The following is a 71,087-nucleotide window of genomic DNA, read 5'->3' as shown; positions in this document are numbered from 1 at the left end:
GAGCCTTGGTCTTCAGGTTTGGTCTTCTAGGTTCACTTTTAGGTCCTGCATTTGCAGTATGTGAGGTTGTCTAGTCTGGAGAAGAGAAGGCTAAGGGAGATCTTATCGTTCTCTACAGGTAGCCCATTAAGCTGTGATTTTGGGAAGCCCATTACATGTTTATGGCCTCAAGTTGTGCCAGGGGAGGTTCAGATTGGATATGAGGAAAAATTTCTTTACTGAAAGAGTGGTCGGCCATTGGAACAGGCTGCTCAGGGAGGTGGTAGAGTCACCATCCCTGGAGATGCTCAAGAAGCATGTGGACATGGCACTTTGGAACAGGGTTTAATGGCCATGGTGGTGTTGGGTTGTGGTTGGACTTAATGATCTTAGAGGTGTTTTCCAGCTGAAACAATTCTATGATTTTATGATTTTAAACAGTGATTTGTAAGAAATAAGAAGAAGTCATAGAAGTTTGTAATGACTGATTTGAGAAAACAAGCTGCCCTGGGAGGTGGTGGAGTCACCATCCCTGTAGGTGTTTAACAAACATGTGCACATGGCAGTTTAGGACATGGTTTAGGGATCATGGTAGTGTTGGGTTGATGGTTGGACTGGATGCCCTGAAGGTCTTTTTACAGTCTTAATGATCCTGGTCCTGGCCATGCTGCAGCTTACACAGTGAAGACTTACATATTTCTTATGGTATCTTCTCATTATCTGAGAAGGTAATGGCAAGCTCTGGTTGCATGCATTATCCCAGTACACACTCAGCTTGCAGATCTGGCACAGACACACACAGACACAAGTCCTATCTCCTCCCCCTGTGTGTAAAGGGAGGGAGGCAACCAGGGAAAATGAGGGATGCCTCCTGCTCCCACATTCCTTATAGCAGGGTGAGGTAGCTTAGGAATGAAGGAATGCCAGGTGCCCGTGGGTCATGTTGTATGTTGTGCTCTGGTTGTGGTATGCATATCCACTTCCCTGAGAGGAACTGATGCCATGGTATGCTTCAGAGACTTTTGGTATTACACAATGTTAAGAGACTCTATGTACAAGGAAAGTTTTGACTGCAGCAACAAGTTTCTCCTTCATTTTACAAGCACATAACCTCATTTTAAGGCACTCAGCCAATATATCAAAGAAAAAAAAATAATCAAATGTGGGCACAAAACCAACAGCGTGCAGAACAACTGAAAAAGGATTTTAATAGAAGAGGAGGGAAATGTCCTCCTTTTATCTGGGCACCTGGTTAGGATTTGCTATCATACAATCATAGAGCAGCTTGAGTTGGAAGGGACCTTCAAGATAATCTAGTTCCACCCCCCTTGCCATGGGCAAGGACACCTTCTACTACACCATGTTGCTTAAAGCCTCATCCAGCCTGGCCTTAAACACTCCCAGGGATGAGGCATCCACAGCTTCCTTGGACAACCTGTTCCAGTGTCTCACCACCCTCATAGTAAAGAACTTCTTCCTAATGTCTCATCTAAATCTACCCTGCTCTAGTTTAAAACCATTGCCATTGTCCTATCACCATGGGATGGTTTTAAGACTGTCTTTTCAATTTTTCTTCACAAAGTTCAAGCAGAGAAAGTGAAAGAATGTAAATAAATCACTATTGGGTGTAAGAAAGCAAACTAATGATTATTCTAGACACTTCCATTGGAGAGAGAAGTGTTTAAGAATCTCTACTCCAAACAAGGTTGGGGAGTTGGGCAGTCTTGGACTTGGCTTGCTCGCTCGGTTTCTGTCTGCCTGCTTCTTCTTCTTTTCTGGCTGAAGATAACACCCTGACCTTGACAAGCTAAGTCTAACAGCCTCTCTGCTTCTTGACTCTCTGCCTTCTGCCAGGGTTGTCTGGGGGAATTCCTTCTGGTTGGGAGGGAGGCCCCTTGGGGGAAGCAAAAGGGGCTTGGTTGTGCTTTTCTGTTGATTGTACATCTTTGTAAATGTTGTGAATTGTGTCTATTTGTACAGATCCATTGCATTTCATCCTAGATTGTAGATTTGCTTGTAAATACAGCTTCATTTGCTTCAGACTGAGCTCGCCTGGTTATTTTTGTTGTGGGAGAGGGATTTCAGCTCTCACACTGTTACACACCACAAGTTCTTATAAAAATCCCTCACCAGCTTTCCTGTAGGCCCTCTTCAGGTCCTGGCAGGCTGCTATTAGGACTCCCCAGAGCCTCCTCTTCTCCAGGCTGAACACCCCCAGCTCCCTCAGCCTGTCTTCGTAGCAGAGCTGCTCCAGCCCCCTGATCATCTTTGTGGTGCTCCTCTGGACCTTCTCACTGACCACTTCAATTCCACCTGTGTGAAGTGTTCTGAGCTGTCATTTGCCAGCCAAATGGAAAATTTAGGCAAGCATGAGAAGAGGTTAAACTATGAGAGGAATTCCAAAAAAGCAAATTGTTTCACGAGACCTTCCCCACTCCAAAAGCCTCCTAAGAAATGACATAAGCCAAAGAGTAACTGTACTGGGTTCCACATCTGTTTGGGAGGGTTTTTCAGTGTTTGTTAATCTGTCTCTTCCATGAGTACCAGATATAGGAATAAAAAGAAGTGGTACAACAGAAATGCTATGTTGCCCTCTTTACACAAAGTCAAATACAATCCACAGCTGTAAGCCACTAACAAATCCAGTGCATAACGCTGGATACTGCACTGAAATCATAGTCACAGAATGGTCCAGGCTGGAAGGGACCTCCAAGTCTCACACAGTCCAACCTCCCTGCAGTCAGCAGGGACATCCCCAACTAGATCAGGCTGCCCAGGGCCTCATTGAACCTCACCTTGAGTATCCCCAGGGATGGGACCTCAACCACCTCCCTGGGCAACCTGTTCCAATGTTCCACCACCCTCATGCTAAAAAAGCTGTTCCTAACATCCAATCTAAATCTACCCTTCTCTAGTTTGAAGCCATTGCCCCTCGTCCTGTTACTGCAGGCCTTTGCAAACAGTCTCTCTCCATCCTTCTTGTAGCCCCCTTCAGGTCCTGGCAGGCTGCTATTAGGTCTCTCAGGAGCCTTCTCTTCTCCAGGCTGAACACCTCCAGCTCCCTCAGCCTGACCTCGTAGCAGAGCTGCTCCAACCCCCTGAGCATTTTCATGCCCCTCCTCTGGAGCCTCTCCACCAGGTCCATGTCCTTCCTATATTGAAGGCTCCAGACCTGCACACAGCACTCCAGGTGAGGTCTCACCAGAGCAGAGCAAAGTGTCAGAATCACCTCTCTGGATGTGCTGGCAATGCAAATTCAAGAGCCTTTTCCTGTTCTGTTACAACTCATCCATGACAGCAGTAAAAAGGCTCAGTGGCCATAGACCATTCTCTAAGACATGTCCACAGCTTTTACTTAGCCCAGTACTTGTAGAATTCAGCAGAACATCTTCCAGTGCAGAGGAGGGCAACAAAGCTGGGGAAGGGCTGGAGAATAAATCTTATGAAGCCTTCCAGTGCACCCACTTCCAGAAGCTGATCTTGAGGCCCATCATCGTTGTGGTCTTTTCTTTTTCCTCTTGGCTATTAACCTGCAACCTCTCAGTCACTTTCACCACCATCCTCTAGGAAAAGGATTCCAACGCCTCTGTTCAAGGTTATGTCATAGCAGGTGATGGTGACTGAAGGAGTTGGTTGCTCACACCAGCAGTTAACCCAAACCATACCATAACCCACATAGCAACATAAAGGTGACTTTAGCATTTTATTGGCTGCCTGCCATAACTGCTGAAGTGGGTAGCAAAGGGAGAGGGCCCTTCAATTCAAGAAAGATGTTGAGTTGCTCAAACGTGTCCAGAGGAGGAGGGCAACAAGGCTGGGGAGGGGTCTGGAGCACAGCCCTATGAGGAGAGGCTGAGGGAGCTGGGGGTGTTTAGCCTGGAGAAGAGGAGGCTCAGGGGAGACCTCATTGCTGTCTACAACTCCCTGAAGGGAGGTTGTAGCCAGGTGGGGGTTGGTCTCTTCTCCCAGGCAAGCAGCAACAGAATAAGAGGACACAGTCTCAAGCTGTGCAGGGGGAAGTTTAGGCTTGATCTTAGAAAGAAATTCTTCCCAGGAAGAGAGATTGGCCATGGGAATGTGCTGCCCGGGGAGGTGGTGGGGTAGACGTCCCTGGAGGTGTTTAAGAAGAGACTGAATGAGGCACTTAGTGCCATTGTCTGGTTGATTAGTTAGGGTTGGGTGATCTGTTGGACTTGATGATCTTGGAGGTCTCTTCCACCCTGGTTGATTCTGTGATTCTGTGAAATGGAAAGTGAAATACAGAATAAATGCCAACACATCAGGAAGTCATCCAGTACGTGGAAGAGTGACAAGAAAAAAAAAGTAGGGAGAATAAAAACATGAAGGGAATTGTTTAAGTGTGGGTTAGATGAGTGAAGAGTGAGGTGGATTGAGAACTGGCTGAATGACACAGTTCTGAAGGTTCTGGTCAGTGGTGCAGAATCTAGCTGGAGGACTGCTGCTGCCAGTTTTCTCCAGAGGTCAGTACTAGGTCCAGTGTTGTTCAACATATTCATCCATGACCTGGATGAATGCATGGAGTGTACCCTCAGCAAATTTGCTGGTGATACAAAACTGGGAAGAGTGACTGACACACCAGAAGGCTGTGCTGCCATCCAGCATGACCTGGACAGGCTGGAGAATTGGGCAGAAGGGAACCTCCTGAAGTTCAACAGGGGCAAGTGTAGGGTGGTTCTTGTAGCCTTCCAGTATCTGAAGGGGGCTACAAGAAAGCTGGGGAGGGACTGTTTAGGATGTCAGGGAGTGATAGGACTGGGGGGAATGGAGCAAAATTAGAAATGGGTAGATTCAGATTGGATGTTAGGAAGAAATTCTTCCCCATGAGGGTGGTGAGACACTGGCACAGGTTGACCAGGGAGGTGGTGGAAGCCTCATCCCTGGAGGTTTTTGCAGCCAGGCTGGATGTGGCTGTGAGCAACCTGCTGTAGTGTGAGGTGTCCCTGCCCATGGCAGGGGGTTTGGAACTGGCTGATCCTTGAGGTCCCTTCCAACCCTAACAATTCTATGATTCTATGATTCTGCACCTAGGGAGGACTAACCCCATGTATCAGCTCAGGGTAGAGACTGACCTGCAAGCAGCAGGTCAAGCAGGGAAAGCAGCTCTGCAGAGAAGGACTTGGATGGACAACATGTTCACCATGAACCAGCAGTGTGATTTGGTGGCCAAGAAGGCCAGTGGGGTGCCAGGCTGCACTAAGAATGTGACCAGCAGGTCAAGGCAGGTCCTCCTCCCCTCCCTCTACTCTGCCCTAGTAAGGCCACATCTGGAGTTTTGTGTCCAGTGCTGGGCTCCCCATCTCCAGAGACAGGGAACTACTGAAGAGAGTCCAACAGAGGACTACAGAGATGATTATGGGACTGGAGCATGTCTCTTATGAGGAGAGGATGAGAGGCCTGGGACACTTTAGCCTGAAAAAGGGAAAACTGAGAGAGGATCTTATAAATGCTTATAAATATCCTAACAGTGGGGGTCAAGAGGATGGGGCCAGCCTCTTTTCAGTGGTGGCCAGTGATAGGGCAGAGGGCAATGGGCACAAATGAGAACATAGGAAATTCAGTCTAAACATAAGGGAAAAAAACTAACCACCCCTCAGTCTCTCTCCATCACATTTATTCACCAGGCCCTTCCCAGCTTCCTTGCCCTCCTCTGCCCTGGCTCCAGCACCTCCACATCTCTTTTGTATTGAGGTGCCCCAAACTGGACACAATCCTCAAGGTGTGGCCTCCCCAGAGCTGAGTCCAAGGGGACAATCACCTCCCTGCTCCTGCTGGCCACAGCATTTGTAGTACAGGCCAGGATGCCAGTTTCAATGCCAGTGTGTGGGACAGGACAGGACCCTCACCCCATCATTCTGTCCTCAGCCTGCCTGGCTACCTCTGTCCCAAGTTTCATGCATGACTGATGTGAATCCAGCCCCGTGCACACCACACCTCAGCCTATTTACCTTGAACAGGGCGGAAGAAAGCAGCATCTTACACTGTTTGTACTGATTTGGGAGCCACACCTTATGATTACCTTATCTTTGGGCTATGATTGTGAGGCATCCTCTGGTATTTACATTTATGGCTCTGGTTTTCTGTGCAACCTGAGATCCAAGCAAGCTGCAGCTGCCTTTCTTCACCTCGGAATCGGGGGCTGTTCTTTCCCTGTGAGGCTGTTATCAAGCCACAGTAATTGATGTTTATAAACAGAGGATATCCTATAATGAGACAGATACATGAAAAGGATTCTTACTATTCATAATACAAGCACATTCTGCTTGTATGTACATAGAGAATGTACACACTCAGGTAGAGGAACAAGTGCAGAGGAGGGCAAGGGGAAGAGCCTGGAGAATAAATCTGATGAGGAGTGACTGAAGGAGCTGGGGATGGTTAGTTTGGAAAAGAGGAGGCTGAGGGGAGACCTCATTGCTGTCTGCAACTACCTGAAAGGAGGTTGTGGAAAGGCTGGTGCTGGTCTCTTCTCATAGGTAATCAGTGACAGAACAAGAGGGAATGGCCTCAAGCTGTGACTGGACATCAGGATTTTTTTTTTTCCCAGCAAGAGTGGTCAGGGATTGGAATGTGCTGCCCAGGGAGGTGGTGGAGTCCCCAAGCCTGGATGTGTTTCAAGGTGGTTTGGATGTGGTGCTTGGGGCTATGGTTTAAGGGTGACCCTTGTAGAGTAGGGTTCTGGGTTGGACTTGCTAATCATGAGGCTCTTTTCCAACCTGAATATTTCTGTGATACATCCCTCACAACAAGTGAGGTTTATCTGGACTGTATCAAAGGGGAAGTTTAGTTTTCTTTAGTCACTTGACACTTAGGTATCTCATGTAGTGATAGTTCCAGGCTCCTTTTATTATTGATACAGGCAGAAAAACCTCAGGCAATGGCTTGTTTTACCTAAGCAGCATATAATGCACCTTCCTCTGCAGACATCTATTTTTCCCTGCTGGCTGTGGAAACCTGGAGTAGTTCACAGAAATTCCCAGAAGAGGTTCAGATGTGTGAACTAAAGTGACATTAATCACAGAGTTACCATTTTGCTCTGTCAGCTGCTGCTGTGTGATATTTATTCATAAGAATGATATGGCTAAGGCATCACCTCTGGAATGTGATCGTATTCATTGTACCCAGCACACAGAATCATAGAATTGTCAGGGTTGGAAGGGACCTCAAGGCTCATCCAGTTCCAACCCCCCTGCCATGGGCAGGGACACCTCACACTACAGCAGGTTGCTCACAGCCACATCCAGCCTGGCTGCAAAAACCTCCAGGGATGAGGCTTCCACCACCTCCCTGGGCAACCTGTGCCAGTGTATCACCACCCTCATGGGGAAGAATTTCTTCCTAACATCCAATCTGAATCTACTCTTCTACTTCTGCTACTTCTAGTTTTATTCCATTCCCCCAACCTGACATCCTAAAAAGTCCCTCCCCAGCTTTCTTGTAGCCCCCTTCAGATACTGGAAGGCCACAAGAAGGTCTCCTGGGAGCCTTCTCTTCTCCAGACTGAACAACCCCAACTCTCTCAGTCTGTCTCCATAGCAGAGGAGCTGCAGCCCTCTGATCATCCTCGTGGCCCTTTTCAGGACACCTTCCAGCACCTCCTTTCATTCAAGTTGGACAGGCACATAAGAAAATTTTTACAAGCCTGTACCCAGCTCTGTTATTGCACATGTGGGTTGCTATTACACTGTGTTGTTAGTGTAAAGACATGACACTGGAGAATCACCTGGAAACTCCCAAGTCCTGCAGGCATGAGCTCAGGTTTCTTGGCTGAACACGTGGGAAGCCCTCACCACAGAAATCGAATCCGCTGCGAGAATCTATTTAAACCTAACACCGAAGCTGAGCTCATGGTTGGAAAAAGGAGAGGAGGATTAGAAAGAGGTAAAGGAGATAGAATCACCTCAGCTACCTATTTAAACAGTAGTAAGATCAATGAATCACTATTATAGTTCACTATACCTATACAGGAATATTTTCTTGGCAGTCTTTACAGGGTCAGAGGATGTTAGGGGTTGGAAGGGACCTCCAGAGATCAGTGAGTCCAATCCCCCTGCCAGAGCAGGACCATAGAATCTTTACCCATAACAAGGACCAGATACCATTTTCCTCAGCCTCCCTTCCCATGGCCAAAGCATTTTTCCTGCAAGCCTGTCAGAGTGTTTTGAAACTCCCAATGTCTGACTATAAGACATTTTTATCTAAGCTCATGTTGCAAGGTCTTTATGGTCCAGATAACCATAGTGAAGGAACCATGCTTTCTAGAGCATGGAATGATGAACCACTGGACCACAGGATGTTAGGGGTTGGAAGAAACCTATGGAGATCATTGAGTCCAACCCCCCCCTTGCCAGAGCAGGACCATAGAATCTAGCACAGGACACACAGGAATGCATCCAGATGGGTCTTGAAAATCTCCAGAGAAGGAGACTCCACAACCTCTCTGGGCAGCCTGTTCCAGTGCTCTGTGAGCCTTACAGTAAAGTTTTTCCTCACACTGAAGTGGAACCTCCTGTGCTGGAGTTTCTATCCATTGCCCCTTGTCCTATCACAGGGTGCAATTGAGCAGAGGCTGTCCCTTCCTTCCTGAACCCCAGCCCTCAGATATTTATAAAGATTTATTAAATCCTCTCTCAGTCTTCTCTTCTCCAGACTACACAGCCCCAGGGCTCTCAGCCTCTCCCCATCAGGCAGGTCTGCAGTCCCTTCAGCATCCTGGTAGCTCTCCATTGGACTCTCTCAAGTAGATCCCTGTCCCTCTTGAGGGAGCCCAGAACTGGATGCAATATTCCAGGTGTGGCCTCCCCAGGGCAGAGTAGAGGGGGAGGAGAACCTCCCTGGCTCTGCTGGACACACTCCTCTGGATGCACCCCAGGATCCCATTGGCCTTCCTGGCCCCCAGGGCATATTGCTGTCCCATGCAGAACTTGTTGCCCACCAGCACTCCCAGGTCCTTCTCCTTGGGGCTGCTCTCCAGCAGATCCCCTCCCAACCTGTCCTGCTGCAGTTTATTCTCCCTTCCCAGATGTAGGGCTATATACCATACACACATCTATTAACTTTTGGCTGCATGCAGCCTTTTGCATTTCAAAGGGAACTGTTCATTTTTACTTTTAATTTTACGTATCCAGTGTCTGATGTCTGTTTTTCTATTGCATTACAGCAATTGAAGGGAAGGGAAGGGAAGGGAAGGGAAGGGAAGGGAAGGGAAGGGAAGGGAAGGGAAGGGAAGGGAAGGGAAGGGAAGGGAAGGGAAGGGAAGGGAAGGGAAGGGAAGGGAAGGGAAGGGAAGGGAAGGGAAGGGAAGGGAAGGGAAGGGAGGGAGGGGAGGGAAGGGGAGGAGGGGAGGGAAGGGGAGAGGAAGGGGAGGGGAGGAGAGGAGAGGAGAGGGAGGAGAGGAGAGGAGAGGAGAGGAGAGGAGAGGAGAGGAGAGGAGAGGAGAGGAGAGGAGAGGAGAGGAGAGGAGAGGAGAGGAGAGGAGAGGAGAGGAGAGGAGAGGAGAGGAGAGGAGAGGAGAGGAGAGGAGAGGAGAGGAGAGGAGAGGAGAGGAGGAGAGGAGAGGAGAGGGAGGAGGGGAGGGAGGGAGGGGAGGGGAGGGAGGGGAGGGGAGGGGAGGGGAGAGGAGGGAGGGAGGAGAGGAGAGGAAGGAGAGGAGGAGAGGGAGGAGAGGAGAGGAGGAGAGGAGGAGAGGAGAGGAGAGGAGAGGAGAGGGAGAGGGAGAGGAGGGAGAGGGAGAGGAGGGAGGAGGAGAGGGAGAGGGAGGAGGGGAGAGGGAGGGAGGGGAGGAGGGAGAGGGAGGGAGAGGGAGAGGGAGAGGGAGAGGGAGAGGGAGAGGGAGAGGGAGGGAGGGAGAGGGAGAGGGAGAGGGAGAGGGAGAGGGAGAGGGAGAGGGAGGGAGAGAAGCTCCCAAATTCCCATCCAGCACAAACAGCTCTGAGGCTGTGACCATCGCAGCTGCTGCCACATGGAGTGTGGAAACTCAGAAACAAAAAGTGAAATCAACGAGGCACAGACAAAAAAGAATGAAATGAAAGTGCTGCATGCTGGCAAGCTTGTACTTACATTTACCTCCTGGTAATACCATCATGCACTACCCAACACTTCCTTACGCTATGTTCCTAAAAGCAATTTTCTAGCAACATATACAGAAAGCTGTACAAGTCTGTGCAAGGGATGGTGTGAGAAAGAGTACCAACCTCAGCTCACCAGACTGGAGTGCTGAAGTGACGAAAGTGATGGAAATTAACATATAGAGTCAAAGGGAGGGAAGAGAAAAGTTCTGGAATTGAAGGCAAATCACAGAAGCATTTAGGTTGGAAAGGATCTCAAGATCCTTCTCTAGGACAAAGGGCAATGGATATAAACTACAGCACAGGAGGTTCCACCTCAGTATGAGGAGGAACTTCTTCACTGTGAGCATCACAGAGCACTGGCACAGGCTGCCCAGAGAGGTTGTGGAGTCTCCTTCTCTGGAGACTTTCAAGCCCCATCTGGATGTGTTCCTGTGTGACCTGTGCTGGATTCTATGGTCCTGCTCTGGCAGGGGGTTGGACTCGATGACCTCTGCTGGTCCCTTCCAATCCCTAACATCCTGTGATCATTTAGTTCAATCCTCTGAGTTCAAGGTTGTCTAAGGTTTGAGCACAGGATTGAACTAAGTGATCTTGAGATCCTTTCCCACCTAAATTCTTCTATGATTACTCAGGCTTTTTGGTTGGGATCTGAATATCTTTTCCTTGAGTGCAAGCTCTGCCCATTACCTCTAATCCTTCTTCTGTGCACCTCTGAGAAGCATCTGGCTCTGTCAGGATGTATCTGTAAAAAGTAAGTATAGAGCTCTTTCTGAAGCCAACTCTTCTCTGGGCTGAGCAAACCCAGGTCCCTCAATCCTTCCTTCTGCATCATGTGCTCCAGACCCTGACCCTCTCAGTGGTCCCCCAATAGGCTCAGTATCTCCAAGGCTTTCTTGTAATGAGGAGCCCAAACCTGCACACATCATTGCAGATGCTGTCTCACAAGTGCAAAAGGCACAAGAGGGAAAAAGCTCCTCCCTTGTCCTGCTGGCACTTAGTAAATCCATACTGGTTTGTCCAATCACTTTTTTCTTCCTTATGTGCCTGGACATGGCTTACAGGATTTGCTCCATCAACTTTGAAAGGCCTGAGGTAAGGTCACAGTATCACAGGATATTAGATGCTGAAAGGGACCTCCAGAGATCATTGAGTCCATCCCCCTGCCAAAGCAGCATCACCCAGGGGAGTCTGCACAGGAACTCATCCAGGAGAATTTTGAATATCTCCAGAGAGGGAGACTCCACAACCCCCCTGGGCAGCCTCTTCCAGTGCTCTGTCACCCTCACAGTGAAAATTTTTTTCCCCATGTTTCCATGGAATTTCCTATGCCTCAGCTTCCACCATTGCCCCTTGTGCTGTCATTGAGCATATTTTGGGACAAGGCCTGAGGCAAAGCAAAGCTGTGTGGCTAGATGTGGCATTGATACCATGTGCTCAGCAGAGAAAAATGTCCATTTTTTGTGCACCTTCTCATAGTCATTAGCTGCCTTTCAAAAAGCACCACCACAGTTTAGGGTGGCACCTTCCTTTCTGCAAGTCCATTTAGCTGCCATGTAGAGTTCTGACTCCTACCTTGGGCACAGGTGACTTCATTCCCACCAGAGCTTTGTAACCCTGCTAGAGTCTTCCTGAGCATGACTTGCCTCTTGCACTAAGAATGGATGGCTCACAGGCTAACACCAAGCCCAGCACCACGACACCCTGCAAAGCCCAGCAGGAAGCAGGGTGTGCCTGCACCACAGCAGCTCTGCCTGGGGATTTCCCTGCCTATCCCCAGGCAGGAGAGATGGAATTATGGCAGCTTGGGCTCAGTGTGGACAAGACCTTGTAGAAAACACTTTCAAGGTCCCTTACAAGGTAATGGCTTCTTTTTTCCTGATTTCAGCAGCTCAATATTCTTGTGTTTTCTTATCTTTTTCTGCTCTTGATTCATTCTCTTAAAATCCAATTGTGTTACACACACACACACACACACAACTACTACAAAATTTGCTGTTGAGAACATTAAAAAGCTTTGGAGCACCAGCTGCATGAAAATAGCAGGAAACTCTCACACATTTTGCAGAAAGTTTTGTAAATTCACTGTGCAGCATAGGAAATGGTATAAGATTGTAGAGTCAGAGAGCACACTGGGCTGGAAGGGACCCTTGAAAGTCATCTTGTCCAACTTCCCTGAAGCCAGCAGGGGCATCTTTAACTCGATCAGGTTGCCCAAGGCCCCAGGTTTGACCTTGAATGTCTTCAGGGATGGGGCCTCCACCACCTCACTGGGCAACCTGTTCAGTATTTCACTCCTCTCACTGTAAAGAGCCTCCTCCTAATGTCCAATCTAAACCTATCCTGCTCTAGTTTATAACCATTGCCCCTTGTCCTGTCCCTACAAGCCCTTCTAAACAGTCCCTCCTCAGCTTTCTTGCAGCTGCCCTTCAGATATTCATATAACAGAATCATAGAATCAGTCAGGGTTGGAAGGGACCTCAAGGCTCATCCAGTTCCAACCCCCCTGCCATGGACAGGGACACCTCACACTAGATCAGGCTGGCCAGAGCCTCATCCAGCCTGGCCTTAAACACCTCCAGGGATGGGGCCTCAACCACCTCCCTGGACAACCCATTCCAGGCTCTCACCACTCTCATGGGGAAGAACTTCTTCCTCACGTCCAGCCTGAATCTCCCCACTTCCAGCTTCATTCCATTCCCCCAAGTCCTGTCACTACCTGATGTCCTAAAAAGTCCCTCCCCAGCTTTCTTGTAGCCCCCTTCAGATATTGGAAGGCCACAAGAAGGTCACCTCAGAGCCTTCTCTTCTCCAGACTGAACAGCCACAACTCTCTCAGTCTGTCCTCATAGCAGAGCAGCTCCAGCCCTCTGATCATCCTGGTGGCCCTTCTCTGGACACCTTCCAGCATCTCCAGATCCCTCTTGTAATAGAGGCTCCAGAACTGGATGCAGTACTCCAGGTGGGGTCTCACCAGAGCAGAGCAGAGGGGGAGAATCACCTCCCTTGACCTGCTGGCCACACTTCTCTTGCTGCAGCCCAGGCTCTGGTTGGCTTTCTGGGCTGCAAGTGCTCACTGCTGGCTCCTGTTGAGCTTCTCCTCCACCAGCACCCCCAAGTCCCTCTCCTCAGGGCTGCTCTCCAGTCAGTCACTGCCCAGCCTGGATTTGTGCTTGGGATTGCCTCGACCCAGCTGCAGGACCTTGCACTTGGTCTTGTTGAACCTCATGAGGTTGAAATGCTGCTGTGACGTTTTAGATGTTTGTCTTGCCTGCAACTACCTAAGGGATCTTCAGGTTCTTTCCAAGTAGGGTTCTGAGGTTCTTGCCCTAATCTATCATGCCTGAATATGAAGCTGGAAAAACCATGACCTTATACCAATGAGTGGGCAAGACTCAGCTAACTTAAGGGAGATCTCAGCATTTTTATTCTATTCCATTCCAAACAACAGGAAGTGGCATTGCCATTCTCTAGGCTGGATTTCACCACATGTAAAATGCAGTTAGTCACAGAATCCCAGAAATATTCAGGTTGGAAAAGAGTCTCAGGAGTACCAAGTCCAACCCACAACCCTACTCTACAAGGGGCACCCCTAAACCAGAGCCCCAAGCACCACAGCCAAAGCACCTGGAAACACATCCAGGCTTGGGGACTCCACCACCTCCCAGGGCAGCACATTCCAATCCCTGACCACTCTTGCCATGACAAAATTTGTTTCCTAATGTCCGGTCTAAATCTACTCAGTTGCAGCTTGAGGCCATTCCCTCTTGTTCTATCACTACCTACCTGTGAGAAGAGACCAGCACCAACCTCTCCACAACCTCCTTTCGGTTAGTTATAGACAGCAATGAGGTCTCACCTCAGGCTCCTCTGTTTCAAGCTAACCATCCCCAGCTCCTTCAGTCACTCCTTATCAGATTTATTCTCCAGGCCCTTCCCAGCTTCCTTGCCCTCCTCTGCCCTGGCTCCAGCACCTGCACATCTCTCTTGTCTTGAGGTGCCCAAAACTGGAATGAATCCTCGAGGTGTGGCCTCCCCAGAGCTGAGTCCCAGGGGACTCAGAGCCACATCCAGCCTGGCCTTAAAAACCTCCAGGGATGAGGCTTCTACCACCTCCCTGGGCAACCTGCTCCAGTGCTAAAGATGTTAAACAGAAGCAGTGCCCACTGTGAGCCCTGAATAGTCCCTGCTTATCTCCCTGTGGTGTTGCATGGCTGACCTGCTGTTTATAAAACGTGCAACCCTGTGGCAAATGCTTCCTCAGGATCCTCTGAGGATAGGAAAACAAGAGCCTCTAATGAGGACTGGCACTCAGGCTGTCCATCAAGAGCAGGTAGATCTACAGCATATCCCCCTGGCAGGGCGAAAGGTGGAGCATGCACCAGGTCACACCAGTTCAAAGGCCCAGAGGCTGACCCAGCCTTTAAGAACCTCCTTTACCACACAGTTTTTGCCCTCCACACACCACGCAGAGAAAGGGTATGCCCAGCCCCCTCCTTACCACCCAGCCCCACGCAGCTAACCGCTGCAGACAGCGTAACAGCACCTGGCCTTGCCTCACCCAACCCCTTCCACCTAACTTACATTGCTGTGAGCAGCTTCTGCAGGGGACTGTGCCCTACATTTCAGGCCATTAGCTGTGCAGAAGGAAAGGTGCAAAATCATCCCTACAAACAGCTACACGCCTTCGGGAGGCCGACACACCCAGCCAAGTGGGTGCAGCACCAGTGACACACACCTATGGAAGAGGCTGGATTTGGTGGTAGTGAGCTGCAGATCTGACCATACATGTTGCTGTCGTTTCAACACAGTGCCCTCAAAACATCAGCTGATGGCTTGGCAGAGCCCTTCTCCAGCATGTACACAATAGGGAGCCCTCGTTGCAAAAGCCTCCTCGCCGCCACACCTCGCAAATGATAGATGCTGTGACGGATAGCACTGCAGATAAAAATCTCAGCTGAGCAGGAGCATGAGAAACCAGAGAAGAAAAGTATCAGGAAGGCAGAACAAGAGAGTGTGAGTCCAGGCTTTTATCGTCCTTGAGTCCATGGAACAGGGAAAGCTACAAGCGTGGACTTGCTGGGTGTGCAGCACATCTCAGACACTGCCTGTACCACATCAGAATCATCATAGAATTGTCAGGGTTGGAAGGCACCTCAAGGATCATCCAGTTCCAACCCCCCTACCACGGGCAGGGACACCTCACACTAGATCAGGTTGCTCAGAGCCCCACAGAGGAATTAATTATAAATTAATCTCTCAGAACGGGGCTAGGAAACAGTGGGTTAATGGCTCCTCTTCTGGACCAGTACAGAACAGCAGCTGGATGCAGCCCAGCATTACAAGCCAACACTTCCAGTCACTTGCCAGACTTGTAGTAAATGAGGTTAGTTCTGCAGTTTAAAAACTCCAGACTTAATGATCTGGAGTCAAACTGATGTTGTATATACTTGGGAATAACACCTGATGTAGCATGGGAGACAGCTGTTTACCGCTTTTGAAAGTCTCCTTTTCTGGAGACTTTCAAAACCCACCTGGATGCATTCCTGTGTGGACTGACCTGGGTGATCCAGCTTTGGAAGGAGGGTCAGACTTGATGATCTCTTGAGGTCCCTTCCAACCTCTAATGTACTGTGGTACTTCCCTGGTTTTCATCTCAGAACCAAATTGGGTGGAAAGATGGAGAAGAAACATCAATATGTCCTGTGGAGACAAAAGTTGTATTTACTAGGAATTCTTTATGGTAGTGCACAGGAATAAGAGAAGGAACAACAGGTTCAAACTTGAACATAGAAGATTTCACCTAAACATGAGGAGAAGCTTCTTTGCAGTGATGGTGACAGAACCCTGGAACAGGCTGCCCAGGGGGGTTGTGGAGTCTCCTTCTCTGGAGACTTTCCAACCCCACCTGGATAAATTCCTGTGTGGGCTACCCTAAGTGATGCTGCTCTGGCAGGGGGGTTAGAATTGATGATCTCTTGAGGTCCCTTCCAATCTCTAATGTTCTGTGATATTAAACATATTTTAATTCTGATGTTTCAGACAGAACCACAGCAAAAAATGGTTGATGTTCAAAACACAAAGTTGGTACAGACCAGAAATCAAATCCAGTACTGGTGCTGGCAGATCCAAGTGAGGTCAAATCTAATGTGAACTTACCTCAAATGTCAATTTTGGCCCCAAAGCCTACATTGAGTATTAAAATCTCTGAAGACTTTCTGATGCATCATTCCAATATAGCTGGTTTGGAACAAAGCTGGTTTGATGCAGCTGAATGTATGCAAGGACAGATGGCATCTACCAGGAAATGTAGAAGACAAATGCACTGGATCTGGTTCACATCCTGTGGAAGACTCCCTCTGCAAAAACTGTGTAATCCCTCTGTGCCTTGAGTTACCTCACCTCAAATTATGGAGTTAAAAACATGTTATGCAATAAACAAACAACCAAAAAATAAAATTAATTGGTGCTGACAGACACATTGTGGGCTTTAAGGTTATTGTTTTAAAGAAATTATGGTTGGTTGGAAATGGCTCCTTTTAAGCATTTCTAGGATAAAGCTGCCTCCAACCAGCCTCTGTGCTGAAGCAGACAGCATTTGGACTATTGCATATGTGCACACTTAAGCCTGCACTTGTTGATTCAAAGACCAGACAAGCTTTTATTTTGCACAGCTAGCAGCCTTTGTAAGGCAAATCAGCTGAAAAGCTTCAATGCAAGGAGCAAGATTAATCTGACAGTCTGTGCAAGATTATCTTGTGCATGGCAAACTGATGTGCTAATTTATTTCATCATTTCCCCCCTCAAAACCTTGATGGAACTGAATGAAAAAAAATTTTGAGACTTCTATAGTTAATCAAAACACATTTCTAAAGCTAAGGTCTTTCAAATAATTTTAATCTGGTTGTGCTTAATGCATATAACATTTTGTATGGTTTCATTAGTGGCAGGTGATTAAGCTGTCCCTTACTGCCTGGGGTTAACATTTAGACCTCCTGTCAAATGCATTAATCAAGCACTTCCCACATTCTCTCACCAGGGAAAGTCCCTGGGCTTGGTGATTTTCTTTGTAGCAAGGCAAAGATCTTTCACTGCTACTTTTTGTCTCTGGGGGAGCTGCCTTGGAGGGGGTCACAGGTGGCAACATACGAAACCCAGGCTGCTTGCTTTCTACTATACTTCATAGAATCATAGAATCAGTCAGGGGTTGGAAGGGACCACAAGGATCATCTAGTTCCAATCCTCCTGCCATGGGCAGGGACACCTCACACCAGAGCAGGGTGGCCAGAGCCTCATCCAGCCTGGCCTCATAAACATTATCCAACACGCCTGCATTTCATTTTCCCTTTACAACTCACTGCTAACCTGAAGCAAAACCTGAGTGGGGATACTTTCAGTGAGTGCAGAAGCATCTAACACTTTATGCACTGATCCTCTGGACTTTTTATCATCTCTGCTGCTATTTATTTACGTCATGAAGGAGCAGAAAATGGCTTTAAATAGTTCTTAAATTAGATATTCTATTGGTTGGTTTGGTTTGCTTAGCTTTGCTTTGCTTTGCTTTGCTTTGTTTTGGTTTGCTTTGCTTTGGTTTGGTTTGGTTTGCTTTGGTTTGTTTTGGTTTGCTTTGGTTTGTTTTGGTTTGCTTTGGATTGGTTTATTTTGATTTGGTTTGGTTTGTTACAAAAACAGTCTGGAAGGAATACAAATGGTTTGCACCTCAAATGGGAACTGGGAGGAGACCTTCCTTGGGGCAGGCTGTCCCACAGCTTCCGGTCTTCTCCCTCACCTTTCCTGAAGCACACAGACTTGCCTGCTGCCAGCACAAGCACCCTGGAGTACTGGACAAATGGTTGGATCACAGGTGGACATTTGTGTGTCCCTCTAGGGTCAAGTGCCCCAGGCCTGCCTTTTCTGAGTGGAAATCTGCCCACCTAGAGTCATAGAATTGTTAGGGTTGGAAGGACCTCAAGGATCATCTAGTTCCAATCCCCTTGCCATGGGCAGGGACACCTGAGATGTCCAGGCTTTAAGAAACTGTAGATTACCACAGAGAAGATGACAACACTGACTAATGAATGATATTTTTAATTTTTTTTTTTTTTTTTTTTTTACTACCATGCTGCAGATTTCCTCAGAGGCTGCTTCGGTGCTGTGCCTTTGGATGCCTTCCTCCTTCTGCTGACCGTAAGTAGAAGACGTGGCTCTCGGAACCACCACATCCTGCTGGATGCAGCAACATCAGAAACTAACTGGGATGTGCTTGGAAGCCCTCAGAGAACCTAATTTTAAAAGCATACCCATGTCCTTGCAGGCTTAAAGATAAACTAATGAGAAGAGCTTGCCATAAACATCATGGGGTTTGAAGCCAGTGTGAGGCACAAAAGAAGTCACTCTGGTTAGGCTGTTCACCTTCACCCTGCTCTCCAAGCTCTGCAGCTCTGTTGTGGCTCTCCTGGAGGCTTAATTGCTCTGTAAATTTATCTGTATACAATCATATTGCCAATATAAAGGAATTAATTGCAACCAAGTTATCTCATCTGAAACAGATGAAAGAGAAAAACCAGACCATGTAAATATTTTATAAAGAGTAATTATTGGTGTCAATTGTGGGAAAAAAATACTTCCACAGAACAAATAAGTAAACATTTTAATAAGGAAGCCTATTCAGACTATAATATAAATAATTCTTCTTACTAATATTTATTAATATTGCTAATATGTTGTGTTCCTTTTTTATGTTCTTTGGTAGACTGCAGATCTTTGCTCCTTGTGCTGGTGGAATTCTGCTTACTTTACATCTCACCTGACATCAGGGACAGCAGGGGAGTGCAATCCTTTGTTGCCTTGATTCATTCAGGAGCCCATTCCACTTCAAACATGTGGCTAAAGCAAACGGTCACACACAAGGATTACAACTCAGTTCTTCTGGTTTCCTTTTGACTTAAATGACAGCACCAAAATAAGTTCTGAAGCCACACTTCAGACAGTGCTAACCACATGGCAAGTTTATAACTACCCAACAACACACCACAGTGGTTTCACCTGAAGGAGGCACAGAAACCACAGCTAACATTGCATTGTCTGCCTGCAGCTTGGGAAGCAGGTTGGTGTTCAGCTTGCCCTACCCAGTGACAGATCTGTTTCAGAGCTCTCAGCAGCCCTACTGCCACGACCAGTGCCATCAAAATAAAATGTTATTCAAGCCATTGTAATTCATGCAGAGTTCTGATTGCCTCTTCTCAGAGGGAAGGATCTGGAGGTGCTGGAACTTGTCCAGAGAAGGGCCACGAGGATGAGCAAAGGGCTGCAGCTCCTCTCCTATGAGGACAGACTGAGAGAATTTGGGCTACTCAGTCTGGGCAAGAGAAGGCTCCGAGGAGATCTTCTTGGGGCCTTCCAGTATCTGAAGGGGGCCTGCAAGAAAGCTGGGGAGGGACATTTTAGGGTGTCAGGTAATGACACGATTAGGGGGAATAAAGCAAAACCAGAAATGGGTAGATTCAGATTGGATGTTAGAAAAATTCTTCCCTATGAGGGTGGTGAGACACTGGAGCAGGTTGCCCAGGGAGGTGGTGGAAGCCTCATCCCTGGAGGTTTTTAAGGCCTGGCTGGATGTGGCTCCAGGCAACCTGCTGTAGTGTGAGGTGTCCCTGTCCATGGCAGAGGGGTTGGAACTGGATGATCCTTGATTTCCCTTCCAACCCTGACAATTCTGACTCTAAGCAGTAGCTGTCTGCACATCAGCAGGTGATAACCTTGCTTTGGCTCCAACCTCCAGGCAGCATTGGGGTACATTGGACTTCCCTGTCCATCCAGGCCTCCAAGGGTTGACACAGCTCCTCTTCTTTTTCCCAGTGCAGGTGATTCCTACTCCCAAACACCTGCTGGTTTTTGAGCTCCAGGCACAGCAGCTCTGCTCACAGTGATGCAACCAGCGATGGCCAGCATGTCTCTCCCACCCATAGGATCCAGGGCAGTCCAAGGGCTGAGTAGAGGGTAACCCTACCAGAAGGATGTGTGAGCTGTGCTCACCAAACCCAAGTGACAACAAGTGACACGGATGCTGGTGCTGCACTGGGGGAGGGAGAGGTAGATACCATCTGATCTGCTGCCTGCCAGGAGGAAAGCTCTCAATTTGGGTGGAGAAGCTCCCCTGCTGTCCCTCAGCGGGGAAACCATTCCTGAGAGTGTCAAGCAGCCATCCCTTCCAACCCCTAACATCCTGTGATCCACATAATATGGATCATGGGAGAGGGAAGGCGAGAGACAAGCTGGCAGAAGACAAGGGACAAAGAGCGTGAGGAGCAGCTGGTGCAGCCACACCAGGCAGAGGGTTTGTTGGGGTTGGAGGTGCAGAATGAATGAACTGGGATTGCACCCACAGCCTGGCTCACCTGTGCCATGAAGGCTCCTTCTCCTGCAGCCCCTAACCACAGCGCAAGCAGACAAACCTCTCTGTGCCATTAAGTGACCATAAAGGCTTTGATCGGGAGCTGGAGTGGAAGACACTGCGAGAGACATCTCGGTGGTGCCTTGAGGAGGCTGAGCAAGTTGCTGGTCAGGGAAACGGTACCAAGCAGCGCCAGTGAGGCAGGGAGATTGTGAGATCCTGCTGCGGCTGCTGGTTTTGTCAGCGCTGGGAGGGGAAGGGATTTTAGCGGAGGCTGAACAGCCACCACCCTTCGTAAGAGAACAGCCTTACATAAAGTGACCGCTGCTGATATCGCTGCCTTGGCCTGTCCGTCAACGGGAAGCGAGGGGGAAAGGAGAGAAGAAAAATCCGAACTGCCTTAAAAAAATAAAAAAATATATTTATTTCCCCGACCTATCCGATAATAAAAGGCAAATCAAGCATCCGTTTTCCACTCCGGGCACCCACGCGGGACGGCGAAAGGGTCGCTAAGGGATGGCCATGGGTCGCCTGCACCTGTTCCCGCCGCAGTCCCCTCCGCCGGTAACGGCAGGGCTGCCGCCCTGCGCCTGCGCGGGGCCGGGGCCGGGGCCGGGGCCAGTCCTCCGCGCACCCCCGCGGGCAGCCGCCGGTGGCCACCGAGCTGGCGGCCACGTGACGCGGGCGCAGCGCATCGCATCGCATCGCACCGCACCGTGGACGGTGCTGCGGAGCCCGCGGCCGCCGCGCCGGTTCCTGCTACCCATTCCCCCACCCCCTACCACTACCAACCCTGCTGCTTCTTCCCTCCTTGCTCCTCTTCGCCCGCCTCCGCTTCCTCGCCCTCCTCCTTGCCCGCGGGGCACGGGAGTCGGTGACGGGAGCGAGGCGGAGTCTGGAAGAAAGATACCGAGAGATAGAGATTTAAATCACATCCCCGGCTGTAGAAGGGCAGCAGCAGCAGCAGCCCCGGTGCAGAGGCACGGACGCGAGCGCCGAGATAAGGTCTTGCCGGCTCCGCCGCTGCTGCTGCTGCTCACCATGGGTGCCGCCGCCGCCGACCCCCCCCGCGCCATGGGCCTGGTGTCCAGCGTGGTGAACGATACCCTCGAGTTCTACCGCTGGACCTGGAGCATCCGAGGTAAGGCGCCGCGGCGGCTCCGCCATCGCTCCTCGCCCGCTGTCACCGCGGCGCAGCGGCTTCAAGATGGCTCCGTCTCCCGGGAGACGCCGCCGCGCTCCGCCGGGGGTTGAGGGTGGCCGCCGGACCCGGGCCTGCCACCGCATCTCGGCGGTGGGTGAGGGGCAAGACCCCCTCCGCAGCTGCCTCTCCTCCTCGTCCTTCTGGGTGTGCGTGGGTGCGCTGGTTGTTTATCTGTCCTAATCCCGTGTAACGGCCCGGGGTGCGCGGGGCATCCCTGCGCCGTAAGGTGAGGGTGTCCCCTGAGAGCTGGAGCTAGCAAGATCCGCTTCCCGGAGCCGTCGTTCCTCTGGTTCCTTCGCGCACCGCAGCGTGCTTTGGGGGTAGCCATACGTACGCGAATCCGCTGCCAGAGGTAAGCGGAGGCTGCCGGTAAATCGGTGCCGGAGCTCAGGGCCAAGCCTTTGGCTTCTGCGGCAGGTGGGAGCCCTGTGTGACAGCATTGCGTGGAGTTCAGCAGGATCAATGAGGGGACGTTGCTCCTGCCAGTGCTGAAACTTCTCATCTTGGCGTTTGGCTCAATTCTGCCGTTTTCCGTTTCCAGTATGCTGCTGGTTTTTGTTTTTTTTTCTTTTTTTTTTTGGTATGGGCATCCCATGACTGCAATTGTGGAAGATGCTGAAGGAAGAGGAAAATATCTCGGACTATGGAGAAAGTTAAAAAAAAAAAAGAAAAAGAAAAAAATAAAGCAGCTTTCAGTGCTGGAGCAGCGGCAGATGGGATGGTAACTTGCTACAATGAGCTCTGGAAGCGTTGCCTTGCGGGAATGTCTCTCTCTGGTTGATCAAACCAAAAGGAGCAGGGGGAGAGTTGCAGCTTTCATAGTTGCTATTGTGAGTAGCCTTGGGCAGCTGACAGAAAAATCGCTTCTCTGGATGTTCTTTTGTTTTGTTTTGTTTTTTTTCCCCCGAGTTGTCCATGCAGCACTGAGGTCTAGGTGGTTTTGCTTTTTTAATTTTTTTTTTTAAACCTCCAAACGAATGGAGAAAAAAACAAAAACAAAACCAACAACCTCTGGAGTGAAATGCAGCTAGGGATGTATTTTGTGGCAGAGTAAGTGAGAGTCATGGGGCCTTCATTACAGACGGGAAGCTCACTGCATCAGCAGTCTTTTCTTTTCCGCCCCCCTCCCTCCTGCCATCTGTCAGATAATAAATTAATCTTATGTTATAGAAGGAGAGAGCTCACTTTTTGTTGTTTGGTTATTTTTTCCCCCTCCTCACCATTTGCTACACTCAGGTTTGGTTTTCCCCCCCCCCCCTGTATTTTAAAAAAATAAGCCTGTGTGGATATTGTTTCCTTCTGTGTTTGAAACCTGCCAGAATATAAGAGCAAATAAAAATGCTTGCAGCAGCATTGCATTGTAGTCTACCAGTGTTTTCTCTCTGTCTCTTGTAACACACAATTTTTTGTAAACTGCCAGGTGATGCATGAAAGAGATGCTGGTCCAGCAGCCTTTACAGATGGATATAAAAATAGATGTGGGGACAAAGCTGATAACCCTTATGGATTGCTTGATTTGTTTGGAAGTGAAAAAAAAAAAAAAGAGAGACTTCCAAAGTTCTGATATATTTCCTGAACCTCAAGCAGGTCATTTAAGTCTGTGTATGGATCATGTTTGTTGGAACCAAAAAAAAAAAAAACAAAGGGAAGAAAAAAAAAACAAAGGGAAGAAAAAAAATTACCAAAGGGATGAAAAAGATTTATGTGGGGAAGGTAAAGTTAAGTAACATAAATTAATGCTAGGTGTAGAGCATATTTTGTTTCTTTTTTTTTTTTTTTGAGGAGTGTTAAGCAGCAGTAAGATGACACTGTGATGTCATCCTGAAGTCTTTCAGAATTTTGCATGAGTAAGTGAGTAAATTTTTGCTCTAAGTCCAGCAGTGTTGCTGTTAACACAGGGATCCACTGTAATGAGGAAACTGGTTGCATTTTGCATAAGAGGTGGAGAGTTTCTTGTTCAGGTTGGGGGTTTCAGCAGATCCCTGTAAGGATAGCTCTGGATAGAGCCAAAATCACATCTGAAGTGTGTTACTGTTCTTGTTTATTCCTAATAGTATGTAAAACAAGGTCCTCCTGTTAGAGTTGGGTATGGATATGTGAAATACATAATATCAGACAATCTGGTTACAAGGTAGCTCTGGGTAAGGAAGTAGCATTTACAAAGGGCTGCTGCATCGCTCTTCCCTGAAGTCATCTGCTGCAGCATAGGAGGTTGCATCTCAACATGAGAAGGAACTTCACTGTAAGGGCCACATAGCACTGGAACAGGCTCCCCAGAGAGGTTGTGGAGCTCCTTCTCTGGAGATTTTCAAGCCCCATCTGGATGTGTTCCTGTGTGACCTGTGCTGGATTCTATGGTCCTGCTCTGGCAGGGGAGTTGGACTCAATGATCTTCCAAGGTCCCTTCCAACCCTGGTCCATCCTGTAATCTTAATGCCCTAAGTTCCACTTAAATAGCTACTCAGTTTGCTGGTTTTTTGTTGGGTTTTTTTTTTTTTTTGGGGGGGTGTGTGTTTCTTTATTCAGAAAAAAATAAAACCCAACCACTTGTCTCCACTTGCCATCTCTGAGTGAATATATGTTAAAACCACCACTTTCAGCACCGGCACACGAATTCGTGCAATTCACCTTTGTGTCAAGAGCTGTGGCAATGAGGTTGCACAAGAGAAAACACAAATTATGGCATGCAAGACCATTGCCTAACGTTCCAATATCATTAAATAATAATAATAAAATAAAATTAAGGAAAAAAAAAACCAACAAAAAAACCCTATACCACGCAGCAAAGTTGCTCAACGAATGATGCCACGCAATAGCATTACACAAGGAGTCAGGCTGAAACACTACTACACAGCAAAATTACACAATGAAATGTGAAGAAATTGTATTCCCACTACTACTCCTACACACAAACTTCTCATTCATATAAACCCAAATATGCTTTTTGGGGTTTTTTTTCCTCCCTCTCCAGTTCTCACTTCCATTTATTTTTTTTTTTTTTTTATTGGACACCCAAGTCTGTCTTTAGCCCTGTTCTCAGTCCTCAGCAGGATTGTCCTGCTGGCAGATGTTTTCTAATGAGACTTGTGTAGAACTGTGCCAGGACATCCCACAGAGTCTTTTCCTGCTTTATTTTTGTGCTGTGAATATTTGGTCTTTTTTTTCCTCATCTAGTGTGAGGTAGTTCCAGGGGGCTTGGAACCAGATGATCCTTGAGGTCCCTTCCAACCCTGACAGTTCTATGATTCCTCCCTTGCTTTATATTGTTTGAAGAACAACCACCCTGTTCTGAGACCAAAAAGAACCCCAAAAGACTTAAGTATAGTAAGAGCCTAACTGGATTGTTGTTTGGTTTTTTTAATGATGTCATATTTTTATTTATTTATTTTATCTTTTTAGCATTCTATGTGCTATCCCAAGCTAGTTTGTGGTTTTCTTTTGCAGTTTGTGTTTGGAAATAATAACAATATTCTGTGACCTTTTTTTTTCCCTCTATATAGATCAGATACATTTTTCAGACTTAGCTTGATGGTTTTATTTGTTAATTTGTTGGAAAACTGCTCTTGTTTTGTTCTTTTTAAAATTTATTTTCCTTTATTTTTTATTTATTTTCCTTTCTTTCCTTTTTAATTTATTTTCCTTTCTTTCTTTCTTTCTTATTTTCCTTCCTTCCTGTTTTATTTTCCTTCCTTCCTCCCTTTTTTTTATTTTCCTTCCTTTCTTTCCTTTTTTAATTTTCCTTTCTTCCTTTCTTTTTAATTTTCCTTCCTTTATTTCTTTTTAATTTTCTTTCCTTTCTTTTTTATTTTCTTTCCTTCCTTTTTTTTAATTTTCCTTCCTTTCTGTTTTTAATTTTCCTTCCTTCCTTTCTTTTTTTATTTTCCTTCATTCCTTTCTTCTTTTATTTTCCTTCCTTCCTTTCTTTCTTATTTTCCATATTTGCTTTCTTTTTTTATTTTCCTTCCTTTCTTTCTTTTTTTTTTAATTTTACTTCCTTTCTTTTTTATTTTCCTTCCTTTTTTAATTTTCCTTCCTTTTTTTAATTTTCCTTCCTTTCATTTTTAATTTTCCTTCCTTTCTTTTTTATTTTCCTTCCTTTTTTTAATTTTCCTTCCTTTGTTTTTTTAATTTTCCTTCCTTTCATTTTTAATTTTCCTTCCTTTCTTTTTTATTTTCCTTCCTTTTTTTAATTTTCCTTCCTTTCTTTTTTTAATTTTCCTTCCTTTCATTTTTAATTTTCCTTCCTTTCTTTTTCAATTTTCCTTCCTTTCTTTTTTTAAATTTCCTCTCCTTTCTTTCTTTTTTTAATTTTCCTTCCTTTCTTTTTTTAAATTTCCTTTCCTTTCTTTCTTTTTTTAATTTTCCTTCCTTTCTTTCTTTTTTTTTTTAATTTTTCTTCCTTGACTATCTCTTTAGACCTCTTTCATGAAAGCCTAAAATCCATATTCATGTAGAAAGGCTGAAGGAGACCATTTAGGAAGCCTTCAACACGAAGGAGGTAGAAAGGACAAAGACGTGGTCTTAGCAGTCATCAGGACAAAAAAGAAAAGGTGGTCAATGGAACAGTTACTATCAGGAATGATGATCTAGGAATTCCATGCCATTATTTCCATGCCATGGAGCTGGTTATGTGTAATAGGTAGGGCAGGGTTTCCTTCTGTCTCTCGGCTCAGGTAGCCGGTTGGGGTTAGATCTGTCAAGAGGGATTAAGGGTATGATTAGATGACTGAGCAAGTGACTTAAAGGGAGGTTCCAGGCTGAGTCCAGGGGAACTATTAAGATAAGTAACTTGGGACACAATCCAGGGAAAAAGAGTGTGGAAATCTCAAAACATGGGTGAAGAGCCCATTGGCATCTGGGGAGGGGGAAGCAGGAGATTTGTGGCTTGAAAAGGGGCTTTGTGGCTGGTAAGGGAGATTTGTGATTTATTTTGGAGGAGCTAGTTAATTTGGATATATTGAGCTAAAGAACAGAAGGCTTTACTGACTGTGGGTGAGAATGATTTTCTCTGAGCTTGAAGTCAAAAGGAGGCAGTGCTATGCCAGGCCACGTGGGACTGCTTTGGAACAGCAACTATTTACAGCTGTTGCAGTTAATAAGATTACAGACTTTTTCCATCAGGAGGAAAGGAGAGAGGAGAAAGATGCAAACTTTCACTTCGGTGGTAGGATAGGCTTCTAAGTAGCATCTTGTTCACAAGCAGTATCAATAGTAGCTAGAATCAGTTGGGTCAGAGGTATGAGGCAATGAGGATGGGAAACACAGGAAACTTGGAGCTGCTTGCATTAAAAGTGAACCAGCAGAGCAGCTTCCATGGGAACTCAAACCTCTGCCAGGAAGATCTTGGGATCAAGTTAAGAATGCTTGAGAAGCTCAGGTTCAGCTTCATTTCCAGTCCAGGGAACAGAATTGGAAGAAAACATTTCTGTTCTTCCTTCGTTCTTTTCTTCATGAAGAAACCAAGTGTGGTCAAAAAATCCTGAGTGATTGTGCTTGAGGGAAAGTTCCTTGGGGTGGTTGGCAGAACAGTCTGAGTGCAAGCAGAATGTTGTTGCCTTTGAGGATTTGTACCAAGGCTAGAGACAAGTAGACTCCCAATGGAAGCTCTTCAGAGAGAGAGAGAATGAAGTGCAAGATGAAGATTCCTGAAGCTTGTCTAACAGAAACAAAGTAGAATGTGTTCCTAAGTGTTCAGAGGGCTGGCTGAGCATCAGAGTTGGTGACTGGACACAACACTTGTCTTGCAGATATAATTTTCTTCTCCAGGGAACAGTTCTGGGTAAACCACAAGGACTGGACAGGGAAAAAGACAGCAGAAACTGCAGAAGCCAGCTTAATTGAGTTTGGCTGTCCTGTGGCAGAAACACAAAGGAAAACCTGTGGCAGAAGCAACACGTGGAGAAACTGATGACAAAAGTAAAGGATGTTCAAGGCTAGGTTATGCAAATCTGCTGTCAACCAAACTGAACAATAGGAGTATCCCAGAGGACTTGAAGCATTTCATTAAGCACCACATTTAACTGCCTGTCAGTAGAGGGAGGGACATTTATTAGTGAAGAAGAAAACAGCTGTTGGTGTTGAAGACAATTTGCTGGGTGTTTGAGGGAAATTCCACCCACATTTCATTACCAAAAGATTTAATCAGGTTGCAGAACTCAAAAGAGAGATAAGCAGAACAAAACAGATAGCAAGCACCTTTGGAAATGGAAATTCAGAACAGTGTATTACTGAAATGGAAATGTCTGCTTGGAGATTTTTGGATCACCAAGCTTCAAGAACTTGAGCCTGAGGGAGTCACTTGAAGCAATGTTAATACTGTGGATGGGAAGCTGAGTTCTAAAGAGGAAGACTTCCCTTTCCTAAAATAAAGGAAGAAGAGTTGCAGGTGATCCACTGCAACTGTCAGCTCCAGTAAAGAGAAGAAAGCCTTCAAAGAGCGCCATCAAGAATGTGACACAAGCTTCTGCTTAAACACTCATCAGCAGGCTGCAGAAATGAAACTGTTTGGACAAATCATCAAGAACATAACTGGACTTGTGAAAATTCCCTTTAAGGCTGTGTAGGTAGCACATCCTAATCTTTGTAGGAAACAAGGTGTCTGTTAAAGCAGATTCGATGGAAAACGTTTGGGAAACTGCCTTTGTACAGAATTGACCCAAGCTGGTTGCATGGCCTCAGTATCACTACTGCAGAAGGCCACGTGCCTGGATGTTTAATATTGCAGCACATCCTAAATTACTCCTGTGGAGCTGTTGGCAGATCATGTTTCCCCAGCTAAGGCTGCATGCCATTAGTGAGGACCACACACTGAAACAAAGGGTGAAGAATCCTTGAGCAGTGGAAGTATCAGTGGCATGAAGCAGATGTAGTCATCTTTGGGACTACTCTGGATATCACAGTATCACAGTACATTAGAGGTTGGAAGGGACCTCCAGAGAACCCTAACCCTAACCCAACCCCCCTGCCAAAGCAGCATCACTCAAGGTAGTCTGCACAGGAATGCATCTAGGTGGGTTGGGAAAGTCTCCAGGGAAGGAGAGTGAAAACTCCACAACCTCTCTGGGCAGCTGTGGTAGTTTTAGGCTATGCCATTAAAAATTTTTCACAGGTCTTGAACAGAAAGTAAGAAAATGTAGATAAATCATTATTGGGTATAAAAAGGAAAATAAAGATAGTTTTACACAATACCATTTGAGAGCTCTCTACCATAGATTTAGTGCCCCAAACGATCTCATTCTCCTCTCTTCCTTGGGCTGGGAGGCACTGACTTGCTTCTGCCTGACCTTGGCTGCATTGTTTTGAGTGCTGTTAACCTCTCTGCTTCTGTCTCTTGTCCCTTGTGTACAGGGGGGTAGGGGAGGAGGCAGGGAAGAGAGAAGCTGTTGCAGCTCCCCTGGTCTTTGGCTAGGGGGGGTCTTGTGCTGTTTATCAATCGTAAATACCTGTAAATATTGCAAATATTGTATATTTTGTACATACTCGTTGCATCCCATTGTAGATTGTAGCTTTGCTTGTAAATACAGCTTTCATTTGCTTCCAACTGAGCTGGTCTGGCAAAGTTAATGTTGGGGGGGGGGGGGAATTTTCAACCCATTGCTGTTCCAGTGCTCTGTCACCCTCACCATAAAGAAGTTTCTCCTCATGTTGAGGTGGCATCTTCTATGTTCAAGTTTGTCTCCATTGTTCCTTGTCTTATTCCTGTGCACCACCCAAAAGAGCCTGGCCCCCTCCACTTGACACCCACCCCTCAGCTATTGATAGGCATTGATCAGATCCCCTCTCAGTCTTCTCCAGGCTATGTAAATTGGTGGAGCATAGTGGTTTAACTGCTGCTCATAGATAGCTGTGTCCAGTTGGAGAAACTTGACTGGAAGTTGATTGTGGTGGTTGTTTTGTATTTATGTGGTGCTCAGGGTGAAGAGGCATCTAGCAGGGTTGCAGTTATACCTGTGGAAGACCAGAAGAAGCTGCATTCAATGCACACCATACTGTCCTGTGCAACCAGGAAATATTGTCAAAGGCTGCATAAGGACAATTAGTAGAGGAAGGTGTAGAAAACATAGGATGTAGTTCCTCTTAAGGTCTTGTAGATCAGGAACCATGAGGGCAAGACTCCACTTTGTCTTCTGCTAACCCAGAGAGGTTATTTGGGTTACTCCATTCACATGGAAAAGATTAAGGGAGCACTTAGATCCAAGGTGAGGGAATGAATAGGCTCCCAGCAAAGGTGGAGAGGACTTTGGGAGGAATAAATTGATAGGATGTAGGACTGAGGGCAGTGTGGGAGAGGCTATGGTGGGTACTTAAAGAGTTTCTGAAGGCAAATAGGGCCAAACATGAATGGCCTGAAAAACTGTGGCTAAATGAGAGTTCATTCAGTTAAAAAGAATTAGACTTAAAGAAAGAGATCTTTGGCTTTTAAAGAGTTGGTCTGAGGAGAAACTTCTTTCCAGTGAGGGTGACAGAGCACTGGAACAGGCTGCCCAGGGGGGCTGTAGAGTCTCCTTCTCTGGAGACATTCAAAACCCACCTGGATGCATTCCTGTGCAGACTCCTCTGGGTGATCCTGCTCTGGCAGGGGGGTTGGACTCAATGGTCTCTGGAGGTCCCTTCCAACCTCTAATCTTCTATGATTCAATGAGTGGAGTGTCAGGAGCACAGAAGGTGGAAGTGGAATCTATCACAGGCAGATCTGATCTGTGAGGTAGGACTCCTGTTAGGTGGCAGGGCTTTGCTTTCTCAGGCTATATTTGAAACCAAACCTGAGTTCCTAGGGAACTCTGGTGTGTGTGACCATCTATGTGACATCTCCTTTAGCAAGGATGTAGGTGGGGAATATGTACTTCCTGGACATTGCTTAGGTTGCAAGTGGGTCCAACCATGCTCCAGTTTGTCAAGATTCAAATGCTTCTGAGCATATGGACTTCAAGGTCTTGTGGCATTTTAAGGACACAAATGAAGGCAGCTCTGAAACTCAAGTCTGCTGAGACATAGGTGTCATCTCTGGCAATTTTCAGGACTGCACTCTAGTCTGTAGGTAAAGCAATAAGCAGTTCCAAGGCAAACCTAGAGTCAAACTGAGTGCAAGGTGTTAAGGACAAGGGGCAATGGATATAAACTACAGCACAGGAGGTTCCACCTCAACATGAGGAGGAACTTCTTCACTGGGAGGGTCACAGAGCACTGATCAGGCTCCCCAGAGATGTTGTGGAGTCTTCTTCTCTGGAGACATTCAAAACCTGCCTGGATGTGTTCCTGTGTGACCTGTGCTGGATTCTCTGGTCCTGCTCTGGCAGGGGGATTGGACTTGATGATCTCCAGAGGTCCCTTCCAACCCCTAACATCCTGTGATCTGTGAACTCTCATTGTGTGTGCTTGGCTCTCAAGATCACAGAATCACAGGATTAACCAGATTGGAAAAGACCTTCAAGATCATCAAGTCCAACCTATCACCCAACACCATCTAATCAACTAAACCATGGCACTAAGTGCCTCATCCAGGCTCTTTTTAAACACTTTCTAGGGATGCTGACTTCACCACCTCCCTGGGCAGCACATTCCCATGGCCAATCTCTCTTTCTGGGAAGAATTTCTTCTTGACATCCAGCCTAAAATAATAAACCTTAGCTAGTGTACCCTCCTCTCATGAAGGATGAAGGGGAATAAGCTACCTCAATTTGGCTGCAAGGTAATAGTATGGCTGCTCTTGGTTGTGTCAGGTTAACTCACTTCAGTGCCTGCACCTCAACTCTTTATGTGCTTGAACAGTTTCAGTGGTTTGATCCTTAACTCCCACCCTGGAATGGTCCTCTCTCAGTGGCATTTCTGCTTGTACCATGAGATTCTTCCCTAGTTTCACACTGTCCCTCTACCTCCTGCATGTACTCCCCTGCTCCAGTGTAATCATGGACTCTTGGACTATTTCATTTGCTTCCCAATTTTCACAGAATCACAGAATTATTGAGGCTTGGAATAGACCTCTGAGATCATCAAGCCCAGCCTAAGACCCAACACCACCACATTGACTAAACCATGCCACCAAGTGCCACATCCAATCTTTCCTTAAACACCTCCAGGGATGGTGACTCCACCACCTCCCTGGGCAGTCCATCCCAGTGTCCAGTTCCACTTTCCATGAGGAATTGCTTCCTGACATCCAACCTAAACCTCCCCTGGAGCAGCTTCAGGCCATGCTCTCTTGTCCTGTCACAAGTTGCCTGGGAGAAGAGCCTGAGCCCCACCTGACTACAACTTCCTTTTAGGTAGTTGTAGAGAGTGCTAAGGTCCCCTCTGAGTCTCCTCTTCTCCAGGCTGAACACCCCCAGCTCCCTCAGCCTCTCCTCAGCAGCCTTTCCCTCCAGTCTCTTCCCCAGTCTGGTTGCTCTCCTCTGGACCTGCTCCAGCACCTCAAGATCTTATGAGGGGCCCAGAGCTGCACAAAGTACTTGAGGTGAGGCCTCACCAATGCCTTATCTCTTTCTGCAGTGTCTCAAAATGTCTTCTTCCAGCTCTTATGTATGTTAGGCTTCAGCTGACATGCTTGACCATGATGGTTTTCTTTTCCTTTTTATTTGTTATTCTTTATTTCTTTACTTATCATGCCCTTTTTCCTCTCTCCCAGTTACAGCAAAAGGAGAGAATATTTGATTGCTTTCTAAATGCTTACAGAATGTTGCTCAAAGAAGGGAATTTGTAACCCATAATCTTTCACTTTTTCTGTTGAGTCAGTAAATCTTCTCTGTCTAGACAAGATTTTATCACAGTATCACAGTACATCAGAGGTTGGAAGAGACCACCAGAGATCATTGAGTCCAACCCCCCTGCCAGAGCAGCATCACCCAGGGGAGTCCACACAGGAATGCATCCAGGTGGGGTTGGAAAGGCTCCAGAGAAGGAGACTCCACAACCCCCCTGGGCAGCCTGTGCCAGTGCTCTGTCACCCTCACTGGAAAGAAGTTTCTCCTCATGTTGAGCTGAAATCTTCTATGTTCAAGTTTGAACCAATTGTTCCTTGTCTTATTACTGTGCACCACCCAGCAGAGCCTGGCCCCCTCCACTTGACCCCCACCCCTCAGCTCTTGAGAGACATTGATCAGATCCCCTCTCAGCCTTCTCTTCTCCAGACCAAACAGCCCTTCTATTTCTTGAGCATTGTTGTAACACATTGTTTTAAAATGGTTTAAGAAGTTGTTCCCCTTGAGGGTGGTGAGACACTGGCACAGGTTGCCCAGGGAGGTGGTGGAAGCCTCATCCCTGGAGGTTTTTGCAGCCAGGCTGGATGTGGCTGTGAGCAACCTGATGTAGTGTGAGGTGTCCCTGCCCATGGCAGGGGGTTGGAACTGGATGATCCTTGAGTTCCCTTTCAAGCCTGACAATTCTGTGATTCTAAAGGGAAAAAAGGTAGGAATGCAGGGCTAAAGTGAATAACCAGGCTATGAGTAGGAGACTTCAAATTTTTTGTAGTTTCAGTTTACTGTTGAGTGGTTTACCAGGAAGAGATGTGCCCAGGAGAAATACTGACACACAGAGTGCTCCTAAAGGCTTTCCTATTTAGGTTAGATTTTCCTCTACTCCATCAGTTTCAGTGACACATGAAGAACTTCTGATCAGGAGTCAGAAACTGTATTGCAGAAAGCATTAGAGGAGCTTAGATCTGGGGGCCAGGTGCTACAAGATGAAGAATATAAGAGACAGAGTGGGAGCAGTCATTTGGGTATGACATTATCTACTTGCCAAACTGATGGGTTTCCTGCTGTATGCTTAGTGGGTGAAAGATTCAGACCCTGAGAATTCTTCTGCTCACCTTTGAGATCTAAGAACATTTTCTCATTCAGTTCATGTTTTGAAAATCAACATTTCAAACTCAGTCACTTTTTTGTTTTTTCTTTTTTCTGTGTGTGTGTGTGTGTGTTGATTTTTCTCCCCTTCTCCCCCCTGGTTTGTCATTGTTTCTGAGGTCAACTAAGGAACTAAGTTTTAAATGTTTTGCAGTGTTATTTTTCTTTGGAGGCTTTAACTCATGCCTGTGTTAGAGAAACAGAGGACCTAATGCACCTTACAACTGTAAATTTTACTTCTGCCTCTGAACTTTGAAGATAAAAGCTAATATATATCAAAATCTTCTTTTGTAGTTCTTACTCACAACAGAATTCCCACCTCTGTAAAACCAAACTGATCACAGAATCACAGAAACATTCAGGTTGGGAAAGCCCCTCAGGAGCACCAAGTCCAACCAACAACCCTACTCTACAAGGGTCACCCCTAAACCATATCCCCAAGTACCACAGCCAAAACACCTTCAAACACATCCAGGCTTGGGGACTCCACCACCTCCCTGGGCAGCACATTCCAATCCCTGACCACTCTTGATGGCAAAAAAATTCTCCTACTGTCCAGTCTAAACCTACCCAGTCACAGCTTGAGGCCATTCCCTCTTGTTCTATCACTAATTCCCTGTGAGAAGAGACCAGCACCAACCTCTCTAAAATATGAGACAGCAATGAGGTCTCTCCTCAGCCTCCTCTTTTCCAAACTAACCATCCCCAGCTCCTTCAGTCTCTCTTCTTCAGATTTATTCTCCAGACCCTTCCCAGCTTCCTTGCCCTCCTCTGCCCTGGCTCCAGCACCTCCACATCTCTCTTGCATTCAGGTGCCCCAAACTGGACACAACACTCCAGATGTGGCCTCCCCAGAGCTGAGTCCCAGGGGACAATCCCCTCCCTGCTCCTGCTGGACACAGCATTTCTAATCCCATCCAGGATGCCTTTGGCTTTCTTGGCCACCTGGGCACACTGCTGGCTCCTCTTCAGCTCCTTGTCCATTATCACCCCCAGCTCCCTTTCTGCCAGCTGCTTTCCAGCCACACTGCCCCAAGCCTGGAGCATTGCTTGGGGCTGTTGTGCCCCAAGGTCAGGACCTGGCACTTGGCCTTGTTGAAGCTCCTCCTGTTTATGTTGGCCATGGATCCAATCTATCCAAGTCCCTCTGTAGAGCCTCCCTACCCTGGTGCCCATCAGCACTCCACCTAACTTGGTGTCATCTGCAGCCTGATGAGCTGATGCAAGCAGGAAAAGCTCTGCAGCTTCTTGCAAACATTCTCAGGCAGTTTTCTGGCATTTAGTTAGATTTCACTTGCCCTTGCTGGGTTTCTTGTGTGTTCATTGCATCTAGGGGTCTCTAACCATCCATCTGCAACCCCAAACCATTCTGTGCTGCAAGAGTAGCAGTGGAAGTTGGTTACATTTGCTGTGTATTTAAGCATCAGAATCCTTCCTCTCTCTGAGCACATTGGCAAGACACTTCTCAGTGCTGGATTTACTGTCCCCTGTCTGCTGAGTATGGAACATGTCTCTCTGCAGTGGGTAAGGCCTTGCAGGGTTGTTGTTAACCTGTTCTTGATGACCCTTCATGGTTTTTAAGGGTGTTTAGTTTTTAAGTGAGGGAATCTAATTAAAAAAACCAAACAAACTCTCTGTGGAGAAGGTTTGTTCTATGACCATCCTCTTTGGCATCATAAAACCCTGAATCCTACTAGCTGGGCCAATTGTCTGATCTCTTACTGCAACATTAAATATGCATGAACCCTGTGTTTGTATTACTGCTCACTGCTACCCTTGCAACTATCTTCATGGTACTAAAGCCCACTCCTTTTGTATGGACTAATGACATCTCCTCTCTGAGCTCTCTAGAGTTTTTGGCTAAGACCAGAGAAATGTGGATGAAAGTTTCCATAAAGAAAGAAAACAGTGGCAAAGGGAAACTTGTTGAAGTGGATTTTATGCAGCACTTTTACTTCACTGGAAATATAGAGATAGAGGCTGGAGCAGAGAGTTCTGCAACTAGTTCATAAAATTGGGTTGGTTGGGGTTTTTTCCATCATTTTTCTTCACCTGCTTGCTTAAATCTTACAAGTTAGAGTAAAGCTATGCAGGTATCACTGCACTAGGGAAAGGGTTTTGCTTTTGTGATGTTTGGAACAGTAAGATTTGACAAATGGAGGTAATGCTTCCATGCCTCCAGGGCTTACTATCTTGCAAATCTTGTGTAAGCTTCAGTGAGGATTATGTTTTTATTACTCCTTGAAGCGTGGTGTTGGCACTGTCCCCACAAATAATCATAGAATCATAATTGTCAGGGTTGGAAGGGACCTCAAGGATCCTCCAGTTCCAACCCCCCTGCCATGGGCAGGGACACCTCACTTGATCCATCCAGCCTTTTAACTGAGCTGAGGAGGCACCAGAAGATCCAAAGAGAAAGGACTCCTTCAACATCTCCATTTTTAAACCTTTTTTTGTTTGTTTGATTGTTTTGTTTTGTTTTGCTTTTGTACTAGAGGGAAAAGTCATACAGCTGTAAGAAGTTTGCAGCTGTGACAACACAAACAGGAATCATAGAATCATAGAATTGTCAGGGATGGAAGGGACCTCAAGGATCATCCAGTTCCAACCCCTCTGCCATGGGCAGGGACACCTCACACTACAGCAGGTTGCTCACAGCCACATCCAGCCTGGCCTTAAAATCCTCCAGGGATGAGGCTTCTACCACCTCCTGGGCAACCTGTACCAGTGTCTCAGCACCCTCATGGGGAAGAATTTCTTCCTAACATCCAATCTGAATCTACCCACTTCTTGTTTTGCTCCATTTCCCCTAGTCCTATCACTCCCTGACATCCTAAAAAAACCCTCCCCAGCTTTCTTGTAGCCCCCTCCAGATACTGGAAGGCCACAAGAAGGTCTCCTCAGAGCCTTCTCTTCTCCAGACTCAACATCAGCAGCAGGGGAGGTAAATAAAAAATCATTTATCCAAGGTGATTTTCTAGACTTGAGAATCATGAAACTTGATGGTGAATTGGTATGGCTCCTGAACTTCACAATAATTCCATTATTATCCTTGTCTTGAAACAAGTGTACAGGCATAAAGACAAATATGGTTCTAGAGAATCAGAATTGTTAGGGTTGGAAGGGACCTCAAGGATCATCCAGTTCCAACCTCACACTAGAGCAGGTTGCTCAGAGCCACATCCAACCTGGCCTTAAAAACCTTCAGGGATGAGGCTTCCACCACCTCCCTGGGCAACCTGTTCCAGTGTCTCATCACCCTTATTGTAAAGAATTTCTTCCTAATATCCAGTCTAAATTTATCCTCAAGCTTCAACCCATTGCCCTTCATCCTGGCACTGCAAACCCTTGTAAAAAGTCCTTCCTCAGCTTTCTTGTAAGCCCCCTTCAGCTTCCTGAATGCTGCTCTAAGGTCTCCCCAGAGCCTTCTCTTCTCCAGTCCCATGTTTCAGCTGTTGTTGTTTCATTTGTACATTCTGAGGCTTTAGTTGGTCAAAGACTGAGCTTTCTTTTTCCTTGGAATCTCTGCAAACTGGTAGCAGGAAGTGTACTTTTAAGTGATTGTGATGCATTACTCCATTTAGATTAAAAGCCTAGGCTGTAATCATCTAGAAGCTTGAGTCCACTTTCAGCTGGGCCAGTCTGCAGTGGTGGTACAGCCACAGTGAAGCTTGTATGGTAAATCTGTAGTGTTTCAAACACAGAAAGAGAAGGGTGCTGTGTAGAAGCATAGAGTTGTTTCTGTTGCAAAAGACCTCTAAGATCGAGTCCCATTGTCAACCTAAGGCTGCCCTGGCTGTGGGCCTCCATGGTTTGGGATCCCCAGTTCAGTGTTGGGCTCCCCAGTTCAAGAGAGACAGAGACCTGCTGGAGAGAGTCCAAGGGAGAGCCATGAGGATGCTTAGGGGACTTGAGCATCTCCCCTGGGAAGAGAGCCTGAGAGCCCTGGGGCTGTTTAGTGTGGAGAAGAGAAGGCTGAGAGGGGATCTGATCAATGTCTCTCAATAGCTGAGGGGTGGGGGTCAAGTGGAGCAACAGGTACAAGCTTGAACATAGAAGATTTCAGCTCAACATGAGGAGAAACTTCTTTCCAGTGAGGGTGACAGAGCACTGGAACAGGCTGCCCAGGGGGGTTGTAGAGTCTCCTCCTCTGGATGCATTCCTGTGTGGACTACCCTAAGTGATGCTGCCTTGGCAGGGGGGTTGGACCTGATGATCTCTGGAGATCCCTTCCAACCTCTGATACACTGTGATACTGTGAAAGCATGTCCTGAAGTGAATATTAAACCCTAACCAGAAAGATGTGGAGGGAGGGAAAGCACTAAAATACTGCAAAGCAATTTAAGAGGAAACCTTTGTAAATGTTTTAAGGCATGCAAAGCTTGGGTTCTCTCATGGGTTCATGTATTGTGTTTTCATTTTGGTGATATCCCTCAACTGTAGTGCTAGTGGAGCTACCAAGATGTGTGAAAACCTTGGATTATTGTTCACAGGCCAATAACTATCTAATTAGAGAATCCTGGCTTGCCTTGATATTGTGGAATTAAAATCTCACTCCTCTAAGGAGATCTTTCTTAAACTTGAGGTTGGGCTTTCAGAGGACTTCTTGCTAAAATAAAGAGTGTAATCTTCTTCAGAGTTCTCACTGGTTATAACCACTTTTAAACAGAGAATCACAGCAACATCCAGGTTGGAAATGACCCTTGGGATCATCGAGTCCAACCATTGACCCTACTCTACAAGGTTCACCCCTAAACCATATCCCCAAGCACCACATCCAAACCACCTTGGAACACATCCAGGGTGGGTGACTCAGCCACCTCCCTGGGCAGCCCAACTAGCCAGGGGCTCCTGCATGGGCTGCACATCAAGAGCTGCCCTGCTGAGGTGCAGTTTGCACTACCTTGAGTGCAGCTGAGGTGTGTGAGCCAGGTCTCCTGATTTAGAAAAGATTTATACAGATAGGGCTGATAGATTTCTTTCCAGTTTTCTCCAACAGTAGAAAGTGAGACAGGGGACAGAGACACTTCTGCAGTGCCTTGAGGTCTCTCTCCCACCACATGCAGTTGATGAGCACTTCCCAAGCCTGTCAGCTCTGCAGGCACACCGTTACTGCTCTGGCAGGTGACAGAAATGCTCTGTTCTGTGCATGTCCCAGGACTAATTTGCCAGTGCACAACATCCAGGACGTCTCAATTTAAGGCAGCCTCATCCACTGCTCTCTAATAGCTCCAAGAGGGCTGGGGGAGAGCACCCAAATCCATCACAGTGGCTCCTTGTGGAAGGAGTCACAGTGAGAGAAAGGTCTGGTGACCCTGTGCTCACAGTCCAGAAAGTGAGGAGCTCCAACTGCCACACTCTGGGGGCTCTGCTATCCTCCTCAGGGCAAGCAAATCTACATTCTCTCTGCAACTACCTGAAAGGAGGTTGTGGAGAGGCTGGGGCTGGTCTCTTCTCACAGGGAATTAGTGATAGAACAAGAGGGAATGGCCTCAAGCTGCCACTGGGTAGGTTTAGACTGGACATTAGGAAGAAGTTTTTCATGGCAAGAGTGGTCAGGGATTGGAATGTGCTGCCCAGGGAGGTGGTGGAGTCCCCAAGCCTGGATGTGTTTCCAGGTGGTTTGGATGTGGTGCTTGGGGATACTGGTTTAGGGGTGAACTTTGTAGAGTAGGGTTGTGGGTTGGACTTGGTGATCCTGAGGGTCTTTTCCAACCTGAGTGTTTCTGTGTGATTCTGTGATTTAAGGAGGATTAAATTCTCTCCTAAGCAGTTCTTTTCCCACTGTGTGTATTCCAAGCACTGTAACAATTGCATTTCAAATCATTCTGCTTTGCATTCAGCTGGCAGAGCCTTGCCCAATTTACAGTAAGGTCTCTCACCACAAAATCTTCAGTGACAGAGGTAAAAGCAGAACATCAGGAGCAGAAGGAGCAGTCAACCATCACTCCTGCAGTGCCTTTAGAAAGGTAATTGGACAGATGGATGTGCTGGATTGGCACTGTAAGTGTCTTTGCTCTGAGAATAGTATCAATAGCTATTAATAACTTTGAAAGGCTCTCCAGATAAATTAGTGAGCAGCGACCTTATAGCTCAGGAATACGTAAGGAGGTAAAGTGAAAATCCTTTAGGAATGATTTAGAATCTAACAGGAGTGCCTGGAATATTATGAGTCCTGTTCTGTTAGTTGTGTACTTTTTTTTTTTCTCCCCCTCTAAAAGTAATGTTTAAATTTGGAGATAGTCACCATTGTGCTGTCTGGGGATTTCTCCTGATGAATTTAGGGGCAACTCTGCATTTGCTTGGTTTCTTTAAAGTGTGTATTTCTTGTGGAAGGAAGAGACAAAAAGAGATCATTGGCTCAGTAATATAACCACCTAGAATCCTCTTTACTTTAAAGGACATGTTGAACCACATTTAACAGAGGCATTTGCATGTTAAAATACTTCTGTGGAACACACTGTAAGTTTCTCCTGGCTTTTGACTTCTAGATCACCCTCAGTGCAGTCTCTCTTAGTCATTTGTTTTCTTTTTTTTCTATATAGGTTAATTATGTCCTCTTTGGACGTTACCAGGTAGGATATTCAGTCCTTGTTCTTGCTTTGGAAGAAGAAATCTGAGGGGTTTATGGTTTTTCCTGTGAATTGCTCCAGATAAAGAATTACATCTTGCAAGGGTAGATGCTCCAGGTCAATTTGTATTTTCTATCTATCTATCTATCTATCTATCTATCTATCTATCTATCTATCTATCTATCTGTCTATCTCTCTCTCTTTCTCCACACACATCTATGTACACATCTATATTTATATGTATATATACACATATTTTTCTTGTAAATATATGAAATATTTTTCTTTCCTTTCTTTCCTTTCTTTCTTTCTTTCTTTCTTTCTTTCTTTCTTTCTTTCTTTCTTTCTTTCTTTCTTTCTTTCTTTCTTTCTTTCTTTCTTTCTTTCTTTCTTTCTTTCTTTCTTTCTTTCTTTCTTTCTTTCTTTCTTTCTTTCTTTTTCTTTCTTTCTTTCTTTCTTTCTTTCTTTCTTTCTTTCTTTCTTTCTTTCTTTCTTTCTTTCTTTCTTTCTTTCTTTTTCTTTCTTTCTTTCTTTCTCTTTCTTTCTCTTTCTTTCTTTCTTTCTTTCTTTCTTTCTTTCTTTCTTTCTTTCTCTTTCTTTCTTTCTTTCTTTCTTTCTTTCTTTCTTTCTTTCTTTCTTTCTTTCTTTCTTTCTTTCTCTCTGTCTTTCGTTCTGTCTTTCTTTCTTTCTCTTTCTTTCTTTTTCTTTCTTTCTCTTTTTCTTTCTTTCTTTCTTTCTCTTTCTTTCTTTCTTTCTTTCTTTCTTTCTTTCTTTCTTTCTTTCTTTCTTTCTTTCTTTCTTTCTTTCTTTCTTTCTTTCTTCTTCCTTCCTTCCTTCCTTCTTCCTTCCTTCTTCCCCCTCCTCCCTTCCTTCGTTCTCCCTCCCTCCTCCTTCCTTCCTTCCTCCCTTCCTCCTCCCTCCTCCTTCCTTCCTTTCTTTCCTTTCTTTCTTTCTTCTTTCTTTCTTTCTTTCTTTCTTTCTTTCTTTCTTTCTTTCTTTCTTTCTTTCTTTCTTTCTTTCTTTCTTTCTTTCTTTCTTTCTTTCTTTCTTTCTTTTCTTTCTTTCTTTCTTTCTTTCTTTCTTTCTTTCTTTCTTTCTTTCTTTCTTTCTTTCTTTCTTTCTTTCTTTCTTTCTTTCTTTCTTTCTTTCTTTCTTTCTTTCTTTCTTTCTTTCTTTCTTTCTTTCTCTTTAAAACTTCCAAACTCAAAATGGCAGGAAAACTGGGGGTGCATATAAATATTGCCTGTTTTTTCCCTTACATAACAGTCTTTCCCCATTGGCAACGTGTTAGCAGTTGCCTGAGCCTGCTGTGGATTTGCCTTTGCAATAGAGTGCAGCTTTAAGTGTTTCTCCTAAAACTTCTTCCACCTTATAAAAAAGAAAAGAAAAGATGAAGGCATCGTACTAGGGGGCTGTGCCATCACAGCAGATGTTTTATTTGTGGTCAAATTAGAATCTAGGTCTTAGGATTTGAAAGACAAACACATTAATCCCCTTGAAAGATTCAGTCAGTCTCTGTCAATTCTAATCAGGCATTGGTCATTTTGTTTCAGAGCAGTTGAAGGGATTCTTTTGTTGTTGTTTTGTTTTCTTTTAATTCAGGGAGCTGGCCTTTTTATTTCAAGCCTTGTTTCATCTTGCAAGGTAATGATGTACCTATTGCTTGAAAAAATTACTGCAGGAATTAATACACTGATACAGTCCTGTAAGCTAACACAGTCCTCTGTAATTTGCAGAAATCATTTGTGGCCAGCAGCAGCAGCTAGTGAGCAGGGCACAAAGTTCTGCCAGTTTTGCTACAAAGGTGGTGGGCAGTGGGAGGGAGGTGAGTCTTGGAGTAGCTTGGGAGGTTTGTCACGTCAGGGAAATGGAATTATCTTGATTACAAAGAGGGTATCCAAAAAGAATTTTTGTGCCAAGTGTCTGTGTGTGAGTGCTTTGTCTGTGTATAACGTGGACAAGCAGGGCTGCCTGGTGGGCTGAAATCAAGCTGCCTTTGAAAACCTTCTGTGCAGCAAGAGTGGTGCTTGGGGCTGACTTAAAGCTGACCAAGTTACTTTGTATGAACCAGGCGAGATCTTGTGATGAACCGGTTTCTAAGTCGAGCAAGTTCAGGGATGAATTGGAGCACAGTTTTGTGATGCCACAGTGTTAGTGAAAAATTATCATATGCAGAGTCTATCCTGAGTGCCCTTAAAATGAATGCAAGGTGGTGTGCTTAGCACAGCAGGGAAGAGAATAAACTCTGTAACTATTTCTGTGCTTCTGCTTGGCCAGGTTGTACTCCAGAACAGAACTGGCCATAGGATTTCCTCTCTTATAGGCATTTTGTCTTCTAAGTGTAACAAATTAAGAGGAGTGTGTCCAGCAGATCCAGGGAGGTTCTCCTCCCCCTCTGCTGTGCCCTGGTGAGGCCCCACCTGGAATATTGCATCCAGTTCTGGGCTCCCCAGTTCAAGAGGGACAGGGATCTGCTGGAGAGAGTCCAACAGAGAGCTACCAGGATGCTGAAGGGACTGGAGCACTGCCCTGTGAGGAGAGGCTGAGAGCCCTGGGGCTGTTTAGTGGAATAGAAAAGACTGAGAGGGGATTTAATCAATGTTTATAAATATCTGAGGGCTGGGGGTCAGAAAGGAAGGGACAGGCTCTGCTCACTTGTGCCCTGTGATGTGACCAGGGGCAATGGATAGAAACTACAGCACAGGAGGTTCCACCTCAGCATGAAGAACAACTTCTTTACTGTGGGGGTCACAGAGCACTGGAACAGGCTCCCCAGAGAGGTTATGGAGTCTCCTTCTCTGGAGACTTTCCAGCCCTGCCTGGATGTGTTCCTGTGTGACCTGTGCTAGATTCTGTGGTCCTGCTCTGGCAGGGGGGTTGGACTTAATCTCCAGAGGTCCTTTCCAACTCTTAACATCCTGTCATCCTGTGAATTGCCCTAGGAGAGGTCAGGCCCACAAAACCCCAGTCAGGTAGATTCTCTGGGCAGTGCCTTCTGCAGTCTGTATCACTAAGCTATGCTTTTCTTGCAGATGTTTTAAGGTTTGTCAGATGTGATGGCTCACTGTCAAAGAAACCCTGTACAGAAGGAAAGTAGCAGGTTGAAACCCTGATACAGGCATGGAAATGGAAATGCAGCTGCCCAGGTGCTCTTTTGTTGTTGCAGGGTTAATCAAATCTCTCTCTCTATTTTCTCCACTGATGTTCTTCATTTTGCAGTATTTGTGGAAAGTGAAAGAAAGAATTGTTTACAGTGCTGCTGAAGCATGAGCCAAACCCCACTTGCAGGTGGGCTTCCTTCCAAGTTGTCCCTTTCTCTTTCCTTTCTTTCCTCTAGTACATCTTCAGTCATCCCTCTACAAATCCTTGTCTCCAGTCACAAAAAGAAATTTGGAACAAATCATGTTTTCCTGTTTCTAGAAGTGGGTGGTACTGAATCACAGAATTGTCAGGGTTGGAAGGGACCTCAAGGCTCAGCCAGTTCCAACCCCCCTGCCATGGGCAGGGACACCTCACACTACAGCAGGTTGCTCACAGCCACATCCAGCCTGGCTGCAAAAACCTCCAGGGATCAGGCTTCCACCACCTCCCTGGGCAACCTGTGCCAGTGTCTCACCACCCTCCTGGGGAAGAATTTCTTCCTGACATCCAATCTGAATCTACCCATTTCTAGTTTTGCTCCTCTCCCCTCCTGTAGCTTGGATCCATTCCCCCCAGTCCTCTCACTCCCTGACACCCTAGAAGTCCCTCCCCAGCTTTCTTGTAGCCCCCTTCAGATACTGGAAGGCCACAAGAAGGTCTCTTCAGAGCTTTCTCTCCTCCAGACTGAACAGCCCCAACTCTCTCAGTCTGTCTCCATAGGAGAGGTGCTTCAATATGATGCAGTTAGCCCTCACTCAGACACATGGGAATACTTGACTGTGTGTAGAACAATTCCACCTTATGGTTTTACTCCTATAGGGAAACTTGTGTTGGTTTGAGCTGATGGGCCCCACTAGGAGGGATGTGGGACAGGAGTTGGGGGGCTGCAGCTATTCCCCCACCAAGTGGCACATTTCCTAGGTGATACTCAAATCTTCCTTTTTCATTTTTTTTTGTTGTTGTTTTTGTTAGGGTTTTTTTTTTTTGGGGGGGTGTTTTTTATTTTAATTGGTGATTTTTTGTTTGGTTGTGTTGTAGTATGTTTTTTGGTTTTTTTTTTTGTATTGTCACTTTAGTGTTCAGGAGTTAGAACACTAACTCTCATATGCTCTCACATATGTTCTAGCCTCTTTTTATTGATGAGTGCAAGAAGGTTGGGAAAGAAACCTCTCTCTATTGTATTATCTTTTGTATTTATATTCAGGGTGATGGCTGAAAGCAAAGTGTAAGGGAGACAGCAGTGTAATAATTGCAAAGCAGTGATGTGATTTCAGCTTCTTCAGTAGGTAGCATTCTGTAAGGGCTGAGCAATGGGGCTGCTCCCCAGAATCACAGAACTGGCAGGGTTGGAAGGGACCTCAAGGATCAGCCAGTTCCAAACCCCCTGCCACGGGCAGGGACACCTCACACTACAGCAGGTTGCTCACAGCCACATCCAGCCTGGCTGAAAAAACCTCCAGGGATGAGGCTTCCACCACCTCCCTGGGCAACCTGTGCCAGTGTCTCACCACCCTCATGGTGAACAACTTCTTCCTAACATCCAGTCTGAATCTACCCATTTCTAGTTTTGCTCCATTCCCCCCATTTCTATCACAACCTGACAGCCTCAAAAGTCCCTCCCCAGCTTTCTTGTAGCCCTCTTCAGATACTGGAAGGCCACAAGAAGGTATCCTGGGAGCCTTCTCTTCTCCCGACTGAACAACCCCAACTCTCTCATAGCAGAGCAGCTCCAGCCCTCTGCTCATCCTCATGGCCCTTCTCTGGACACCTTCCAGCACCTCCAGATCTTTCTTGTAATATATCTCAAGACACTCTCCAGTGCTATAAAGCAATCTCATGTTTAGCAGTGAGTACACTGTACTGTAATAGAAGTCTCTGTTTCAGGACACACTGAAAAGTCTCTCATGTGCTGTCTTCTTTGACTTTCTTTAATGTCCGTTGCACTCCCTGTGTTTCTGGAGCCATTCTCGCTGCGCTTTTTGCCGATCCTTCCTGCACTCCTCCTTGTTCTATTTTTCCTTTTGCTTCTGTTGGTGGCCGTGGTCACAAGGCTGACTCCTGTCCTTCTGGCAGCCTTGCTGGAGATTTCCATGCATTGGAATAACTTCCCTCTCCTGATGTTAAGAGCCATAATGGAAGCAGCTAGGCTGGTTTCCCTTTCTTTTTTTCCACTTCCTTTTAGGTCTCATGGCATCTCACTTGCAATGCTCAGGACACATATTATTAAATCAGCTGGAAGCAAGAAGAGTCAAACTCTCTTTTTGTAGATCATTGTTTGTGTTGCTAATTAGTAAGAGGAGGTCTCTTGAAATTTACTCCTCCTCTTGAACTGGGGAGCCCAAAACTGGACACAGGATTGCAGCTGTGGTCTCAGCAGGGCAGGGTAGAGAGGGAGAAGAACTTCCCCAGCCCTGCTGGCCACACTTTTCTTGCTGCACCCTAGGATCCCATTGGCTCTCTTGGCCACAAGGGCACATTGCTGTCCCATGCAGAACTTGCTGCCCACCAGCACTCCAAGCTCTTTCTGCATGGAGCTGCTTTCCATCAGGGCAGCCCCTAGCCTGTCCTGGTACCTGCTGTTATTCCTCCCCAGATGCAGGACCCTGCACTTGTCCTTATTGAAATTCATGAGGTTTGCCTTATGATGTTCATAATACTCCTAAAATGAGGTTCTAACTTATGATCTTAGAGGCAGCCAAGGAAATGAGGAAAAATTGGAGGAGTGACCGTAATGCTGTGCTGTTCTTTCCTCATTGCATCCAAATTCCTCATTTTGCAGATAAGAAAAGTTTTCTAATTGACCTGTTAGTATCCCTGGGGTCAGGAATTAATTTATGGTACAGGTTGTTGGGGTGTTTGTGTGGTCTTTGGGTCTTCATAAAGAACAACAGTTCTCCAAAAGAAACAGTCCTGTAGGCAAGTCTGTGGGCAGCTGCATTGCTGCTGTGAATTTGCCCCCAAATGGCTGAAGGAAGTTGTTTTAGATGTCTGAGCTTCCCAGGAAGCCCTGTGCTGTGATTTCCATCTCAGCTATCTGGAAAATATCTTGTTAGTACCATAGAGCTGTGCAGTATCTGCAGGATTGATAGTTATGAAATGGTCACCTTTTATCTCTTGGTGCAGCTGGAGATTAGCCTTCATATGGGGGAGGGGGGGGAAACCCTGAGTAAGGAAGTGTCACTGCCATCTCTCCTCTCCCTCCTCTGCTGCAAAGCCATCTTCTAATCCTAGATGTCACTGGTTCATCAGGCTAAGAGTGCTTTTTTGATCCAGATCCAGAACTTAATATAGCAGATTCTGGGCCCTAGAGATCTGGATCCCGTGAGTGACTGAAGCGGACTGTAAATAAAACCTTTGTCTCCCATATTACAGATTACTCCCTCTGGAACCATCCCTTTTAAACCCTTTGATTTAGTTGTTTTCTAATAATGTTGTAGTATTCTGTTTGAATTCAGTCTGAGACTGACCTGCATCAAGCAACTGAAGTCCTTGGTTAGAATCATACAACCTCCTCCCTCTGCTCCCCCTCTCCTCTGCCCTGCTGAGGCTGCATCTGGAATATTGTGTCCAGTTCTGGGCCACTCAGGTCAAAAAAGACCTCAGGGAACTGCTTGAAAGAGTCCAGCACACAGCCACAAAAAGGATTAGGGGAGTGGAACATCTTTCTTATGAGGAGAGACTGAGGGAGCTGAGGGCTCTGGAGCTTGGAGAGGAGGAACCTGAGAGGTGAACTCGTTCATGCTGATAAAGATGTGCAGGGGGAGTGCCCAGAGGCTGGAGCCAGGCTCTGCTGGGTGATGCCCAATGCCAGCATAAGGGGCAGGGGTAGAAGTTGAGGCATAGGAAACAGGAGGAAGAATTTTTTCACTGTGGGGGTGACAGAACACTGAAAGAGGCTGCTCAGGGGGGTTGTGGAGTCTCCCTGTCTGGAGATATTCAAAACCCACCTGGATGTGTTCCTGTGTGAGCTGCTCTAGGTGATGCTGCTCTGGCAGTGGGGGCTGGATTGGATGAGCTTTAAGGTCCCTTCCAGCCCCTAACATTCTGTGGTTTTGTGAACCTGCCTAAAATGAATAGGAGGCTTTTAAACACCTAAAAGCTGTTACTTCCATCAGTATTTTGCCAAATGTTTGTAGCTTTCATTTGCAGTGCTATGGAATGTTTGGTTACACTGCCGCTGCAGTCGCTGCTCAACAGAAGCAGACTTGGGGTTTTTGAGGGATTAGTGGCTGGGGTTTGGGTTTGGGCTCACGTGGTGCTGGTTTTGCTGTATTGTTTTGGGTTGCAGAACTGGACAATAGAGCTTGCACAACCCCATGGATCTGTGTGAGCTGTTGGGATACAGCATTGGGCTTTATGCAAACCTTCCTAGGCAGAACAATTTCATTGTGTCTCTGCTCTCTGATGCAGCTGTTTCAGGAGAGAATGAAGGCTTTAACAAGTGCAATGCTTAACATGTGTATTTTGTTCAGACCCTGTTGACTCCTTCTGTTTGCTTCACCCCTCCCAGACAAACGTGTTGATGACTGGCCCTTGATGCAGTCTCCATTTCCAACCCTGACTATAAGCACTATTTATCTCCTCACTGTATGGCTGGGCCCCAAGTGGATGAAGACCAGAGAGCCCTTCCAGTTACGTTTCCTGTTGGTTGTTTACAACTTTGGAATGGTTCTACTCAACTTCTTCATTTTCAAAGAGGTGTGTATGCCCTCTTGCAAGAGGGAATTCCTTTTTTTTTTAAGTCTGAGGGGGCCTACATGTGGTAAAATGAACATTAACTTTATGCATTTGTGATGTCTCCTGAGGGTGTGAATGTTTTGCACAGCCTTTTAAAGCTGAGTTTGCCTTTGAAGTGAGAACTCACTCAGTAAGTGAGTCTGTAGGAGCATTTGTGTGCTGGCTATTCCAATCTCTCCTTAGGTTTAGGATACACTAAATGAGTCTGTAGGAGAATTTGTGTGCTAGCTATTCCAATCTCTCCTTAGGTTTAGGATACACTAAAGGAGTCTGTAGGAGAATTTGTGTGCTAGCTATTCCAATCTCTCCTTAGGTTTAGGATACACTAAAGGAGTCTGTAGGAGAATTTGTGTGCTAGCTATTCCAATCTCTCCTTAGATTTATGATAATTTAATTACTGGACAGATTAACTAAAATCCATAGAAATGTAACACTTGTAGCTCTTTGGGTTTTTGATGGGTTTTTTGTTTTTTGTTTTTTTTTGTTTGTTTGGGGTTGGGTTTTTTTGTTTGGTTGTCATTTTTTTGTGTTTCTTTTTAATAATCCTTAAGGGTGCCAGAATGTATCTTGTTTTAGAAATGGAGCTGCTTGGTGCCTTCAATGTGTTAATCGTTTGTAGGAATTCACATATCCCCTGGATGTAGTGAGGGAAAGTAATTTGTCAGTTAGTCTTTTAGACTAAGAATGAAAAGGAAGTGAAATGTGTGTTAAGTGATCCTCCTTTGGCAGAGGGGTTGGACTCAATGATCTCTGAAGGTCCCTTCCACCCTCTAATGTACTGTGATTCTATGAATATTTGGTTTACAGCGTTCTGAGTGTTCTGATTTGAACAGTTTTTGGTGGTGTTACATTTCTCCTTCATTAGGTTTTGTGTCCAGAAGAAATTGCTAATAACAATGCTGTGGATCAGCTCTTCGGCAGTAGCTAAGTGGGGATTATTTAACAGTTTGGTAATCATTATTCAGCAATAGCTGCCCAGAATATAGCTGATGCTAAGGAGTAGTTTGTGCTGCAAGTCTTTGCTCACATGGATTGAAAGTCTTCTTCTTGGGAGGCCTCAGATCATAGATTTGCAAAATCCATTTCCAGAAGCAAGCACACAAACAGAACAGCTACACTTAGAGCATTACAGAACTCTTTTACTGACTGGTCTGTGGTTTTGCCAGTAGGACAAAGCATAGCTAATGATGATCTGCATATTGTCCCTTCCCTAGAGCTTAGGTAATAAAAGCATTTAACTGAGTTCAGCCTTTGCTTTAAAACAAGGTTCAGTCAAATTTTAGCCATCACACCTCAGTGGTCAATTTGTCTAAACTGTTTCCTTGCACTATTCAACTCAGTCATGAAATACTACAGGTACAAGAGAATTTAATGCTGACCCCCAAGGAAAGGTGTGGGAATGGATGAATGAAACCAAATCATCTTGGCAGGTTACAACTGAACCTCCTCTGCAATGAATTCTGCACTGCCATGTCAGTCTTTTTCACTTGCTCTTTTAAAATTGGCTTCTTTTATCTGTGGGGTGACTTGTGCTGGGCCTGTGGTCACTTCATTTTGGAACCTGTGTTGCCTGGAGGATAAGACATGAGCTTTGCATGGCATTTCCAAACCACCCAACCAACAGCAGAATGAATGGGGCTGGAAATACGCCAGCTGCTGCTGACAGGCTGAGAGCTCATCACTTGAAACACAAAGAGAGGTTGTAGCTTCCTGCTATTTCAGCTGGGAGGTTGTTATTTAATGGATGTTAAGGCTATGGATGCATCATTTACAGAAAGTGTCTTTTCTTGATCTTAGAGACTGATAGGAGGAAAGTCTTCAAGTTTCAGATGCTCCCCTTCAGCCAGGCAACTTCTCCTTCAATCTACATCAGGTTTACACCACCAGTGTGCCACTCTAGTAACTCACAGCAGTAATGTTGCTGTTATGAGTCAAATGATGCACAGTTTGTACTTGGTGCATGACTGTAAAGCTTCCAGGTATGGCTGAGAACAGAAGTGGAATGTGAAATGCCTTTGCATGTTGTTTAAATGAGCATCCTGATGGCCAGCTGTATTGCTCTTCTGTTATAACCTACATTAAATCCACAAGGCACTGTTAAGTTGTCCAGTCCAGGACTCCCAAATTCAGATTCAAACTAGGAGTACATTTTGCTCAGCACATGCAGAAGTCCCAGATGCAAAGCCCCTCTTTAGCCACAAAAATCTTGAGTTTCATGCTCTAATTTGAGACAGTCTGGTGAGGTCAGTTAACTGCCTTTGTCCAAAGAAACCTTGGGGAAATTACCCAGCAGGTCACAGCAGAGATTGTTTAGTCTCTCTAAGTGGGGACTAAACCTCCCTTCTCTTCTCTGATGTTACCAAATGTGCTGGTGCCCCTGTGGGCCCACATCAAAGAGCTTTACTGTTACAGCAGTTTGTAGATGGACTTAGAAACTGAACTGCTTCATCTTTCTTCAGATCATTTCTGTGGACAGCTCTTTCCCCCTCCCTACTTTAGCAGACAAGTCCAGAGTTACAGAAGGTTTTGTGTGTTGATTTTATCTGGATAACAACTTCTCTGCATCTCACTGCACTCCCTGCAAATGAGATACCGAAGTAAACTGGAGTTCAGGCTAAATAAGATGGGAGTCAGGACAGCAGAAATAATAGTCAGTGCCTACCCATACTTGTTTTGGAGACTTTTGTATCCCTCTCCTTCATTTTCACAGTTCACAATTTACAAGTCATCTACTCCACTGCTATCTTCTTTCCTAGAATGGTTCAGGTTGGAAGAGACCATAAAGATCATCTAGTTCCAAACCCCCAACCATGGGCAGGGACACCTCCTGCCAGACAAGGTTGCTAAAGGCCCCATCCAGCCTGGCTTTGAACACTTCAAGGCTTGGAGCCTTCACAACTTCTCTGAGCAACCTATTCAGGTGCCTCATGGTGAAGAATTTCTTCCTAATGTCTAATCTAAATCTACCCTGCTCTAGTTTTAAAACAATTGCCCCTTGTTGCATCATCACATGCCCTTAGAAAAGGTCCCTCTCCAGCTTTCCTGCAAGCCCTCTTGGTGTACTGTAAGGCTGCATAAGATCTTTCCAGAGCCTTTTTTTCTCCAGCTTGAACAACCCCTGTCTGTCTTTGTGGGAGACATCATCTTTGTGGCCCTCCTCTGGACCCCTCTAGCAGTCACATATTCTTGTGTAGGGAGCCCCAGAGCTGCAGACAGCACTCCATGTGGGGTGTCATGAGAGCAGAGCAGGAGAGTCACCTCTTTCCACTTGCTGGCTACACTTTAGATGCAGCCCAGGATACAGTTGGGCTTCTGGGCTGCAAGCTCTCCCTGCCAGCTCATCAGCCAGCACTCCCAAGTCCTTCTCCTCTGGATTGCTCTCAATCCACTCATCACCAGCCTGTATTTGTGCTTGGGATTGCCCCAAACCAGGTTCAGAACCTTGTGTGGGGCTGCTTTGAACTCCATGAGGTCGACACTGGCCCAGCTCTCAAGCCTGTCAAGGTCCCTCTGAATGGTATCCCTTCCCTCCAGCATCTGCACCACACCATCCAGCTTGGTGCCATCAGCAAACTAGTTGAGGGTGCACTCAATCTCACTGCCCATATTGCCAACAAAGATGTTAAACAGCACCAGTCCCTGCACAGACCCCTGAGGAACACAACTCATCACTTGTCCCCACTTAGATGTTGAGCCATTGGCTCTTACTCTTTGAGTGTGATCCTCAAGCCAAATCCTTATCTGAGAGGTTCACCTGTCAAATCCATGCCTGTCCAATTTAGAGAGCAGTGGGGCACAGTCAAGCACATTGCACAAGTCCAGGTAGAAGGCATCACCTGGTCTTCCCTTGTCCATCAACACTGCTATCCCATCAGAGAAGGTCACCAAATTGGTCAGGCACAATTTCACAGAAATCACAGAAACATTCAGGTTGGAAAAGAGTCTCAGGAGCACCAGGTCCAACCCACAACCCTACTCTACAAGGGTCACCCCTAAACCAGAGCTCCAAGCACCACAGCCAAACCACCTTGAAACACATCCAGGCTTGGGGACTCCACCACCTCCCTGGGCAGCACATTCCAATGCCTGACCACTCTTGCCATCAAAAAATGTTGCCTAATGTCCAGTCTAAACCTACCCAGTCACAGCTTGAGGCCATTCCCTCTTGTTCTATCACTAATTCCCTGTGAGAAGAGACCAGCACCAACCTCTCCACAACCTCCTTTCAGGTAGTTGTAGACAGCAATGAGGTCTACCCTCAGCCTCCTCTTTTCCAAACGAGCCATCCGTGACTCCTTCAGTTGCTTTTCATCAGATTTATTCTGCAGGATGGATTGCATCAGGTCCCACAGACTTGTCTCAAACTAGAGCTGTCAGGCTTGGATAGTTTAAGATCCTACTGGAGTTCCTCCTGATTTATACAGGGCTGTAATTACCTGGGCAGATACCTGAAGGTAAAAATGAATACTTCAGTTTACAAGCAAAAATGGGTAGAGTGTAACAACAGGTCTTTAGAACTAAGCAGTGCCCTCCTTCAAGAGGATTCTCAGGACTGAGAAGGAGATTTAGAATAGGAAAATTTGAACTTGAGAAACCACAGATCAGCCATAGTTGAAATATTTCTTTCTGGTCAGGTAAGTTTGACGTGGCAAGACATTTGCTGGGAATTCTTATCAACATATTCTATGTAGCATCCTTCCCCTCATCTATGGCTTTATTCTTTTCAGCTGTTTTTGTCATCAAGAGCTCGAGGGTACAGCTATGTCTGCCAGACTGTGGATTATTCAGATAATGTTTATGAAGTTAGGGTGAGTATCTCTTTCCTTTTTTTTTAATTTTAATTTTTTTTACTTATTTAATTGCTATATTAATGTGTGTCATACACAGCACTGCATGAGGGTTTGTCTTGTCTGAAAAAAAATTATGTTTCCAAGGTTCTGCTGTCAGCTGTGCCTGTATCCCCTTACCCCCCCACAGGCCACTTCAGGTTTGAGTGCATTGCACACAGCAGTTTTTAATCAAAGTGCATCAGTGGGTTTCATGAACTTCATCTGACTGCTGCAAGTCAGGGTAGTGATAGGACTAGGGGGAATGGAGCAAAACTAGAAGTGGGGAGATTCAGATTGGATGTTAGGAAGAAGTTTCACACCATGAGGGTGGTGAGACACTGGCACAGGTTGCCCAGGGAGGTGGTGGAAGCCTCATCCCTGGAGGGTTTTATGGCCAGGCTGGATGTGGCTGTGAGCAACCTGCTGTAGTGTGAGGTGTCAGAGCCATGAGGATGCTCAGGGGACTTGAGCATCTCCCCTGTGAAGAGAGCCTGAGAGCCCTGGGGCTGTTTAGTGTGGAGAAGAGAAGGCTGAGAGGGGATCTGATCAATGTCTCTCAATAGCTGAGGGGTGGGGGTCAAGTGGAGGGGGCCAGGCTCTGCTGGGTGGTGCACAGTGATAAGCCAAGGAACAATGGAGACAAACTTGAACAGAGAAGATTTCAGCTCAACATGAGGAGAAACTTCTTTAGAGTGAGGGTGACAGAGCACTGGAACAGGCTGCCCAGGGGGTTGTGGAGTCTCCTTCTCTGGAGACTTTCCAACCCCACCTGGATGCATTCCTGTGCAGACTACCCTAAGTGATGCTGCTCTGGCAGGGGGTTGGACCTGATGATCTCTTGAGGTCCCTTCCAACCTCTGACATATTGTGAGACTGTGAGACTCTGTCCCTGCCTCTGGCAGGGGGGCTGGAGCTGGATGATCCTTGAGGTCCCTTCCAACCCTAACAATTCTATGAGTTTATGATACTGATCCTTGGCTTCCTCTGCGGTTGTCTAATCCAGGTTAAACTCTGTAGGTATCTGTGATGGGTTGAAATTACCCCCCAAATCATTTGAGTCCCCCCAAAATAAAATTGCCAGACTAGATCAGATGGAAGCAAATGAAGCTCTATTTTACAAGCACAGTAAAATCTAGAAATATGAAATGAAATGCAATGGATGTGTACAAAACAGACAACATTTAGATGTATTTACAATTTATAAACAACACAAAAACCTCCCTGGACAAAACCAGGAGATTCCCAACAGGTTCCCACTCTCTGCTCACTTCCTCCTCCTCTGTACAAGGGAAAAGAGAGAGAGAAGAGCAGAGAGGAGCTTGTTAGTGCTTAGCCACAAGAATGCAGCCAAGACCAGCAACAGGCAAACAAAAGCCACCAGCTGGAATCAGTCAGAGTGAGGAAGCCAAAAAGAGAAAGAGTTTATACAATAACTTTATGTTAGATACCAGACCAGTGGGATTAGTCAGACCTTATCATTGTTTTTCTTTTCCATCCAATGGTAATTTATTCACATTCCACCACTTTCTGCTCAAGATTTGTGGGAAGTTTTCCTAGGCATCAGCCTAAAACTGCCACAGCATAGTTGGGTTTCCAGCCCTGGCTGGAGTGTGTGATACCAGGCTCACTGTGGTTAGCACAGGTGGAGTGTTCAAGCTAGATCAAAGCAGGGAGGGTTGGATCAAAGCAAGGAAAGGTTTGCCAGCCTGTGCTGTGGCTGCACCTCACTCATCCTGGTGAGGCAAGCTTTTGTCTCCTTTCCCCATGTCTGGTTTCATGAGGTCTTGCTGGCCTCTGACGGATGTGTTATCAGTGCACTTCATTGTTGTGTTTTGGAAAGAATTCAAATGAAAATCAAAGTGCTGATGCTTGTTCATTGCCATGGCACTGCTGCTTACCTCATGTACTAAACCTTCTCCCCTGGCAGAGCTGACACTTAAGAATGTCTCAGCTGGCCTTGCAGCTTTCACCTGCAGATCAGAACACGTTCCTGAAAAGGTAGTGAAAGTGTCTGATGGTCTCAAAACATTTGTTATTTGGGGCATGGGGTGAAAAATAGCTGCTCATGGGCTGAACTCAAAAGCTTGTGGTGCAGGGGGTGGTAGTGAGAAGGGTGAGTCTGAGTGGTACAATTTAGATTTGATAGAGCAGAACAGGTCTGTGAGTTGGTTCTTCTTGTTTGCTTTATGGAAGTTCCCCAGCTTTCACCTTCGCCAATGCTGTGCACTCACTCTTTCAATCTCTGCAATACTTCCATTAATAATATTGCTTGGAAAAAAAAAACAAAAACAAAACAAAAAGAAAACAAACCACATCCAGCCAAGTATAAAGATGCTTTACAGGTTTTTATTTCCAATAGACAAGCAAAACAGAATGTCTTCCAGCTGAGTGCATGGACAGTGAGGACTAGTATGGCATGTATTGAAGGAATTTTTATCTTAGCTAAGTGCTGGAACATGTCCAGAGAAGGGCCATGAGGATGAGCAGAGGGATGGAGCACTTCTCCCATGGAGACAGACTGAGAGAGCTGAGGTGGTTCAGTCTGGAGAAGAGAAGGCTCTGAGGTGACCTTCTTCTGGCCTTCCAGTATCTGAAGGGGGCTACAAGAAAGCTGGGGAGGGACTTTTTAGGGTGTCAGGGAGTGATAGGACTGGGGGGAATGGAGCAAAACTAGAAGTGGGGAGCTTCAGATTGGATGTTAGGAAGAAATTCTTCCCCATGAGGGTGGTGAGGCACTGGCACAGGTTGCCCAGGGAGGTGGTGGAAGCCTCATCCCTGGAGGTTTTTGCAGCCAGGCTGGATGTGGCTGTGAGCAACCTGCTGTAGTGTGAGGTGTCCCTGCCCATGGCAGGGGGGGTTGGAACTGGATGATCCTTGAGGGTCCTTCCAACCCTGACAATTCTATGATTCTTAGTACAAGGGGGAACACCTCTATGCTCTGCAAATTTCTGTTTCATGGCCTCACTTTTAAGTGCCCTTGTTTGTGGGAAGCTGTGGAGGGGTCAGACCTGCTCAAAAGAGTTGCACTTAGTTTTGTTCATGAAAGCAAACAGCATTATTGTACAATGGAATAAAGCCAGAATGACCTGCACAAGTAGTTATTGCATAGGATGTGCCAACAAAAGGGAATTTGTTCTAGCAATAGCTACTTTTTGGATTCCCTGACTTTTAAAAGCTTTTTTTGCTAATTTGTGGATTTTCTTAAACATTACTTCTAAAGTGTTTTTTTTTAATATATGTTCATTTTGCATCTGAGAGAGCTGAGGAAACAGGGAAAATTGAATTCTCTCAAGCTATTGCAGCAGCTGCATAGTGTGTTGGCAGTCAAGACCCTTATCTTGATCACAGAATCACAGAATGGTCAGGATTGGAAGGGACCTCCAAAGGCCTGCAGGGACAGGACGAGGAGCAATGGCTTCAAACTAGAGCAGAGCAGATTGAGATTGGATGTTAGGAACAAGTTCTTTACCATAAGGGTGGTGGAAGACTGGAACAGGTTGCCCAGGGAGGTGGTTGAGGCTCCTTCCCTAGAGATGTTCAAGGTGAGGCTCAACAGGGCCTTTGGGCTGCCTGATCTAGTTGGGGATATCCCTGCTGACTGCAGAGGGGGTTGTACTGGTTGAGCTTTGGAGGTCCCTTCCAACCCAGACCATTCTGTGATTCTATGGAACAAATATTGAAAAATGTGAAACTAATTGCATGTGGTGTTCTGAATGGCAACACAGCAGCCCTGCTATGACCTCCGTCTCCATCTCTTTGGGAATATTCCCCGATGGTGTTGTCATACACTGTCCCCTTTTGACCAAAGCTTTTGCTTGAAGTTGAGGGCTCAAGAAGCCATTCTTTGTTCCTCAGGGGAGTGCAGAGAGGTGGTAAGCAGTTTCAAAGAGAAGTTTTTCCTAGGTGCCACAGAATGCCTTTCCTCTCCAAGCCTTGCTGTGTGTCAAGACAGTAAGCCGACTGTGATTTCAGGTGAATGGCCAATGGCCAATCTCTCTGTCTGTGAAGAATTTCTTCCTCACCTTGAGCCTAAACTTCCCTCTGAACAGCTTGAGACTGTGTCCTCTTGTTCTGGTGCTGGTTGCCTGGGAGAAGAGACCAAACCCCTCCTGGCTACAACCTCCCTTCAGGGAGTTGCAGACAGCAATGAGGTCTGCCCTGAGCCTCCTCTTCTCCAGGCTAAACACCCCCAGCTCCCTCAGCCTCTCCTCACAGGGCTGTGCTCCAGACCCCTCCTCAGCCTTGGTGCCCTTCTTTGGACACATTCAAGTGTCTCAATGTCCTTCTTGAACTGAGGAGCCCAGAACTGGACACAGTCTAGCAATATCAGTTAGCTGTAGCTCACAGACTTCTCTGCAGTCAAACATACAGCCTCTTTGCTTTGCCACTTTTTAAGGGAATATTCTATTTGAGGGAATTCTTCCATGAATGTGTTGGTATCATAGAATTGTCAGGGCTGGAAGGGACCACAAGGATCATCCAGTTCCAACCCTCCTGCCATGGGCAGGGACACCTCACACTAGATCAGGCTGGCCAGAGCCTCATCCAGCCTGGCCTTAAACACCTCCAGGGATGGGGCCTCAACCACCTCCCTGGACAACCCATTCCAGGCTCTCAGCACTCTCATGGGGAAGAACTTCTTCCTCACTTCCAGCCTGAATCTCCCCACTTCCAGCTTTATTCCATTCCCCCTAGTCCTATCAATACCTGATATCCTAATCTTCTGGGTGTGTAGTAGGTAGCCAGCATACTGAGTGCTGGTAGGAAGCTGAGGAGTGTAATTGTATATAAAAAAATACTGATTATGTTAAAAGATGTTGCAGCCCAGAAAGCCAACCACATCCTGGGCTGCAGCAAGAGAAGTGTGGCCAGCAGTGTGTACACATATTGGAAGGGGGAATATAGAGAAGACAGAGCCAGACTGTTTCTAAGTTGTGCCCAGTGAGGAGACAAGCAAATATTAGCCATGAATATTGTGCTTAAGGGTAAGAAAAGCTTAAGAGAAAGACTTTCCACTGGGAGGGTGACTGGGCATTGGTACAGGTTATCCAGAGAGAGGGTGGAGTCTCCATCCCTCAAGATAACTGAAAGCTTTCTGGATGTGGTCCTGCACACCCTGCTTTAGCTGTCCATGCTTGAGCAGGGCAGGGTAGAAGAGATGAACTCTAGAGGTGCCTGCCAGTCCTCAACCATTCTCTCCTTCTTTACTCTGCTCTGGTGAGACCCCACCTGGAGTCCTGTGTCCAGTTCTGGAGCCACTATTACAGGAAGGATCTGGAGGTGCTGTAAGGTGTCCAGAGAAGGGCCATGAGGATGAGCAGAGGGATGGAGCTGCTCTGCTATGGAGACAGACTGAGAGAGCTGGGGTTGTTCAGTCAGGAGAAGAGAAGGCTCTGAGGTGACCTTCTTGTGGCCTTCCAGTATCTGAAGGGGGCTACAAGAAAGCTGGGGAGGGACTTTTGAGGGTGTCAGGGAGTGAGAGGACTGGGGGAATGGAAGAAAACTGGAAGTGGGTAGATTCAGATTGGATGTGGAAGAAGTTCTTCACCATGAGGGTGATGAGACACTGGAAGAGGTTGCCCAGGGAGGTGGTGGAAACCTCATCCCTGGAGGTTTTTGCAGCCAGGCTGGATGTGGCTGTGAGCAACCTGCTGTAGTGTGAGGTGTCCCTGCCCATGGCAAGGGATTGGAGGTAGGTGATCCTTGAGGTCCCTTCCAACCCTAACAATTCTATGATTCTGTGTTCATAGTAGACAAGAAAGTAAAATGGGAAGAAACCCCCAAGAAGGGATTTTGAAGGGATCCTGAATACTCCAGCGTTTGGAGTGAACAATTTCCTTGCACTGCCTAAATCAAGGCATGTTAATGGCTGTGAGTAGTCACTTCCCCCCTCTGCTTACATTTGTGCCTCCTTGTTTCCCAGGTCAAGTGCTTTTATTTCATTAACATATCTGAAGTGCTGAGAGTTAGAAATCTGAGTCTGTGTGAATTAGTTCCTACTTTTAAGTGTGCTGATTGTAATCATAAAGCTGAGCTATGGTTGTCCTCTGTGTATCTGCATTTATTGTCTCTGTGTCTGGAGCTTGAGTAGCTTCCTCTTATGAAATAGTCATGATTTGGACTTCTGTGAAAAAAGAGAATTTGTGCCTTCACAGAGCAGACTTCATGCTCCTGTGAACCAAATTCTGTAACTGAAGCAAAGAATTTTCTTTAAAAGGCTCTTTGATTTTTTTTATGTTACTGTTACCTTCTAACCCCTCCCTTTGAAGAACCTCTTGATGGGGAGCTGCCTCCAACCTTAAATGAGGAAGGAAGGTGCCAGGAAGGGAGTCCTGTGTTAAAACCTTCCCTCTGGTCTAAACCCCTGCAGCAGGCAGAGGTCATGGCATTGGACCTCTTGTTGACCCCCTTAATCCTAGGCTGCATGTAATCTTTTCTGTGCCATCTGGTATTTTAACAGCCTTAGATTGGCACAGACAAAAATGGCCAGAAAAGGCCTGGCTGTGGCTGGTATTATTCACTTCAGGGATATGCCTTTTGAGTGCAGATTTTCTTGTTTCAGCTCAAGCTTTCTTTCATGCTGTGCCCAAAGAAAGGCTACAGGTTAGGTCCTGGCTTCTGATGCTTTGCAGAAGAAGTTTATTAGTAGCCATCTGCTCCTGACACAGCTGACATGTTGGTGTCTTGTGCTACTTGATTTCTTCCCTCTGTCACTGATTGCATGCATGGCCTCAGGAAAGTGCCTTAATATCTGCTTAATTTTTTTTTTTTCTGCAGCTGTGATCTAATGATCAAAACATCTCATTGAGAGCACTGAAAACAGATCATTAGTACATGAAACCTACCAGATCTGAGAATAAATAGTAGTAAAATTTGATAGGGAGAGAGCCAAAGAGCTGTCTAGGCCATAAAATCTACAGGAGCACAAAACCCAAGGGGTATAATCCTGCAAAGAAATGGAGGCTGGTTTTTGTTCTGAGGTGATGGGAAGCATTTTGATCAAAAGTTCAGCTGATGTTTTGGTCCACAGGCTGCAGTTGCATTCTGTGCAAGGCACGTGGAATTCCAAAGAATAGGAGAGAGGTGCATTTAACCACTTGTCCAGGAGCTTGTAGTGAAGCTGTGGCAACTTGGGCATCAAACACAAGGCTTTTAAAGAAAAATTTATCTCTTCCTCCACTGCTGTTTTGCTCTGTGTCATGCAATAAACTGGCTGCTTGTTTGTCAGCTGTTTGGCTTTCATTGTTCCACTGTTTTCTTTAACAAAATGCACATCAGCTCTTTAAAAAGTATTATGGGCAGTTTGCTTACAGAATCACAGAATTAACCAGGCTGGAAAAGACCTTTGAGCTCATCAAGCCCAACCTATCACCCAACACATCTAATGAACTAGACCATGGCTTCAAGGGCCTCATCCAGGCTTTTTAAAAACACTTCCAGGGACAGTGACTCCACCACCTCCCTGGGCAGCACATTCCAATGGCCAATCTCTCTTTCTGGGAAGAATTCCTTCCTACCATCCAGCCTAAACCTCCCCTGGCACAGCTTGAGACTGTGTCCTCTTGTTCTGGTGCTGGTTGCCTGGGAGAAGAGACCAACCCCCACCTGGCTATAACCTCCCTTCAGGTAGTTGTAGAGAGCAATGAGGTCTCCCCTGAGCCTCCTCTTCTCCAGGCTAAACACCCCCAGCTCCCTCAGCCTCTCCTCACAGGGCTGTGCTCCAGACCCCTTCCCAGCCTTGTTGCCCTTCTCTGGACACCTTCCAGCATCTCAACATCTCTCTTGAACTGAGGAGCCCAGAACTGGACACAGTACTCAAGGTGTGGTCTAACCAGTGCTGAGCACAGGGCAGGATGACTTCCCTGCTCCTGCTGGCCACACTCTTCCTCATGCAGGCCAGAATGCCATTGGCCTTCTTGGCCTTCTTACAACTGACCTATTGATTCTTTAAAATGTTCCTCAGAAGTAAGGACCTCCACAGAGCTTGAGTACTGTCAATTTTATGGGCAGAGTCTGAAGTGTTTACTGTTAGCTCTGGAGATGAAGAGATGCTTATCTTAATTTATTTAGGAGGTGCAGCTTTAGCAAAGGTCTTTAAGAGATGCTGGGCTGTTATGGTAATCCATGGATGTGAGACAAAGCCTTGATATGGGAGTTAGGAAACACCTGGCTACCTACCTGTCCCAGAGGCAGAACTGTACTGGGTATTGAGCAACTTGTATGCATATTTATCTATTGATGGGGCTTGCAGCCTATGTGTGCCTGGGAACTCACTGTATTTGAGGGAGACACTTTTACCTCATTAAGCCTTTCTCCAGCTTTGACAGATCATAGAATTGTCAGGGTTGGATGGGACCTCAAGGATCATCCAGTTCCAACCCCCTTGCCATGGGCAGGGACACCTCACACTACAGCAGGTTGCTCACAGCCACATCCAGCCTGGCTGCAAAAACCTCCCTGGGCAACCTGTGCCAGTGTCTCACCACCCTCACAGTGAACAACTTTTTCCTAACCTCCAATCTGCATCTCCCCACTTCTATTTTTGCTCCAGATACCAATATATTTTTTTTTTATATATATAAAATTGGCAAAGTCTACCTCCTTTTCTTGAGACCTGCAGTGAGCTAAAATCACATCCAGAGAGCGAGAAGGGTGTTCATTAATGGATGTACACAAGCCTGCAGTTTGGCAACAGAAAGTTGTGCAGTCCCCTTTGGGAAAGTGCAGAGTCTGCAATGCAGCTCTGCAGTGCTCATCTGCTCCAGTGCTGCTTTTTTTTTTTTTTTTTTCCTGCTTCTGATGTAATCTCTCCTAAAATGCTCACCAGTCCAATTACAGCTGTGACAAACTGAGGAGAGGTGCATTCCTTTCCTGCTAGCTGGAAGAGGTGGAGGGCAAACACCATGCAGGGCTGTGGTGCTCATTCTGCTGATTCCCCTTTCTCTCACTTACCTACTCCCTGTGTGTGAGGACTGGGGAAGGGAAGCTTCTGCTGTCATAACTTTTTTTTCTCTTCTATCTCTCCTGGGGACTGAGTGGGTGGTGAGACTATTTCACACCATGTTAAGGTAAGAAAGTCTGATCTGCCATCAGCCAAGTCCTGAAAGACCAGGTGAACTCCTTACGAAGAGGTGTGTTGTGACATTGTCAGCTCTCCTTGCTGCTGGGGCTGCCATTTCCAACTCACTTCTTCTCTTTTTTTCTTTTTCCATTCTCTGTGTGAGTCACCATCTGGGATATGTTCTGGTCCCACCCTTGCATAACAAGCTGGATCACTTACAATGCCAGACATGTTGCTGTGCTTCGGAATCTGGAAAGGAGTCCCCACCACCACCACCACCACCACCCCCACCCCCCCCCATGTCATAGTATTAGCAGATTGCTACACAAAGCTTTGGGGCTTTACCTGGGCACAGCAATATCCTGATTTCAGCAGGGAACCACTTTTATATTGCATCTTGGGCAAGATTCTCTGGGATGGGTGGATTAGAAAAAGAATTTGGGGTGTGTGGCACTGCCCTGTTGGATATCTCTGTAGCTTGTGTGGCTCCCTTGGTCTCTTCTATTCCTGGAATGGAACAGAGCCACTGAGGGAATGCTGCTGCCATTCCAGAGGGGCTTACTGAGCAGGCCAGGAGAAGCTGAGAGGAGTATTACTCCAAGGGATGTGAAATCTTCTACCACAGCTAGCTTGTAAGAGCAGTTGGGTGTCTTCCCACCCATATGTGCCTGTGCTACTGAAAGAATTTCATTGAAGGTTTCAACCTTGGCTGCTTCCTTTTATCATAATGATCCTGCCTTGTTGTCCTGACCACATCAAAGGGTTGTCTCATGAGTAAGGGAAGCCCTGTGGTAGTCTTGTCCTGCAAAGCTTAGGACAGACAATGAGGGCACAAACTCCCTCTTGTTTACCTGGTGAACAGTTTAGAGATGGCAAAGCTTGTGATCATTTTAGCTTTATTTATTTATTTACAGCTGTGGTTTGTGAGCAGTAGGCTCAGAATGAGACTTCCATGTGCAAAAGAGAGGAGTGGAGTCTTGGTTTTATTTTAGCTTCATTTATCTATCTACTTATTTATTTATCTATTTATTTATTTGCAGCTGTGCTTTGTGAACAGTAGGCTCAGAACAGTACTTCCATGTGCAGAACAGAGGAGTAGAGTCTTGGTTTTATTTTAGGTTTATTTATTTATTTATCTATTTATTTATTTATTTGCAGCTGTAAGTTGTGAGCAGTAGGCTCAGAATGAGACTTCCATATGCAGAACAGAGGAGTGAAGTCTTGGTTTTATTTTAGCTTCATTTATCTATTTATTTATTTATCTATTTATTTATTTGCAGCTGTGATTTGTGAGCAGTAGGCTCAGAATGAGACTTCCATGTGCAGAACAGATGAGTCGAGTCTTGGTTTTATTTTAGCTTTATTTTATCTTATTTATTTATCTATTTATTTATTTGCAGCTGTGATTTGTGAACAGCAGGCTCAGAATGAGACTTCCGTGTGCAGAACAGAGGAGTGGAGTCTTGGTTTTATTTTAGCTTTATTTATCTATTTATTTATTTATTTGCAGCTGTGCTTTGTGAACAGTAGGCTCAGGATGAGACTTCCATATGCAGAGCAGATGTGTGGAGTCTTGGGGTTTGTTCTTTGGGGTTTTTTTTTCGTCCTCATACCATCATACCTGAACATTTACCAGGATTTGGGGAAGGCAGAGTTATCCTTTTCTTGCAGGAGACAGGTGGAGAGAACTTTATTCTGTTCAGCTTGGAATCACTAAAAGTTCTGCTTTGTCTTTTTGTGTGTGTGTGTGTCTCCATTGCAGATAGCTGCTGCTTTATGGTGGTATTATGTCTCTAAAGGAATTGAATATTTGGATACTGTGTTCTTCATCCTGAGGAAGAAATTTAACCAAATTAGTTTCCTTCATGTCTATCACCATTTCACCATGTTCACCTTGTGGTGGATTGGTATTAAGTGGGTTGCAGGTGGACAAGGTGAGTTCTCTTTTTTTTTTCTCCCCCCCCCGTACCCTTTTGAGTGGACACACAAAGGAGAATTCTTACTGTTTGGGAGCAATGGAATTAAGTTGTTTTCTTTTTTAACATTGCAATACACAAGACTGTTTAAATAGTACTGCAGGAGTAGAGTAGCTTAAATGTGTAGAGATTTCCTCTGTGGGAAACGTGGGGGAGGAAGAGATAAGAGAGCAGCAATCAACTGAATTGCAAAACTACTTTTTTTTTCCTGTTTGTTTTTCTTTTCCTTTCATGGCTATCAATTGCCAGCCTGAAATTCTGTCTTCAAACTTATCCTTGCCCGGCATGGGATGGAAGGAATGAACGTGTCTTGCTGAGCTTTATTTTTTTGCAGCTACAGAGAACTGCAGAATTCACAGGCCACAGCCTGTGTGCAGGTGTAATGGAGATAATTGAGATGTTATTTGGGCTTTGTATCTGAGGTTGGGGTTTTCTTTCTTTCTTTCTTTTATTCTTTCTTTTTTTTTTTTCTTATATATATACATAAAGAGGCACATATAAAATCCTGAAACCTTCCCATGAAGGTTGAGCCAAGAAATCTCTCAATCAACTTTTGAAACCTGTTCATAATGATAGAAGTCTATAATTCGAGTCTTTTTTTTTCTTTTCTTTTCTCTTTTCTCTTCTCTTCTCTTCTCTTCTCTTCTCTTCTCTTCTCTTCTCTTCTCTTCTCTTCTCTTCTCTTCTCTTCTCTTCTCTTCTCTTCTCTTCTCTTCTCTTCTCTTCTCTTCTCTTTTCTCTTTTCTTTTCTCCTTTTCTTTTCTTTTCTTTTCTTTTCTTTTCTTTTCTTTTCTTTTCTTTTCTCTTTTCTTTTCTTTTCTTTTCTTTTCTTTTCTCTTTTCTTTTCTTTTCTTTTCTTTTCTTTTCTTTTCTTTTCTCTTCTCTTCTCTTCTCTTCTCTTTTCTTTTCTTTTCTTTTCTTTTCTTTTCTTTTCTTTTCTTTTCTTTTCTTTTCTTTTCTTTTCTTTTCTTTTCTTTTCTTTTCTTTTCTTTTCTTTTCTTTTCTTTTCTTTTCTTTTCTTCTTTTCTTTTCTTTTCTTTTCTTCTCTTTTCTTTTCTTTTCTTTTCTTTTCTTTTCTTTTCTTTTCTTTTCTTTTCTTTTCTTTTCTTTTCTTTTCTTTTCTTTTCTTTTCTTTTCTTTTCTTTTCTTTTCTTTTCTTTTCTTTTCTTTTCTTCTTTTCTTTTCTTTTCTTCTCTTTTCTTTTCTTTTCTTTTCTTTTCTTTTCTTTTCTTTTCTTTTCTTTTCTTTTCTTTTTCTTTTCTTTTCTTTTCTTTTCTTTTCTTTTCTTTTCTTTTCTTTTCTTTTCTTTTCTTTTCTTTTCTTTTCTTTTCTTTTCTTTTCTTTTCTTTTCTCACAATCTTCCTTTCTAAAGCCCACATCAAAGAATTTTATTCCATTGTGCTTACCACATCTCCTCCCTTGCCTGCCATTGTACTCTTGTTGTTTTGGCTTGGCTCTCTCAAATTATAAGCTCTGCAGGGCTGAGGTTTCAGGGAGAATACTCTGTTTGTAATGTGCTTTGTAGGCTTAAGACACTGGAGAGGATATGTAATAAACACCACAGCAGAGTAAGATCTCAGGGTGTGTTTGTCAAACCATACCAATGCTTAGGGCATGAGAGGTTTCTGCTCTCATTTTGCTACAGATACCTTCTACTGAGTGATTGCTTCTGTTCAGAAGAAGAAATATTTAAAATGAGAGTCTGTAGCTAGTTGGGAGAAATGCAAGGATAATCTGCAGGGTGCAGATGCTTAACCAGACATTTAATGTCTTTATTGGCTACCACAGCCATAAAATAAGTTGATTGGATGCTTACTTGTAGCCTTACTTAGAAATCTCCATGGTATCTCCAAATGTCAGGCTTCTCATGCTGAATATCAGCAGCTTTCAGCACAGCAGAGAGGCTGAGAGCCCTGGGGCTTTTTAGGAGAGGCTGAGAGCCCTGGGGCTTTTTAGTCTGGAGAGGAGAAGAATGAGAAGGGATTTAATAAATGTTTATAGATATCTGAGGGCTGGGGGTCAAGAGGGAGGGGACAGGCTCTGCTCACTTGCACCCTGGGATAGGACAAGGATGTAAACTACAACACAGGAGGTTCCACCTCACCATGAGGAAGAACTTCTTCACTGTGAAGGTCCCAGAACACTGGAACAGGCTGCCCAGAGAGGTTGTGGAGTCTCCTTCTCTGGAGACTTTCAAGCCCCATCTGGATGTGTTCCTGTGTGACCTGTGCTGGATTCTATGGTCCTGCTCTGGCAGGGGGGTTGGACTGGAAGATCTTTGGAGGTCCCTTCCAACCCCTAACATCCTGTGATCACCCAGTTGCAACTATTTCTAAATTTATTTCCAGTTTTTGTGTCCTTGCACTGCTTCTTAGTTTCCAGCCCCTGCAAAAGGAATAGCAGCAGTTGCTCTTTTGCCTGTACACAGTGCTGCTGCATCACTGTGGATAGATTTGTGTCCTCCTGGTTTCTAGTTGGTAGCACATTGCTTACAGAGACAAATCCATTATAAACTACACCCTGTTGTAACTGAGTCTAGACCACATGGGCAGCTGAGCTCTTTGATGTCAGCAGCTATTGTCTGTATTGCCCTAACCTTAAACATTAGAACCTTTTGGAGCCTCTCTGATGGTGTAAGAATACCTTAACAAGACATAATTTGTGTCCTGCTTTAAGCCAGGGCAGACCACTGCTGCTTGGGAACTAATAAGCAGCAACTGAATTGTGCATCACTTGTTTTGTCTATCCTAATTTTTTCATTATTATTATTATTATCATCAATTTTCTTTCTTTTCTGCCCTGTCAAACTGCCTTCATCTCAAGCCACAAGTCTTACATTTTTTTTGGACTCTTTCCTCCATCCCACTGGGAGGGGAAGAGAGTGAGCAGCTGCATGGTGCATAGTCACCAGTGGGGTTAAACCATGACAGTTTGTTCTGTTGAGTGATTGCTAATCTGGACAAGAGCAAAGAGATCTTAATGCCAATGAAAACTGTTGTCTCTGTTTCCAGCATGGATCATTCTGGGAATTTGATATATTTAAGAAGTCTGGATATTCTAAGTCATAGATAAGGAAACTAGAAATGAGCAATTTAGGCAAACTCACTTGGCAAGTGCCCTTAAACGTCTCATGACCACAACTGATGCTTTGCTTTTGTAGGACTTTTTTTTTTTTGTTGACCTATTTCATCACATGAGTTTCTTGACTTCCTTGACCCTTGTGCATTTAAATGCAATTGAAAAGATTTAAGCTCAGAACCCAATGCTTCATTCCTTACATTGTCAAATACAGCTTTTAATAATCCTCTAGCCAAACACAACTGTACTATCACAGAATCACAGAGTCTTAAGGGCTGGAAAGGACCTTGAATGATCACCCAGTCCAACCCCTGGTCCTGCCAGAGCAGGATCACCTAGAGCAGATCACACAAGAATGCATCCAGGTGGGTTTTGAACATCTCCAGAGAGGGAGACTCCATGACCCCTCTGGGGAGCCTGTTCCTGTTACTATACTACTTGTAGTATACAACTACAGTACAGCTATGCAGTTATACTACCAGAACTGCTGTGTTTGTATTCATATCACCAAGTGATTTATGGGGTTTCAACAAATCTCATGGAAAGCTTTTGCATAAGAGGTTCCATGCAAGATGTGATACATTCCTTGTGTCAGCACATCAGCAGTCAGGTCTGTACTGTACTGCTGAATACTTCCTGCTGATTAAGGGAGTGGAACATCTCCCTTATGAGGAAAGGCTGAGGGAGCTTGGTCTCTTTATCCTTGAGGAGACTGAGGGGTGACCTCATTCATGTTTATAAAGATGTGAAGAGCAGTGTCAGGAGGATGGAGACAGGCTTTGCTCAGTGATATCCAATGATAGGACAAGGGCCAGTGGGTACAAGCTGGAGCATAGGAGGTTCCAGGTGGAACATAAAGAAAAGAAAAACTTGTGACAGAGCACTGGCTGGCCAAAGAGGTTGTGGAGACTTCTTCTCTGGAGGCATTTCAAAACCACAGGACCACAGGATGTTAGGGGTTGGAAGGTACCCGAGGAGATCATCAAGTCCAACCCCCTTGCCAGAGCAGGACCATACAATCCAGGTCAGGTCACAGAGGAATGCATCTAGATGGGCCTTGAAAGTCTCCAGAGACAGAGACTCCAAAACCCCTCTGGGGAGCCTGTTCCAGTGCTCTGTGACCCTTACAGTAAAGAACTTCCCCCTTGTGCTGAGATGGAACCTCCTGTGCTTCAGCTTACATCCATTGCCCCTTGTCCTATCACAGGGAGCAAGTGAGCAGAGCCTGTCCCCTCCCTCCTGACCCTCAGATATTTATGAACATTGATTAAATCCCCTCTCAGTCTTCTCTTTTCCAGACTAAAAAGCCCCAGGGTCTCTCAGCCTCTCCTCACAAGGCAGTGCTCCAGTCCCCTAAGCATCCTCGTAGCCCTGTTCCTGTGTGACCTGCCCGAGGTGATGCTGCTCTGGCAGGGGGGTTGGACTGGATGATCTTTCAAGGTCCCTTCCCAACCCTAACATTATGTGATTTTGTGATGCCCTCTGCTTTATGACGTTTCCTATCCCACAAATACCACTAGGATAAAGGATTCTCTCTTTTTCTCAAAGTTGTGACACTTTTCCTTTCTCTTCCTGGACAGCTTTCTTCGGTGCTCAGATGAATGCATTTATTCATGTCATTATGTACATGTATTATGGATTAGCTGCCTGTGGCCCCAAATTTCAGAAATACCTGTGGTGGAAACGATACTTGACCATATTGCAGCTGGTAAGTAAGATCCCTCCCTTTATCTCAGAAGGTATTGCATTGGCAGAGCTTTGGAACAGATTCTGCACTTCCCATGAGTTCATAGCTGTCCTGTTCGACTCACAGCTCAAGTCAGAAGATTTCCTGGAGGATAGAAGCATTTAGTTCATGTCTCAAGAAATACATGGCATAAGTAAAAGTGATGGCAGGAAAGTCTCATATTACTTTACTCGTTGTCTCAACTGGATTGAAACCTCCACCCTGGAGGTTTTTAAGGCCAGGCTGGATGTGGGTCTGAGCAACCTGATCTAGTGTGAAGTTTCCCTGCTCATGGCAGTGGGGGTGGAACTGGATGATCCTTGAGGTCCCTTCCAACCCTGACAATTCTATGATTGCAAAAACCTCTTCAAAAAGGTAGACAGAATCCATACCCCTCAGTGTCTTCTCATTTTCCTGGTTCTGAAAACTGGTGCCAGGTACTGCAAATAGATTTGATGTCCCTGGTAAGTCATATGTGTGCATGCATGATGATCCAAATCCAAAATCCAGACTCCCTACCTCCTTCCCAGTTTAGGACTTTTTACACCTTAATGCACTGGTCTATACTGGTGCAGTCAGACCTACAGAATATCATCCAGACCTTTTAGACCTGCAGAATATAATCCAAACCTTTTAAACCTACAGAATACCATCCAGACCCTTTAGACCTACAGAATATCACCAGACCTTTTAGACCTACAGAATACCATCCAGACCTTTTAGACCTGCAGAATATCACCCAGACCTTTCATACCTATAGAATATCATCCAGACCCTTTAGACCTACAGAATATCACCCAGACCTTTTAGAACTACAGAATACCATCCAGACCTTTTAGACCTGCAGAACATCACCCAGACCCTTTAGACCTGCAGAACATCACCCAGACCTTTTAGACATCCAGAACATCACCCAGACCTTTTAGACCTATAGAATACCATCCATACTTTTTAGACCTGCAGAACATCACCCAGACCTTTTAGACCTCCAGAACATCACCCAGACCTTTTAGACCTCTAGAATATCATCCAGACCTTTTAGACCTGCAGAACATCACCCAGACCTTTTAGACCTCCAGAACATCACCCAGACCTTTTAGACCTGCAGAACATCACCCAGACCTTTTAGACCTGCAGAACATCACCCAGACATTTTAGACCTCCAGAATATCACCGAGACCTTTTAGACCTGCAGAACATCACCCAGACCTTTTAGACCTGCAGAACATCACCCAGACCTTTTAGACCTCCAGAATATCACCCAGACCTTTTAGACCTACAGAACATCACCCAGACCTTTTAGACCTCCAGAATATCACCCAGACCTTTTAGACCTACAGAACATCACCCAGACCTTTTAGACCTGCAGAACATCACTCAGACCTTTTAGACCTACAGAACATCACTCAGACCTTTCAGATCTACAGAACATCACCCAGACCTTTTAGACCTACAGAACATCACTCAGACCTTTCAGATCTACAGAACATCACCCAGACCTTTTAGACCTACAGAGCATCACCCAGACCTTTTAGACCTACAGAGCATCACCCAGACCTTTTAGACCTATAGAATATCACCCAGACCTTTATCGATTCTCTATTTTTGTGTCTTCCAGGTGCAGTTCCATGTGACTATTGGCCACACAGCCTTGTCTATTTATATTGATTGTCCTTTCCCTAAATGGATGCACTGGGGTGTCATTTTCTATGCTGTCACCTTCATTTTCCTGTTTGGGAACTTCTACTATCGGACATATAAGCTGCCCAAGGAACCCATGAAGAACGGCAAGATAGCAAATGGTGCTGTGGCAAATGGAGTAAGCAAGCCAGAAACTAATGCAGTAGTGGAAAATGGAAAAAAGCAGAAAAAGGGAAAAGCAAAAGGAGAGTAACTTGATCCAGGCCTTAACCATTGTTGGCAGTGAGGAGCCTCCAGTTTGGTTTATAAAAGGAAGAAAGAAAAAACAAAACCGCAAAACAAAACCCACTCTCTGTACCAATTAACCTTAGGTTACTGAGGAGCTAGAGCACAGATTGTTTTCATTTATTTATGAAGATTGTTTGCAGAACAACACTAAAAGTTGAATTTCTTCTCGTTATTATGTAATTACCATGCATATGGTCTCTGTGTAAACTTGTAGGCTGCTGGTGTTGGTGAATGTAAGGAAGAATTGCAGCTGAGTTCCATGTTTAGCAGTCTGAAAGTTTAATGCTACCATTGAGAAAAGGGCAGTTGTGTTGGCACCCACATTTCTTTGGGGGGTGGGGGGCAGGGGGAGGGAGGGAGGGAGGTAGAGAAGGGGAGGAGAAGGAAGTAGCATTTGGATAATTGTGTTTTCTTTCCAGAAAATTATTAAATTTCAAACTCTGACATATTATCTAATCAGAATGTGCAACTTTTCTTGTCCTCCTTGGAGAGTATCTTCAGAAACACTTCCTCTTCATGTGCTCTCACAACAGTGTTTTG

At 45.6% G+C, this 71,087-nt stretch overlaps 1 protein-coding gene across 1 annotated transcript; it reads left to right on the top strand.

Moving 5' to 3' along the window:
• The first annotated feature begins 21,498 nt into the window (after positions 1–21,498).
• On the top strand, positions 21,499–70,512 carry ELOVL4 (ELOVL fatty acid elongase 4). Its single transcript, XM_054399102.1, has 6 exons — positions 21,499–21,598; positions 47,722–47,909; positions 52,676–52,756; positions 63,601–63,772; positions 68,473–68,600; positions 70,237–70,512. The coding sequence occupies exons 1-6, from the start codon at positions 21,499–21,501 to the stop codon at positions 70,510–70,512; spliced, it is 945 nt and encodes a 314-aa protein (XP_054255077.1).
• Positions 70,513–71,087: the final 575 nt, after the last annotated feature.

Source organism: Indicator indicator, chromosome 2, assembly GCF_027791375.1.
Source record: "Indicator indicator isolate 239-I01 chromosome 2, UM_Iind_1.1, whole genome shotgun sequence".
Lineage (NCBI taxonomy): Eukaryota > Metazoa > Chordata > Aves > Piciformes > Indicatoridae > Indicator > Indicator indicator.
The sequence above is the reverse complement of the archived record's forward strand: the minus strand, read 5'-3'. Positions and strand labels throughout refer to the sequence as shown.

What these genes read in the sequence shown, in the direction of transcription:
- ELOVL4 (XM_054399102.1), top strand. Translation starts at nt 21,499, where the DNA reads ATGGGTGCCGCCGCCGCCGACCCCCCCCGCGCCATGGGCCTGGTGTCC. An exon ending in ACTTCTTCATTTTCAAAGAG is followed by an intron (nt 47,910 to 52,675) that starts GTGTGTATGCCC and finishes TATTCTTTTCAG; the next exon opens with CTGTTTTTGTCATCAAGAGC. An exon ending in ACTTGACCATATTGCAGCTG is followed by an intron (nt 68,601 to 70,236) that starts GTAAGTAAGATC and finishes TGTGTCTTCCAG; the next exon opens with GTGCAGTTCCATGTGACTAT.